Source organism: Mytilus trossulus, chromosome 1 (assembly GCF_036588685.1).
Source record: "Mytilus trossulus isolate FHL-02 chromosome 1, PNRI_Mtr1.1.1.hap1, whole genome shotgun sequence".
NCBI lineage: Eukaryota > Metazoa > Mollusca > Bivalvia > Mytilida > Mytilidae > Mytilus > Mytilus trossulus.
The window spans coordinates 30,684,967-30,757,055 of NC_086373.1; the positions used below are offsets into that span (position 1 = coordinate 30,684,967).

Consider the following 72,089-nt stretch of genomic DNA (forward strand, 5'->3'; position numbering starts at 1 on the left):
AAAATGCGTCTACAGTTTGTCGTTCATCGTTTGTTAGTACAAACGCTACTTTTTTTTACTAACTGCAACTTTGAATTTTAGTATAATTATAGGAAAACATAAAACAATGCAGTGTAATCTTCACCCTAGGGCCTATCATTTCGTATAAACGTAACAAAAATATTAAGGAATAACTTCCTGAACAAGGCAATGGTTGAGAGACGTTTGAAAAGGGACCTATGCAGTATTAGCAAAAAATCCAAAAAACTGTTAGTAATGATATTAATTATTGACAACAAACTATCATACATTTATGAAATAGAAAAACCAAACGGTGGAAAGTTTTGAGATTTATTACTATGATGGTTAAAGGAACCGATTTTCGTTTCGCATAATAAGTCTGTTGACCAACAACATGTGCATGCATTATTGAAAGTTCAAACAGGATGCGTAAACACTGATTAATCGATGTGTTTGTTTCTACTTTTGTAGCGTTAAACAAACGATAACAAACGCCACACAACGTTAACAAAATTAAGGCTAGATAGAAAAGCACTCTATTAAGTCTTTACTGTCCCTGTTTGAACTTTAAATAATGCATGCACATGTTGGTAAACAGACTTTTTACAAACGTAGAAACAAATACTTCGTTTAATAAGGCTGAAGTTAGAAACAAATGTAGCGTTTGTGCTAACAAACGACAAACGACATGCTACAGACGCATTTTTAGCGTTTGGATAGTTTGTCAAAGTTGAATTGACATATGAAACTATGAAATAACACTCGGACTGTTCTCTCGAAAAGGAAACTACAATCCGCTTATATTACGCTACGGTCAAACAATCGGTATTATGATTTGGTGGTATTGCAACTGAACATAACGTTCAGATATCTAATATGTAAAGTATCATCATTATTCGATTTACCAATTTTTTCAGCTATCATATTTTATTCTTTTTTCAATAGATAGACATTTAAAGTTTTTCAAATGTTGAAAAAGTGCATGCTCATCAGTTTACTTGTTTAAAAATCTTGTCGTAATGATCGAGGTAATAATAGTATAAATAATTTGCATAACAGTGAAATTTTAACACACTATATTTATAATGTCAATGTTAAAAATATAAATAAAAAGAGAAGAAAAATTAATGCAAAATTTTGCTAGAAAAAAAAAGCTGATTATAAAGCGTGCATATGTGGAATTGCAAAATTTTGCTAGAAAAAAATAGCTTATTATAAAGCGTGCATATGTGGAATCGAAAACCTTTGTACAGTAAAAAGTGAAATAACAAAAATATCGAAATCCAAGGCAAATTCAGATGGAAGAGTTTCTACGTCAAATGAGAGAATGTAGAATTGTTGCTGCTATTACCAATGTCATTTCAACTGATCGGGCGGAGCTTACGTTTTAATTTGCATAAGGACAGTCTATTTGAAGATGTGTATGATTAGGATGATTGCCGTTATAATTATTACTGATTTCTAATCACCTATCAATGCCATCTAAGGAATTAACAAAAGAATAACTGGATATATCATTGATGAGTTTATCCTAAAACACCTAGCTATAGATGGAATGGTTTATTATGAGCGAAACGGTTAAACTCCGCCCAGTCAAGTGAAATAAATTGAGTAATATTAATAAATACAAAATTTGAATAAGGTTCAAGCTTATTTATTGTTGAAGTAAAGGCTAGTCCTATAGCATATGACGGGGGCTTATTTACTATTTCTATTAATTTTTGATTTTTTTTACTATCAATGTGACAACAGCATTAAAAAAAAAAGTAAAAATTAAAAATATCAGTATAAAAACGTTAGAAATTAAATATGAATGCGAAGTCATATGCTGTAGGACTAACATAAAGGTATGTTTGCAACGTCCAATGGCCAATGCTGCAGAGATGTTATGACGATGCTTCATAAAAAATATTCTGTATTCCTCCTGTATCGTTTTTCGTCTTTTTCATTTAGACCAGCAGGTTCAAAGCGTTTTCTCTTCTCATTGTGGTGTCCCATCTTAAAGGATGTTTCTTTGAATGAAAATTTCTAGTAGGGGAACATTTAATGTAAGTTTTGTACCATTGAGTGATTGATTGTTTGTTGCTTAACTTCCAGTAGAAAATATTTCATGCATGTTCAGAACGAAGTTTTGTACCATGATATATGGTAATTAAGCCGAATAAATGATGTGTCCATTGTACCTTCCACGCACTGAATGCCACATATGTTTTATGATAATACATTGATTGAGTCTATTGGGCTGGTGATACTCTTGGGGTTTTAAAATCCACATTGTATGAACAAAGTGTTAATAATCTAATAACGATACAAGTTTTACTGAACAAAAGGCGCATGTCTTGTGGTGATGTTCGAGGCCAAAATATTCGAAATTAACAAAAAATCTATTGTTGAAGAGCTTTTTTAACGTAAAAAATATCAAAAATTTAGGTTTAACCCCGACAAGGAGTCATAGTTATGCACGATGGAGATACAATCATTCAGTTAAATTGAATTTCATGTCAGTACGGATGTATTTGATTCTGGTCTTATGGTTGTTTAGACAATTCTCTTGAAATAGTCTTTTGGCGTGGCTCGGTATTTATATATATTCCCCCATCGGGTTATTATGCATGGTTGTTTGTCTTTGTAATCTTGTCTTTCAATGATTATGCTTATGTGCTTTGTCTATCGAGTGTCTCTATGCCGTTTTTATGTTGTTGAAATAGTTGTTTGCTTTGATACTGAATAAGATTATAACACATTGTTGACTGCTGTAATTCTTTTTTATAGTTTTACTTATTACGTATGTTTGTGTTGCTCACACATAGTGTAGTCAATATAATAGAATTATATGCGACTGTCATACAATTAATAGTTTTCGCAAGCCATACATCAAGGTCCACGATTTACTACACGAGGAAATATCTGAACTAAGACAGGAATATGACAGTTGTTTTCAATTCGAATGATGTGTTTGCATTCTAAGTTTATTTTGGCATTTGATAAAAAGGAATTTTCCGTTCTGTATTTTCTTGGAGTCCGGTACTTTTGTCATTTTGCTTTTCTGTGATACCCTCGAGGACTAACAGTCCACTTGCAGAGTATTAATTTATCGGTATTAAAAACGTTAAAAGTACCAAATAATTTCTGAATTTTATAACAGTAAAATCTAAACAAAAATAAAACAATATATACCAAGGGAGGTATGAATCCAGTGGTATTAATTACACAAACGGTACCCTTTTAACAACATCAGATGTAAATGGTTCGTACACTATACTAGTACCATATATGGGTATCAAATCGGGCTTTATTGGAGGCAAATTAGCTGTAAAAGTTGTATTCAATCATTCGACTCAAATTCTCATATTTGATTTATTACTTATGTAGCCATACATCCAAATAACAAATAATAAGTATAAAATATACAATTATCAATTAATCGAATCAGTAATATGTATCATTACTTCGTGAGTATTTAGTCTAAAACATATGATTAACCATCGAAAGACCCTTGATGACTATGTAATATAACCGGATAGAAACATGCATATACATATAAATAGACATCAAACACTTCCAATTGGATTGTTCAATGTTGTTTTATTTGATATTTTTAGTAAAAGGTTAAACATCAGTTAAATAAAGTGTTAAGCCATAAGAAGATGTGGTATGAGTGTCAATGAGACAACTTTCTTTCAAAGTCACAATTTGTAAAACTAAACCATTATAGATCAGAGTAAGGTCTTCAACAAATCGCCTGGACTCAAATCGAACAACAAGGTATTAAGGGCCCCAAAAATTACTAGTCAAAAACCATTCAAACGGAAAAACCAAAGGTCTAATCTATATAAGAAACGATTAGACACGAGAAGCACTATGAACCACATCAACAAACGACAACTACTGAACATCAGATTTCTGACTGCAGACTAAAGCCTTTACCTGTATGAGAATGATGCTTTTTTCTGTTGGTCGAATCAGTCAATCAAGTGGTTTAACTTGATTTTACTTTCAATGTTGGTAATATGTGCCTTTTAAAAATGAACGAGACTTTTATATGCGTAACCCATCTCTAAATGAGGGCTTTAAATCTTTATATTGAATGCTGCATAAATACGGATTCAACGCAGTTAAGTTATTGGATTGCAAGCAAATAAAACATGAGCAATGGTTTTCAGTTTATTTTGAAATTTGAGTAAAATTGACCGCTTGATAGGAATTATGGTTTAAAAAATTATCTTATATGAATAATTGAAACAAATAGAATTAGATTTAAAATGTTTGTCTGAATCGTAGTGTATGCCCTTATAACAGATTGTAAACTGATGTTGCATTAATTAAAATTCACACCTTAGTTCTAGTTTTTTTATGAATAATTTGATTTTAAGCTACTGCATTTCCAGAAAGGGAAGAATAAAATTAATAAACAATACTTGCATGCAACTTTACAATTGACACCAGTACCAACATCAAAGTTACATCTTTGTCCAGCCGCACAGTTGTGATCAACACACTCTCCAGACAATTTCTGTAATCAACAAGACACGATGTTAAAAACAAGTTAGTAAATTAAGCTTTCATTTCAATCTATGCTTGCAATTGCTATCAAAAACTTATATAAATCCGTTCTTTTAAAACATGGCTATACTAGTAATAACTTGTCGCTAATATTCTTATTAAATGTTACCAGTTTAACCGTTATTAAACAAAAGATGGTAATATCGTTATGTAATCGGAAATTACAATGCCGATACAATTGTTCTGACGTCGAATTTGAAATCTGTAAATAAGATTGCATGCACGGAAGACTATGATATCGGCTAACTTAGAGCCCTACATATGAAATACATAACTACCTCTTGGAAACCAGTTAAAGCTTGAATGACTCAAGGGGAAATGGTGAACAATCATGTTTGCAATACATTTATATAGTCCATTAATATTGTGCATGGAAAAGGATACAGTTGTACTTCAACCTTTTGACTGTTTTTTTTTTATTTTCCACAGCTTACAATCTAAGTAGTTAAAAATTTGGTGTTTCAATGATTATGTTAAATCTAGTGGAACCTACAGATAAAAAAATCACCAATAACATTTTAAACTAATACAGGAGATCAGTTCATTGAAACACTTTATAATCTTTACCTTTGACCATGTTGATATGTTACTATGAACACAACCTTCATCATGAAGAAAAACATTACAGTTAGACTCTCCATTCTTATGACGTTCTATCAATTCGCACACGTGCCAATAATGTCTGTAATTTAACGAAAAGCATCCAGTTGTAAGAAAACATTCCTTTGCACATTCCAAAAGACTGATACTCACAATCCTTCGCAGTACTCCTAAAGAACAACAACGACCCCACAGCAGATTACCAAGACCACGAATACTAGGTCTGATACACCCCCTTTCGTCAGGGTGACATACGTCTTCAAATGTAAAACACAAAGTCCAAGCAATAGCCAAGTTGATAATGAATAGTTTACAGATACATTTTAAATCCATCTTATGTTCATAGCGATAACAAGTATTTTTGTTCTTAATTTTTTTTTAAAGTGGTTTAATTGATATGTTTGGAAATGTATTTACATTGAAGTTTTTTTTTAATAAATCACAATGAGATGAGAAGCATTCACTATATTGAAAAAATGCAAAAAATTCACAGCGAATCCATCGTACTTATAGTGATTAGAAGTTGAATATTTTATTTTTTTAACAAACAGAAAAACAAATCAATTTGTTAAGTGATATTTTATTGACAGCTTTCAAATCTATATTTTTATAAATGTTTAATATAAAGCTATATATTAGATGTGAATTCTTGAGATAATATCGTTTTATAAATTGCTGTATAATGCCATAGCGACGTCGTCATCGTCTACCGAAGGCATAATAGTATTGTGTCCAGATAATAAATTGAGTATACGTGTATGGATCTCTATGAAATTGTAACACAATATTCCATACTACATAAGAAAGCTTGTGATACAAATAGGGGTTATGGCCCGAAACCGTGCAAGTATTTTTGGCCAAAATGGGACCAAAACAAATTATCAAATTAAAATGAAAATAACATCCCAACCACAGTGTGAAATATAGTGACTAACTATTACATCCCCTGTAAAAACAGAAAACTATATCTTCTCAATGTCTATTCCATTCAGGTTATGACGATATCATTTAAAATTCGCGGACTGTTAAAAGATCTGTAAACGGGTTGGGCTCAAGTCATGGAAAGTGGGGTACTCCCTGTTTTCAATTTCAGGGTACATCCCATTTTCTGGTGTTAAAAAAAAGTAATACATGAACTTCATTTTTCCTATTCAATCTATTGAATGAAATCTATACTTCTGATGTGATAACTATGTTTTATGATATTTGATTTTTATTTATAATTGTTCCAAAAAGTGAAACTCTTTAAACTTCTCAGAAACGTCACACATCATACAAATACAATGTATGTTCCGTTGATATTCTAAGGTTTCAAAGTGGTGGGAATAACTGCTATTGTTTTCAAAAAAATATCTATCTAGTTATGTTATCCAGAACGAAAGTCAATGTTGCAGCTATATTTCCTGTCCTTCGTTTCTCGGTGAATATTCTTCTTGTTAACAAGAAAACACAAGACGCCGCACAGTCGTAATGGCAATAAACGGGAAAGGACACATTTTTTATATAAAATCCAATCCATGTGGAATAAAAACGCCCTGGGAAATAATAGATAAATCGTCTGACAGATTCCAATGGAAAAACAGTATTTTTATCAGAATTTTTATCTTTTTGTAAACAGTTCAGGTTTTTTTAAGGGAAGTTGCACTAGTAAATGATCTCACTAAATCTTTGACCTGTACAGAAAAAATGTTTTTTTCAATAATGGTAAGAGTAGTATTTTTTTATTATACCTGTAATGCTATTGATGGATTGTGTTACATTTTTTTGTCATTGCATATATCATTAAAACCAAGAAATAATTATCTTAAACTTTTATAAGAAAAAAAATGACCTAATCTCAACGGCGGATTCAAGAACCGTTGATTCTACAAAAAGAAACCGACGGGTAAATGAATAGGCTGACGTCATAGCTGTGGTTAAATTTCTTATAGTCAACGCTAAGTTTTGCTACAATATTGATTTCTATAATAAATTTATACCAAAATAGTTTATAAAATGATTGTACGAAGTAAATATTCATCTTACATGGTTCATTTGACCTTGACTTCACTTTCCCTGACCATAAAATCAATAACAGTAAAGTATTCATCATGTTATGATACCCTCAGAAAGAACTTCATACGAAGTCTTTCAATATGAAATTCAAAATCAGTAAAGCAGGGAAGACATTTTTTTTTTCATTTCTTATATTTACCACCTTAAAGTTTGATAAGTATTTAGTATGACAATAAATTGTAACTTCTGTTCTCGTACTATGAACAACAAATGTATCTATTTTGTAAAAGTATTTCCGTTCTCCTAGCAATAGATTTTCCTGTGTACTATTTATCTAATGCCATTTCAAAGTGTCCCAGGTTATGTTGTCTTTTTGACATTGTTTTATATTCCCTCTATTTTATTTTTATTACTATTTTATTTATATTGTGTCGTAGATCAAATTCAAATACACTGAACGAATAAATTTGATCTATGACCTTGGACAAAATGGCATTAAATACAATCACGCCGTTGATATTTGAAAGTTTCAAAATGACGGTATAACAACCGCTAAGGAGTATATATCTCAAAACTGATACGATATTCCCTGTGCTTGCATTTCCTATCATGATTTCCTTGATAGGTGGTTGATGCTCACAAGGAAGCTATTAAACCAAGAGTTCCAAATGGTGAAGTTAAAATCATCCCTTCGTAAATTTTACGGACGCCATCACGAGTTGGATTGTTATGGAATAACCGTTTCACAGATAATATCTGATAGGTTCCTTACATCGTAACTACAATCCCCTTCTCTTTTCGTGAATATGACCTACCGAATTAGACTATATAATTGGTTTGTAATACCATGAGCAACACGACGGGTGCCACATCTGGAGCAGGATCTTCTTACTCTTCCGGAGCACCTGAGATCACCCCCAGTTTTTGGTGGGTTCGTGTTGCTCAGTCTTTAGTTTTCTACGTTGTTTTTTGTGTACTATTATTGTAGCCATGACGTTGTAAGTTTATTTTAGATTCATGACTGTTCCTCTGGTATCGTTCGCCCCTCATCTATGCTTGCAATTGCAAATCTTATTATGTCACCCACAACGGAAGTCGGTGATTTATTGTTTGTCCTTCGTTTCTCGGTGAATATTCTTCTTATTGAAAAGTTCACCCAAGATGCAGTACAATCGAACTGACAATGAATGGGATACAGGTCAGGACAGGTTTTGGATCGAGAGAAGCTTTCGATCCATAAGTGGAATAGCAAAAACCCTCAGAGATAAAGAAAAATATGGTCTGATAGTTTCCAATTGAAAACAATCCTTTTTTCAGTTCACATTTCTTCAAGGAAGTAACATAAGAAGATGATCTCACAAGATGTTGTTGGAATACGAGTAGGAGCAGAACATATAGTTGTATTTATCATGCCTCATTCATTATTGATAAATTTGATTTTGTTACATTTTTTAAAAAGAATATAAAATTAAAATAATATCTTTATCATTAAGAAGGAAAGAAAAAATGATGGACTATTTCTTTGCTGGCGGATTTAAGAATTGTTGATTTTAGAAATAAAAACGACGGTAAATGATGATCCCATATAGCACATGGACATTCTGCGCTTCTAAGAATAGCTACGTTCAACTGTAAAAATGTATATAACTCGCAAGCTTTTATAAAGAACATTTCAGATTCTAGTGATTATATATGTATCCAAGCATATTGGCTGTTCAAATTTGAAAAATATAAGAAAATATTGATGGCCTCTTTGGTACAACTTCACAGACATGCAAATATGTTGATGAAAACAATTCAAACCCATCAACACAAAGACCTAGAGGATAAGCTATTCTCTGGAAACAAATTATGAACAACCTCGTATAAAAAATTGAGGATGGATCAGAAAGAGTCATATGTATTAAACTGAAATTTAAACCAAAACGTAAGTGCGTACATGCCTTGTAATAGATCAACACTACCAAACAACCATTTCAAAGAATGTTTAGATCAGCTTCCTAAGATAATTATCAAATACTCCGATACATGTACCCCAGTTTTATGTGGCAACTGGAACTGTGATTTAATGAAATCCTCAAACAAGCCGGCAAGATCAATATGGATGGAAGAATTTCACAACTCTAAGAAACTCACATTCAAATCTACTCCTCTAACATTCATTCGTCCAAACGGCAATGAGTCATCTACAATTGATTACTTGTTTGTGCATAGCAACTTAGTCGACAAAGTCTATAACCCCATAAGACTAGATATGGTACCAAATAATACTACCGACCATAATTAATCCTTTGTAAGTAGAAATTGAAATAGAATCTGCGAAAGAAAAAGATATGAACTTTACTTCAGATAAAATTAAATGGGATAAAATTTATTTACTTCAATATCAAGAATGTCTAACCAAAAGTCTATAGGAAAATGTAATTGATTACGAAAATGATCCAACTGCAATAGCTAAACTAATAGATACCATCTTAGCTACTCAAGAATGTATTGTATCAAAAATATCATCACAACGTAACACACATATATGGAATGATGAAATAGAAAATTCACAAAAAATGAATAAGACAGCACTCTTTGAATGGAAAATGGAGAGGAAACCCCAGATTGGTGAACTATGCAAGTTAGAAAAAGAACAAAGAAACAACTGCGAAAAGCCAGAAGACAAGACATAGAACGGCAAAGAGACGAATCATTTCAGACAATAATTAATTATGACCGCATAACAAAGAGATACTTAGTTGTAAACTAGAGGAAAACAAAAGGCATCAGTCAGATCTATGTGTAGAAGATAAAACCTATTCTACAAGAGAAGGGATACCCCAAAGCTGAAATGAGCATTTTAGCAAGCTTGCAACACCTGAAACTGCTAATTTCAAATCTGAGTATACAAAAAAAAATGATACTGATATCATAGAGGAAATCTGCAAAGAAAATGCGAAAGCCCTGGTTTTTACATCAGATGAAGTTGACAAAGCTATACACGAGCTTAACACCAACAAAGCGCCAGATATATATGGCATAACAGCAGAACACATTTGATATGGCGGATATGCTTTACTACAAGGAATTACCTCAATAATAAACACATTATACAAGGAAGCCTCAGTTCCAGATTGCCTAAAATATGGAATACTAAACCTAATCTTCAAAAATAAAGGGTTACCAACAGATGCCAAAAACAAATCGGGGGTATCACTGTTCTCCCGATCATCGGAAAAATACTATAAATACTTCTGACAGCTGATCAGAGATATTATTTAAATTCTTCAAAATCGTCTTCAAAGGGACTTTATATCAGAAGTTTCTCCACTATACAGTGATCTCATACTATTAGAATCAATTACAGAATCCACAGACCAAATATTGCCCGTCTTTGTAGTTCTACTGGATGCTAAGGCTGCTTTTGATGTTGTCAACCATGATAGCTTGCATCGTAAACTCTTCATATCAGGAGTAGGTGGAACGCTCTGGCTCTTAATACGACAACTAAGTACTTATGCCAAAACCTCCATCAAATGGAATGGTTTAATATCAAATTCATTCCCTGTTCACCAAGGAGTACGACAAGATGGAATACTTAGTACTGAACTCTATAAAGTATATATAAATGACATTCTGAACGAACTGTAAAATAGCGATCTTGGTTTTTACATTTGGGAATAAATATTGTGGTTCGCCAACCTGCGCTGATGATGTTGCCTTGGTTGCAAATTCACCTTCAGATCTCCAGTAAATGATAAGTACAGTTGAAAACTACAGTATTCATAAAAAATACAAACTCCAACCCACCAAAAGCCTTGTACTGAAAAATGTGTCCTCCACAAAAAGCACAGACTCCGAATTTGAGATCAATGAAACAGCAATGCTTCAGCCAAGTTCAGCTCCTTATATAAGAATTAAACACAGCTCTGACTTAAAGACAAATTATGTGTTCGACTCTCGATGATTTTGTGTTGTTACCTTCGCTAGTCATGCAGTGTCATTAAAAAGCATTATCATGTAAGATCATGTAAAACAGTTAACGATTTATGTATACCACTTAATTTTTATATTTCTTGAAGTGATCTTCCACAGGCATAGTGGGAAATCTAGTGAAAATGAACAAAAGAAACTTACATCTTATAATCTAGAGTGTATCTATTTTACGTTATTTTACGTTTATATATATACGAAGATGTGGCATGAGTGCCAACGAGACAACTATTCAATAGACACCTATGGCTGAGGATAGTAACAATATATACATAAATTGTTCTCTTTATATGGTTACTATAGCTATTGAAACTTCTAAATAATATTTAAGAAAAATCAACAAAAATCAGACCTTTGATTTTCTTGATTGATTAAGTTTTTTTCTCATATTGTCATGCCAGCTACTAGTGTCTGCATGTATAGTATGAGTATACGGTATGAGTTTTTAACACTGTTTGGGTTGAAAATATCAGGAACTCAATTTTCGGCTCTCCCTCGACACCATTTGCGACTATGGTCTTGAGGAAACGATGATAGTCCGTCGGAAGGGGACGACAAATGGCTGACCCGTGTTAAGAGAAAGCAATATCTCTTGCACGTTAAAGACACCCTTGTAGATTTCGGAGTAGGCTAATGTCGCTACAAGGCAGAACTCGCACCCGCAAAGTGGAAAGGGGTTAATATAAGTTGCAAAACTTGTTTCCCAATCCACTATGAATAAATATGATTAAACTAACACTTTAAATGCCATATGATACAGTGACCTATAGTTGTTTATATCATCATCCTTGGTCTCTGGTGATGAGTCTCATTGGTATTCATACATAATCTCCATTTTTATTATATCTCTCCTGGGCTGCAATAAAGACCATTCGTTTTGCTCGATAGTATGTGAAAAGCAAAGTATTTAATAAAAAAAAAATAAAAAAAAAAAAATTCTGCTTAATTCATTTATTTCATATATAAATAAATAATAGGAGGGTATATACTACAAAAGTATAACTTATTATGACTCAGCAAATATAAAAAAAAATCTCATTTGACGTTTATAATTGTAAAACACAGCTTAAAATTGCGGTGTTACACAGAAAAATGAGGACATAACACACTACATTGTCATGTAAATCAACAAACCATAGAGGTAAAGACATTATATGTATTGTAACAACTGAATCAGTTACATGTAGGTGAAATAAATCCCCATTTTTACATAAACAATTAAGAAGGGATATTTTGGATGGGTAATGTGAGTGATCATGATGATGTAGGAAGACAAATGATATCATATCTTCTCATCTTGCACCTAATCCTGCCTCATTAGGATTTGTAGTTATAACTTATGGAATATCAAATTATATCAATTTTCTAACTTTTATATTTTCTAACCTATATATCTTTTCTAAACTATATATATTTTCCTTTTCACAACAGGAAACAAAATTCATTCTATCAATCATTCACGAAATATGTTTATGTGTTTGCTTTTTTACAGTCCAGTATAGTCCTATAACATATGATAGCCGGGGCATAATTTTCTATTTCTTTTTATTTCTAATGTTGTTTTTTAACTTTTAATATTTTACTAAATTTTTTTTGTATTTTATTTCTTATTTACTATCAATATGCCACAAAAAAAATATTTTTATTTCTTATTTACAATTTATGTGCCACAAAAAAAATATCAGTATAAAAACGTTAAAAATTGAATAAGAATTATTTATAGGACTAATTAAGTCTAGCAGGGACAAAATTACTTTAACATAAATACATGTATGTGTCATATATGTCATAGATTCATCTATAAACACGTCTGAATAAAAATGTATAACCAATTATCACAGTTAAATAATTTCACAGATCAAATATTCATCCATTTTCAATAACCATAACCAGCAAGACCACTTTGTCTATTGGCTTGTTCATATGAAGGAGGAGGCGGCTCATTCTGTGGTGCTGATGCCGTAGTGCTACTACTCTGGTATCCCGTGAATCCTTGGGTAGATGATGGGTGTAAAGAATAAGGTAAGTTCTGTGGTGGAATAATTGAACCATTTGAACTATCGCCCATAGTATGGGACGACATAAGTACGGAAGTGTTCGCATCCGTCACTACTGTACTGTAATTGTTACTTTGTTTGCCACATGCTGGGTGGCTTTCGGAGGCCACGTCTCCACTCATATCTTCACATCCACCACATGAGAAAACTGCCAACACTAAGACTACGAGGAAGGCAAGACAAACAGCACCCAAAATAATCAAATTTACTCCATTTGAGTCACTTAAATTCGTTACATCGTTGTCTGAAATTGGAATGAAAATGTCATAAATCATCAGGGTTTTTTTTTGCGATTAACTTTTCTAAAATTATCATTAAAATGATATTACTCATTTTAAATAAAATTTGAAATGACTTAACAGAGTCGGCATACTGTACTTGCGAATTAAAATAAACTATTTTTTCATTTAAGTTTCATCAGAGACATATAATACGTTGCTAACTATACTTTTTCCTCTCTGATTCCAAAAACAAAATTATTTCATTCGGATCACGCAGCAACGACAAACAAAAATTGAAAGACTTTAAAAACTATACAATTTTAGCTGTCATCATTTTAGTATGATTCCGAAAAACTCGACATGATTCTGATAGAAACCGGTACATACCTTGTTCTACACCACATGATACAAACGTAATACTATATGAAGTAATAAACAGTCTTCTGATACCAACATTAAACATCTGCAAAAGAAAACAACATGAATTTAATCTAAATATAAAACCGGAATAGCGATCGCATGAAACTTCATCCACAAACCGCAGTGAACCTCTAACTACAGCTGCAGATTTGAGGGCGAGTAAGAAGGTAAATGGGCTATTTTCTACTCTGTTAAAGTAGAAAACTGAGGTAAAAATTATTTGAAATTGATGTAATAAAATACAAATTATCAAACCTTGATTCATCCCTCTGCAAGGGCGAAACAGTAAAGTATAGAAAAATAAACAAAAGAACGCTTACGTGGAAGGACACTAGTTTGAAATAGAGAAATACGTTATCATATAAAAAAAGAAGATGTGGTATGATTGCCAATGAGACAACTGTCCACAAGAGACCAAAATGACACAGACATTAACAACTATAGGCCTTTAACAATGAGCAAAGCCCATATCGAATAGTCAGCTTTAAAAGACCCCGAAAAGACAATGTAAAACAATTCAAACGAAATAAAAACTAACGGCCTTATCTATATACATAAAATGAACGAAAAATAAATATGTAACAGATAAACAAACGTCAACCACTGAATTACAGGCTCCTGACTTGGGACAGGCACATACATAAATAATGTGGCGGGGTTAACATGTTAGTGGGATCCCAACCCTCACCTAACCTTGGACAGTGGTATAACAGTACAACTAAAGAACGAACTATAAAAATCAGTTGAAAAAGGCTTAACTCATCAGATGGACAAAAATACAAGTGGACGTGTCCGGGTACTTAAACATCACGACACAAAAAGACATTATGTCCAGTATCATTGACAAATCAACATCAATACCTTAAACAACAAAATACATACTGGAAACAATACCTGAACTACTAAAGGCCTGGAAAAACCACTCGAAGATGTTAACCCATCGAAACTCAAAGCATCTGGACCAGATGGTATAACAAACACAATGCTAAAATAATGTGCTACAGAAATAGCACCAGGACTAACTCCCATCTTCCATACATCAATAGACACTGGCATACTACCCGAAGACTGGCTAAATGCAAATATCTCGTGTAATTTCATAAAAGGAGACAAACACGCTGCAGAAAACTATAGACAAGTCTCATTAACATCAGTGCATTGCAAACCTCTAGAACATATCATAACTATGCAAGTACATCCTTAAACATCTTAACATTACTCAACCATGGATTTAGATCTGGCTTCTCATGTGAAACACAACTGCTAGTCACCTTAAATGACTTCATGAACGCATTTGACGCCGGGCTACAAACTGACATCGCAATCCTGGACTTTTCAAATGCCTTTGATACAGTACCACACAAAATAAATATTATCACAAATGGGAGAATATGGAATCCGAGGACAACTAAACAACTGGCTAAGTATGTTTCTGACACAGAGAAAGATGAAAGTAGGCAATGGTAGGAGTAGATATCAGTAGAAGGAGAACAGTCGGAAGAAGTTATTTAAGTGGACTCAGGAGTTCCACAGGGAACAGTTCTATGACTCTTCTTGTGTAATACAAATTACCCCCAGACACTCAAATCATCAGTACGGCTGTTCGCCGATGGCTGCTTATTATACAGAACCATCAAAATATAGAAAGATCACAAACTGCTGCAAAAAGACCTAGCTAGCCTAGAAGATTGGGCAAATAAATGGGGTATGCGATTTAACATAAAAAAGTGCTACATACTAAGTATTAAGAACAAAAGCCAGAGATTCTATAAACTCAACGGCCACTTACGCCAACAAGTTCAGAGCAACCCTTACCTAAGAGTGCAGATATCATAAGACATGAAGTGGAGCACGCACATTACAAACGTTGCAAGAAAGGCAAATTCAACCCTGGGCATCCTCAAAAGGAATTTACGATACTGTCCACAGGAATGTAAGAAAACTGCTTACATTTCTGTAGTAAGATCAACAATGGAATATGCAGCAACAATATGGGACCCCTACAGTATAGTAGACTCAAACAAGCTAAAATGAATACAAAGACAAGCAGCACGCTTTATAACAGGCGATTATAGAACTAGAGAAGATGGCTGCATAACAAACATGCTTACAAAATTAGAGCTACAAGAATTACAATTGAGACACACAAGCCAAAAACCTAAAATTTGAGTACAAGGTAGTTGAGGGGCTGGTTCCTGCTGCTGATCCAGACGGCTTCCTCAAATCAGCAAGACCAAGACGAACCATCACGGCTAAATAGGTTGACAACTATCAAGCCACTAACATAGTTGAAAAACAAGCGAGGAACAATATACTAGGTGTTTTGACATTCCTACCAGTAAAACACCGCAACAAGTGTTGAGAGTCAGTCTAAATATGCTCTCGCGAAACGTCAGTAGATCGACGGCGCCTTCACTCCCGTCACGTGTATAAAAGCAAGAATTGGTAACTTCGACGTACCCATACAGATAGAGATAGTTCATAACTGCCATGAATATCATTGCATATACACGGTGGGTATGGTTGTCCTGCGAGAGAACGTACTGTGCTGGTGATTCGGTCCTGACGGGTGCTGGTGATCAATGAAAAAATGTAAACAAAGACGAAAATGATGATTTTTGACGTTTTCACAAATAAAAAATGGAAGAAAACAGTTGAGATTTTTCAATTTTGTTTCTTATGGGTTCATATATAAACCATTGAAAAGTTGACCCTCTAAACTGTTTCAGTTAGCCTAACACAAAAATGCTCATTTTCAGAAAATCTCAAACTGAAAAAATAAAACAAAAATGCTCATAGAGTCCGCTTTCTATACCACAATCCACACAACAAAACTATTTTGTAAAAAAACATTGCAATTTATAAAAAATTAGCAATTTCTCAATTTACTCATGTCCTGATACTGTGCTGGTGGGTCCTGTCATTGTGCTGGTGGGTCCTGATACGGTGCTGGTGATTTTGGATTAGAAGTTGGTCATATTTGAACAAATGTTACAAAATCAATAAAATTGGGCAGCTAATTGTTGTCAATAGGATCTATTACTCCTATTTAGCTCTTGTGCATCCATTTGGCTGTTTAATATGTGTTTTCAAATTATCGTAACTTGTATAACATAATTACATAAAAGGGCAACATCTTTCGTCCAATATCAGAGAACAATATATAGTATCTAAAATAAGAATAGTTTTATTAATATATTAAATGCCCCTTACATTGATGCCTCAACAATGATCAAAGCCCATGCCGCATAGACATGTTTGTCAGCGCTCCGCATACCCCTCCCCACTTCCACCCAACCAACCCTCCTCATTTCCTCCTTCATTGTTACAGTGGTGTACCAACACAACAATTTATCACATTAAATAATTACACAAAGACACACATTATTGAACAACGAATGCTCGCAGGTACTGAAAGCTAGTTCAAAGCCGCATTTTCAACTAATAGATAAACCATGTTCTCATATACAAAAATCTCAATCGTGTCGATTAAAAGTCTCAAAACTTAAGTTCAAAATTTGATGAAAGTGTTCAGTGGATCTTGTGCTCACAACAGTTATTGTCATAATTATGTTTACATGAGACTTATAAAGGAATTAAGAAGGTACCAAGAAATGTTTTACAGTTCAATTTAATGATCATGAATGGAAGGTGAATGGAAACTGTGAGGGTCAAAATCTTAAATTGCTTATAAATTTTGCTGGATCCAGTTTCGTTATCTGATCTGAATTTTCTGAAATGTGCAAGGTGGAAAGACATTTTGATTTTTTTTACTCGGAAAGTTTTGCCCTAATTGCTTGAACTTTTGCAATATTAAAGCCGATTTCAATGAGTGTGAAGACAAAGGGAATATCTTTGGTTATTAGTATATTGCTTGATGAACAGAAAAGTCATTGTTAGGTTATGTAAACTACCCTACTTTAAGAGTATACTAGTCCGACAAATGACACATCTTTCTGTCTGTAGGACCAGGCTACTTCGAAAGGAGGGTACGGTTTAGCTTACAAGCAAGCTAACCAAAGATATTATGTTTGCCTATATACTCGATGGAATCGGCTGTAACTAAAAACTCGAATACATTTTAACAGATAGTGGTCATATTTGTTGATGAATATTGTTTTTCCTAGATTCACTCTTGAAAAATCATTTGGTAACATTTGGTCAAGTAATTTCAGAAAAGATCTTTTTGTAATTGCGGACGCCAAGACAATACATTAACCTCACGCGACCCCTCGACACAGGTGAGCTTATATATGATCTTATAGCGATTCAGGTTGATAACCATTTGAAATTAAGCCAGTTTTTGTGTGTGTGTAGATTTGTATTGTTTTAAACTGTTATGACCTTTTAAAGTTAAATGTAGGTGTTTAATCTAAGAATTTCTTTTTTAAACTCAATTGGTAGTATGAAGCTATTGATTGATCGATTGTTGGTTGCTTAACGTCCAGTGGCAAATATTTCATGCATATTCGAGACGAGAACAAGTTCACCATTAATACAATAGGTAGGTCTTGTCATAAAAGAGGCCAATAGTCGTGGATATTTGGACTGCCACTGGAAAATGAGGATGTATTGGATAGGAACAGAAATTTTGCCTTGTAGCAGGCCACCGACGGACCCATCAAAGAGTTGCTGCAAGGGTTATTAACGTGCAAAGAGCGTGTCACTCTCTTTACACGAGACATAGGATTTAACGTCCCCATTCTGACCGGACGCGACTGCGAACTTGATACATCCCGCACAGCCAAACGGACGCCCCACTTCGGCAAGCGTTTTACTGCCGGTCAGGAGAAGACCAAGTGACCATATTTCTATTTCCCAGTAACCCTTGGGGAATTTTGAAATGCACAATTAACAAAGCAAACTTTAGTTTCAAATACTTTTAAATAGATTTTTAAGGATAATGTACCCTTGCGTTGATCCAATGCTAAACATAACAAAAATCTCTTTACAAACGTCTGTGAATTTTCTACAAAAATAGTGATTTTCTTTTCACCAAATTCTCTTTTTCTACTAAAAAACAGTAATGAACTATAAATAATAATGCTTTGCAAGAAGTTTCCCCTTGATATATGTACAAAATTATGTCTCTATTATTCATTGTCTGTGCTGTTTTGATCCTTTTTCAGTTTGCACATTTCGTAATTGACAAGCCACAGAAGGGGTCATAAACCATACACAAAAAGATAAAATATTGATCTGAGTACTTAATTTGCATCTCTGAACCCCCACCCCGGTTTGTTTTTAGGAGGGTGTCTAAAAATGATTGATTACAGACAGCCGAGTACGCATTTTACTTTCCAGGCGTGTTTACGTTGATTGTTACTGTCCTGAAAACGGATAGATGGATACAAAAATGTTTGATATATCTGGCTTTAGATTCGTTTTTTTTTAAATATAAATTAAGGTTACATTTAAATATACTAATACCAAGAATTCACAATATAAAAAAATGCAAAAAAAAATGGACTACAGAGATGGTGTGTTTGACACACAAAACTTAAAAGCTTAGTGATATTATCAATATTAAAATAAAAGTGTATTTTAGTTAGGTATTTTTTTCCATTTACTCATTTTCAATTATAATTAAGGCACATTTGATTTTTATTCAATAAAATATTTAAATATAGTAAAGTAGGACACATTGTTCACTTCCTCCCCCGTAATTCTTTATCAAAAATATTTATTTATTTTGGAATTTTGAAATGAAAAAGCTAAGAAATCTTAGTTTTGTTTATAGTGGTCTCTAGGTTATCTCGTCTTCATTCTCTGATATATTCTAGTCTGCCTTTTCATAAAATAGTGATTTGTTTTAGTGTTCTATCGAACTTTCGAGAAAAAAAACCTGATAACCGTTCAGACAAAAAAGTTATGTTGAAAAAATCTTACAGATACAGCAAGTGATTCTTAATGGCTATAAAATACATTTTTCTTTTAAAATACCACTTTTTAATCTTACGAGAAACTATTCCAAGCTTAAAACTTTTACTGCAACCTCGCTCTTACTTATCCCCCCCCCCAAAAAAAAAAACCCAAACAAACAAACCCGCAATACTATTGTCATTCTCAATTGTTCACAAAAAAATGTGATTTAAGCTGCTAAAGACATATGAGTCAAACGCTCAGAAAGTTCTTTGTTCTATATTTTTTCTCTCCATTTTTGTGCAAAACGGTAACCTTTTACATTTTTATTTAATGGGTTTTTGTTGAAGGTATTACGATGACGTATGGTTATTAACACATACTTCCTTTGGTTTCTTAAGGAAACTTGTCCGTTGACAACAAACATACCACATCATCTACTTTTTATAAGTATTGTATATATTACAACGTATGTTGGTGATCTTGCAAAATGATCGTAATCCCGAAAATCGTAAACATATTTTCTTATCTTAAAAGGGGACAAGAAGGGTTCCATTAACAGGCCAATAAATAAGATTACAGTTAATTTAAAAAAAAATAAAAAAAAATAGGGTATTTTTTCTTGCATAATAACAGTAAACGGATTCAAAACAATGTCAATTTCAAGAAAGCAGGCAACAGTTAATTAGTCAATAACAGTACAGCATCAATGATCTTGAATATATGCCACTTTTAACTAAAATAAAAAGGCACAGAACCAGGACATCGGAGCACAGAACCAGGACCGTTTTTCTTATCACCAGCACCGCGTCAGGACAATTCCGTTAAACGAACTTGCACGACTTTTGCAATATAATATTGTTGTAATATACTTTGCATGGTACTTATGACGCATCAGAGAAAAATTAAGCAACAAAACAGTCGTTTTATTGCCGTTCTGATACAATGTAAACAAACCCACCAGCACAGAATCAGGACCCACCAGCACCCGTCAGGACCGAATCACCAGCACAGTACGTTCTCTCGCAGGACAACCATACCCATCGTGATATAATAAACTATTGCCAGGGATAGACCACAGCATTCCTGGCACACATGATTGCCCAGCATTTAGCCAAAGTGACATGCATAATCAATTAAGTTTGAGAATACCAATAGCTTGCTGTATCGTTTATATCTCACTTTACTTGTAAGCGTACGTATAATCGGCAGAGCAGTGGCAAACAATTCAAATATGGTCTCAGACACAATCTAGCCTTTGAGTAATCATAGATCATCATATTGATAATGCCTATCAGTATATAATATAATAACGACATTATTAAACAGGCAAATTATCATAACGTATACCGGCATTGACTTATCACTCTTTCAATCGTATATATATACTGAATAAAAAAGAACTTGATTTCTTACCATTTCGTTCCAGAAATCTGCATCTCAAACCAAATTACGTTGTTTTTATGATATATTTCGAAATTTAACGAATGACTGAAGTAAACAAATCATTTGAAAGCTATCGGATTTTATCATAAACGATAATCCGAATACTCTAAAGTATAAAAAGCGGTAAATATGAACACTAACCTTTATCAGAGCACTATACATATAAAATACGTTACATATTTACATACAAGTAGATAGAAAACTAAAGACTGAGCAACATGAACCCACTAAAAAAAATGGGCGTGCTCTCATATGTTCTGGAAGGGTAAGCAGATCCTGCTCAATTCGCGACACCAGTCATGTTGTTTATATTTTTACAAACTTTGTCATCTATTTGTGAATCTACTTCGGTAGATCACATTCAGGAAAAGGGGAGCTGTTATAAAACCATTGGAACATTTTGTTATATGCTTTAGGAAAATTAAAAGAAAAAAAGAGTGTCACCTTACAAGCATATATTTCTCATTTCACTATGATTCCAGTTTACAATTTTTATGCCCCACCTACGATAGTAGAGGGGCATTATGTTTTCTTGTCTGTGCGTCCGTTCGTCCGTTCGTCCGTCCGTTCGTCCGTCTGTCCCGCTTCAGGTTAAAGTTTTTGGTCAAGGTAGTTTTTGATGAAGTTGAAGTCCAATCAACTTCAAACTTAGTACACATGTTCCCTATGATATGATCTTTCTAATTTTAATGCCAAACAAGAGTTTTTATCTCAATGTCACGGTCCACTTAACATAGAAAATGATATTGCGAGTGGGACATTCGTGTACTGAGGACACATTCTTGTTCCTATAAGAGTTGGGCATAGGATGTTTGCGCTTTTTTACCTGTAAAACGATAGGACATTTGCGCTTCAAATATACTATGGACATTTGCGCTTTAAATTTTGTTTCACCTGCATTATTAAATTGGCCGGACATTTGCACTTTTTACCTACAGTCGTTTACCTGTAAATTTTAATGAGAATTTATCATTACTTCAATAAATTTAACTTATATTTGTCATTTATTTAGTACGACAAATGGTCTAGAATTCTTCCCTTCCCACTAAACTTAAAAGTGAACAGTTGGACTCTAATAATCCTGCTATTTTTCTCTTTTTAAAGAGCAACAGTCTGTGAATTACATTAAGATTCGTAATATTGACATCAAGTTATTTAAATATTTTGGATTATATGATAAATCACTTATTTTTCTTAATGTTAAACAATAAATATTCTTTCACTTAAAGTGTCTATCTGTTTCAAAATTTGCAGATTTAGGCAAAGTACTGGACCGATTGTGTACTGCTATCACGGTCTTGTGATTAACAACCCTCAATCAAGAAAAGCAGGACAGGGAATACAAGTCATGGAATAGTGTATCAACTGGGAGATACATACTCCGTATGCAGGCGATCATGCTGGAATATGTTGCTTCACATTTGGGCATCTGAAATCATCTCTTCTTCAGTTTACTTTTCAGTTCAACCGACCTACGTTAGGAACGCAAACTCCACATATTTGAATCCCAATGATGTATTTATAAATACTACAAACATAAAAAGCTATAAAACCAAAAGGGACCTGAAAAGTGACCCGATGAAGCCAAATTCTTCATGCTATTACGGTCAACTCAAGTTTTCTTTCTATAAGGTTATATTATTCTAGAAGTTGAACATCATAAAAGCAATATCTTGTGCGGTAGAAATGACGTTATTCTAGTATTGTAAACGTCTGAATTTCGAAAAATTATTCAGTAGTTTGATCTCGGATCGGAAAAGTAATGTCCTACGTCTTAAAACACGTACACATCACTAGTCTCAGACAGTCAGTTCTCATTAACAAAACATGTTATAGCATCTCCTTCTCGAACATACAGTATATATGGAAAAAATATGATAATCAGAAGATATTCTGCATAGGAAACTGAAGACTATAAACGCCTTTTGAACTTTCGTTCTTTGTCTTTTTCGGAGAACTCGATCATACTTCGTAAGTATTGACGTAAATTCGTTTGTTTTAAAAATCTTTAAAATTTACATATTGATTGTTTTGGACTTTGACTTCATTTTCAACGATAACATCAATGACTTCCGAATGTATTAAATGTATTATGTCATGTGATCTTTGTATGTCCAGGAAGATTCTTATTTTGTCCAAATAACTTCGTATACACAATGTTTTCCTTCTTTCAGAGGATATTAGACTGGTTTAAAAGTCTCTTCTGGAAGGAAGAGATGGAATTGACTTTAGTTGGTCTCCAATATTCCGGAAAAACAACGTTTGTAAATGTTATAGCGGTGAGTGACAGTTGACTGTTGAGTCAAATCAGCATTTTTGTTTAAATGACAATTAGTCATGCACATCGATATTCACATCATACCTGTGAAAAGAGTAGCAATGTTCAGATATAAGTTTTAGTGACTAAATGCATCAATTTTAGATTCATAAAATTTAATGAATATGTATTTTTTTTATGGGTGTGGGGATAAGTTGAAGATAACACTAGTTCAAATAATTATAATGCCTTGGACGGCTATTTTATAAAAAAAATTAGACGCCCTCCTGCGTCAATGAGGGAACTAAAAAAATCCAAATATAAAAATACCCTCAGAAGACGGCATGATTATCTGGACTAAGATAACACATGCATGTCATATCCTCGTATATTGGGGTTTTGTACTTCAAAGAATGCATTGGGACCTGATAACTTCCATTGAAAAGGCATATAAAGACTGATTATATCACCAATTCATATGATGTGCGAAAACATAATCTGACGATACATTTACATTGTACATGTATATAAATGAGGAAAGGGTTCATGGTGACCTCCCGTAGCCAAGGTGATTTTGGCATGTACAAATGTATGTTTACTAAACTGTACTAGTATACATAGTTTTTAGGGGCCAGCTGAAGGACACCGGGGAATTCTCGCTACATTGAAGACCCATTGGTGGCCTTCGGCTGTTGTCTGCTCAATCTTGTCTATGTTCGGGTTGTTGTCGCTTTGACACATTCCCCATTTCCTTTCTCAATTTTATGTTTACTTATTGGTGTACATGTACATGTACATATCACTTTAATACCTTTTTGGGTTTGGTGTTTCTATAAAATAAAGAAGATGTGTTATGTGCCAATGAGACAACTCTCCATAAAAGACCAAATGACACAGAAACAAACAATTATAGGTCACAATACGGCCTTCAACTTTGATCAAAGCCCATTCCACATTGTCAGATTTAAAAGGCCTCGCAATAACAAATGTAAAACAATTCAAACGAGAAAACTTATGGCCTAATTAAAGTACAAAAAATGAAAGAAAAACAAATATATAGGTAACATATAAACAAAGGACAACCACTGAATAACAGGTGCCTGACTTGGGACAGGCACATTCATACAGAATGTGGCGGGGTTAAATGTAAGTGGGATCCCAACCATCTCCTAACCTAGGACAGTGGTGTAACAGTACAACATAAGAACGAACTTTAACATACATATATTTAAAAATCAGTTGAAAAAGACTTAACTCATCAGACGGATACAAATAGAAATACATCTAACAAAAACACACAGTGGACGTGGCCAGGTACTTGTATATCCCAACAACAAAAAGACACTAAGTACCAATCTGAGAGTACTCGCAGGTACTAAGAACAAGTTTAAAGCCTGTGACTAACTACATAATGTACTTAAAAAAAAATCATGCGACTAAGACTAGATGTATTCTCATGATGCTTGGTTTAAATCATTGAAAATGTCAGGTGTATGCATGGAGCCATTCTGATTTTTCCGCCCAGTTCAGATTCAAAGTGAATAAGAAATAATAATCAAGAGGATCATTAGGTTTTTTTCTACATCAATCATTTATGACATTTACAATGTACATGCCAGATGAACAATGTATGAATGCTTCAGAAAAAATGGTCTAACTTTCAAATATATTTTAAGAAATTTGATCATGTCTTGTTCTTTGTCATTTTGTTACGGGTGTGCATTATATTTGTCAATATCTTCATACTAAGCGTTTTATGAGGTATAAAATGTTAAATGTATATATATATTTGTTTTTTGTATACCTGACCAGTTTGTGATATCAATGTACATGTATGAAAGACCTTAGATTATCTATGTTAAATTTATGACAAAAGTGTGTCAGAAATCATATCTGATATTCTTCCTCAGTCATAATTACCTTCTATTATTACCGAACTGAACTGAGAAATAACACGACGGGTGCCGTATACGGTGCAGGAAATGCTTACCCTTCCGGAGCACCTGATTTCACTCCTGGTTTTTAGTGGAGTTTGTGTTGTTTCTCCTTATTATTTATCATATTTATAACTGTTGATGTAAATGTCCTTTGGTTTTGTTAGTCTTTGTTTACTCCTTGGTTTTGATTGTTATTGTCTTATGTATGACTTATGTGTTCATTTTACCTCGCTGCAGTTGTACATGTATTGCATTGACAATATAAATTTATAAATTACGTTGACCACTAGAATGAATAGATGTAATTTTTGTCACTATGTTGCCACAGTTATTTCATTATGTTCATTGATATGTAACATAAACGTTACAAGTCCTTTGATTCTTAATTTCTAATTACAATCTACATGATCTGAGAGACTGCATCTACACATAATTTTACCTATATTTTATCTGTCTTTAATACCAATTACAAGGCCTATAGTCATGATAGTACATGTACATGTATATTGGCCAAATATTTGAAAACTCGTATTAATCATGTTTATACAGATGTATCTATTTTGTATTTACAGTCAGGCCAGTTTAGTGAGGACATGATTCCAACAGTAGGGTTTAACATGAGAAAAATTACCAAGGGAAATGTTACAATAAAAGTAAGTAATAGTAGTACACTTTTTAGACATACATTGTAAGATATTTAAGGATAGAGAAAGTTTACAACTTGAAATTTTATTAAACAAAGTGAAACCTTTGTACAGTCACTACACTTGTAATATACAAAGATTCACAAAATACAAAGCAAAAAAAGTAGAACTTTAATATGATTAATCTAAATACAATATTAAAAAAAACTTGAAAGAGTTTTTAAAATATGTAAAATTTGTTTTTTTTATCATGTTTGTCCGAGACACATATGAGTGAATTTTTCAAATTAGTGATAAGATTTTATACCAGTGCATGTGTCAGTCCAAATAAATCCAAATGTTACAGACTTATTTCAAGAACTCTGCTGTCTACTTTCCAGCGAAATTATTTTGGACTCATTTACACAACATACTCAACAATCCATCCACATCATCATATACAAATACATGTCAGAATACAAACAGGTTTTAAGAGATTACTTATTTTCAGTGCAAACTATTTGTGTTAACAACATACATGTATGGAAACTGCAGTTTTTCACTATTTTTGGTCCATTTATATCATGATATTATTTTCAGTTATGGGATATTGGTGGTCAGCCAAGGTTCAGAACAATGTGGGAGAGATATTGTCGAGGGGTTAATGCAATAGTGTATGTATTTAATAGTAGTTGTCTATTATAATTATATAACAATATTGATGAATATTTAAACATAAGAGGAACTACAAATGTATATCGAGAATGATTCAGATACAAATTTCTCCTAATTAGATACTAGACCCTTCTGCCTACATGTACTTTTTCACAATCTAACAAACGAAACATGTTATTGAAATTAAACAAATTAAGAATTCAAAGAATGATGGCATTAATTTTTTAGTCCCCTACCCACAAGGTCTCCATCTGTCTGTCCATCCATCAGTCTGGCAAATCAGTTTTCCACACTTTTTTCTTTGTTCTTGAAGATATTGATTTTATATTTGGTAATTAGTCTTATCATGACAAGTTATTAATCAAGTTTAAATTTTGTCGGGTCTGATGATTTGGTCCAGAGTTATGGTTCATATTCAATGATAGAGTACTATGTTAAACCATACATGTATTTCTGTAAAAAATGAGTTAACTCATTTTTTAAAAGACATTCTTTGGTAAATTGTTTAAAGAATCAGGTTAAAATGTTTGTTATTTAAACTAATTTTCTGAATGCTATACAATACATATAATTTATATTTTTTTTTATTAAGTGAAAACGTTTGATTACATAACAATCTATTTTTATTAAAGTATATATTTCATAACATTACATTGTTTAGATAAAAGTTGTTGACATTTTATAGATAAGTTAAATATTGTGATTGTGAATGTGATAAATGAGAGAAAAAATATTTGGAACTTTTGATTATATTATATTTGGTTTTAATTTGAAATTTACCATCAATACCAAAAATAAAGTGGTGTATTTACAAAGCAGTCAACTCATAGATACATGTAGATTAAAAAACTAAAATCACTATATCAGTGTAAATTCTGAATACTGACATGAGAGCTAGGTGTCATTCTGAGTTCCCTAAAAAAACTTTCTTTTTTGGATCCTTAAACATAATCATTATATACAAAGTCACAGTTAGGGTATATCCTGAATTCCCTGCTAAAAAAGGGCCTAATTCTGGATTCATGCTAAAATAAAGGCTTAATACTGATGTCCCATAAAAAAGGTTCATTATTTCTTTTTCAATATGTTTGGAAACACATAACTGATGTAGATTGGGTATATGATATGTACCTTGTGTCCATCCATCATGTCCATGGATTCATCCAATAGATATTTCTGTCACACTTTTCTTTTGTTCTAACAACAAAATGTCTTAATATTTGATCATCAGCTGGACAGGGATTAATACATGTTGTAATTAAGCCTACTAAATGTTTTCCGATAATTTGAATTTTTACATGTTATGTTAGCTAAGCATGATGATGTGTGAATTTTTGTTATAATTTAATCAATAATGTGATTTTAGATATATGGTAGATGCTGCTGACCCCGATAAGATAGAACCATCACGGAATGAATTACACCATTTATTAGACAAACCACAGCTTCAAGGCATTCCCGTCTTAGTTCTAGGCAATAAGAGAGATTTAGCTGGGGCATTAGATGAAAGACAGCTCATAGAAAGAATGTAAGTCAAAAACAGTTATGTGTCTTACATTTAGTGGTCAGCTGTGTCTTACATTTAGTGCTGTTCAGCTGTGTCATACATTTAGTTTTCAGCTGTGTCTTACATTTAGTTTTCCGCTGTGTCTTACATTTAGTGTTCAGCTGTGTCTTACATTTAGTGTTCAGCTGTGTCTTACATTAAGTGTTCAGCTGTGTCTTACATTTAGTGTTCAGCTGTGTCTTACATTTAGTGTTCAGCTGTGTCTTACATTTAGTTTTCAGCTGTGTCTTACATTAAGTGTTCAGCTGTGTCTTACATTTAGTGTTCAGCTGTGTCTTACATTTAGTGTTCAGCTGTGTCTTACATTTAGTTTTCAGCTGTGTCTTACATTAAGTGTTCAGCTGTGTCTTACATTAAGTGTTCAGCTGTGTCTTACATTTAGTGCTGTTCAGCTGTGTCTTACATTTAGTGTTCAGCTGTGTCTTACATTAAGTGTTCAGCTGTGTCTTACATTAAGTGTTCAGCTGTGTCTTACATTAAGTGTTCAGCTGTGTCTTACATTAAGTGTTCAGCTGTGTCTTACATTTAGTTTTCAGCTGTGTCTTACATTAAGTGTTCAGCTGTGTCTTACATTTAGTGTTCAGCTGTGTCTTACATTTAGTGTTCAGCTGTGTCTTACATTTAGTTTTCAGCTGTGTCTTACATTAAGTGTTCAGCTGTGTCTTACATTAAGTGTTCAGCTGTGTCTTACATTTAGTTTTCAGCTGTGTCTTACATTTAGTGCTGTTCAGCTGTGTCTTACATTTAGTGTTCAGCTGTGTCTTACATTAAGTGTTCAGCTGTGTCTTACATTAAGTGTTCAGCTGTGTCTTACATTAAGTGTTCAGCTGTGTCTTACATTAAGTGTTCAGCTGTGTCTTACATTAAGTGTTCAGCTGTGTCTTACATTTAGTGTTCAGCTGTGTCTTACATTTAGTGTTCAGCTGTGTCTTACATTTAGTTTTCAGCTGTGTCTTACATTAAGTGTTCAGCTGTGTCTTACATTTAGTGTTCAGCTGTGTCTTACATTTAGTGTTCAGCTGTGTCTTACATTTAGTTTTCAGCTGTGTCTTACATTAAGTGTTCAGCTGTGTCTTACATTTAGTTTTCAGCTGTGTCTTACATTTAGTGCTGTTCAGCTGTGTCTTACATTTAGTGTTCAGCTGTGTCTTACATTAAGTGTTCAGCTGTGTCTTACATTAAGTGTTCAGCTGTGTCTTACATTAAGTGTTCAGCTGTGTCTTACATTAAGTGTTCAGCTGTGTCTTACATTAAGTGTTCAGCTGTGTCTTACATTTAGTGTTCAGCTGTGTCTTACATTTAGTGTTCAGCTGTGTCTTACATTAAGTGTTCAGCTGTGTCTTACATTTAGTTTTCAGCTGTGTCTTACATTTAGTTTTCAGCTGTGTCTTACATTTAGTTTTCAGCTGTGTCTTACATTTAGTTTTCAGCTGTGTCTTACATTTAGTTTTCAGCTGTGTCTTACATTTAGTGCTGTTCAGCTGTGTCTTACATTTAGTTTTCAGCTGTGTCTTACATTTAGTTTTCAGCTGTGTCTTACATTTAGTTTTCAGCTGTGTCTTACATTTAGTGCTGTTCAGCTGTGTCTTACATTTAGTGTTCAGCTGTGTCTTACATTTAGTGTTCAGCTGTGTCTTACATTTAGTTTTCAGCTGTGTCTTACATTTAGTTTTCAGCTGTGTCTTACATTAAGTGTTCAGCTGTGTCTTACATTTAGTTTTCAGCTGTGTCTTACATTTAGTTTTCAGCTGTGTCTTACATTTAGTTTTCAGCTGTGTCTTACATTTAGTTTTCAGCTGTGTCTTACATTTAGTGTTCAGCTGTGTCTTACATTTAGTGCTGTTCAGCTGTGTCTTACATTTAGTTTTCAGCTGTGTCTTACATTTAGTTTTCAGCTGTGTCTTACATTTAGTGCTGTTCAGCTGTGTCTTACATTTAGTTTTCAGCTGTGTCTTACATTTAGTTTTCAGCTGTGTCTTACATTTAGTTTTCAGCTGTGTCTTACATTTAGTTTTCAGCTGTGTCTTACATTTAGTGTTCAGCTGTGTCTTACATTTAGTTTTCAGCTGTGTCTTACATTTAGTTTTCAGCTGTACCAGTAAGATGTTCAAGATTAACATGTACTTGTTATTATAAAAGAAGTTTTCTTCATGGGGATCAATTTTCCTTCTTTGCAAAAACATATTTGGTTTTGGGAATATAGACATTATTGCATTGGTTTTAAGGTTATAAAAATCTTTGGAACCAATAATTGTAGCTATGTACTAAATTTAATGATTGGAGCTTGAGGGAGACATACATGTAAAATACTAAGATGGATAAAAATGTAATGTCAGCAATAAATATAATGAATTATGAAATAAATATGATTTTTTTTTTATGTTAAAAATATTTTAACAACAGGAAAATAATTTCCTGAGAAGGAAATAAAATACATAAAAAGGTCATTTTCTGTGGTTCTGAAATTCTACCATGTGACCACATGTACCAGCAAAATGGACTAGGTTGTTGTCTGCTCTATGGTTGGGTTGTTGTCGCTTTGACACATTCACCATTTCCTTTCTCAATTTTATTATTGATGATAAGAATAAATTGACAGTCTTAATTTCCTGACAGTATTTAGTTTGTTAATACAATGTATGAAAAAGTGCACTTTAACATTTTTCGTAACCAAAAAAAAAACTTTTTCAGGAACCTCTCAGCGATTCAAGACAGAGAAATATGTTGTTATTCAATATCATGTAAAGAAAAAGAAAATATTGGTAAGTTGAAGAACTATTGTGCTGTTTTCACATTTCTTGAGCAGTGTCAGAAAAAGATTTCTTCTCAATAATGAAATATCTGTTCTCAGCAAATGATTGCTTGAAATAAAATTGTGATGTTAAATATTCTTGATTTTTTATGAATGGCCTATTGTAATGTCATGAAAAAAGGCTACCATGTCTGATGATGTCACTTATAAAGATCGCAACTTTGAAAAGGAAAAGATAAGAATCATTCGGGAAACAGATTACACCACTGAAACTCATGTATTACAATATTTCTCCACTCTCAATGGTTAAATTTAAATAAATTTTTAAAAACCTCAGCAAACCTTAAGCTTTATATATCAACATTCAACTGTCTCGATTGGAAAAATGTCATAACACACTTGTTGCAGTTGTGGAATCTATATTTATCTAAAACATGTTCCAAACTGTGAAGAGGCTACTTTACAAATTAGTTATGAGAAAGTCAAATGATTTGATGGGTGGTTCATGTTTAGGCAATATCTTCTGTATAAGTCAGCAGAATCTAATCCATTAAGCTTTATTGAATTCAATGTTTAAGTTTAAAGATCATATTGCAAAATGAAAGCAATCTTTACCTCTTGGTGTTCACAATCAATTTTCTAATCTATGATATATATAATTCATCAAGAGAAAAGTAATCAGAATGACATAAGATTTTGTATGCCCCACCTACGATAGTAGAGGGACATTATGTTTTCTGGTCTGTGCGTCTGTATGTCCGTCTGTTTGTTCGTTCGTCTGTCCTGCTTCAGGTTATAGTTTTTGGTCAAGGTCGTTTTTGATGAAGTTGAAGTCCAAGCATCCTAAAACTTGGAATACAAGTTCCATATGATATGATCTTACTAATTTTAATGACAAATTAGTGTTCTGACCCCAATTTCACATTCCACTGAACATAGAAAATGATAGTGCGAATTTGGCATCCGTGTACTTGGGACACGTTCTTGTTTATGCATATCATTGATGCCTTAAGAATGAAAACTTAATCTTCATTTTCATTTCTTTTCAGATATTACATTACAGTGGTTGATACAGCACTCAAAGTCAGGAAGGTAGACATAGGTCTAATTTAGTCGGGACTGTGAAGAGTGGATGAATGTTTCGTATGAGGAACAAATGTGATATATATATGAAATAGCACTAACTTTTATGATAAAGTGGAGGTTGCAAAGAAAGATTTTTATTGTATATTTATCAGACGAAATAGTTGACAATGCAAACACATATATGTTGTATTGTATTAAATTTTGTTAATTTTTTTGAAACTTTGAAAATGTTTTATTTTGTTTATTGAATGATAGAGAAAAAGTTTGTTTGTTGGCTGCATTTCAAGAAAATAAAAAATTGACACCATTGTTAAATATCACAGCAGCAAAACATCATTATACCAGTGAATAAACATTCCAAAAGGAATAACTCATATTACAAGGTCAGGTCAAGGTTAAAGAAGGATAATAAGTCTTGCAGTCATAGTTTAATCATATTTACTTACACTATTTTAAATAACTGTAATTATAATTACATGTATATGAATGTATGGTAATGGAAAAAATGTGCTGAAATTAAACCATAAACATGTGTAACCATTATGTTTATTTATTTTTTGACAATACACGCAATTTCACAAACCATCATTAATTCAAATGAAGATATGATTTGTACATATGCTTAAGATAAATTTCTTATAAACTCAAGTAACTTTCCATTTAGTAAATTCAAATTTGCACTAGTAATATTTGTAAATAACATAAATTTCTTGTCTTAAATATCTGTTTGAAAGAACTTTTTCCTATAATGAACAAGCTTTTTCATAGCACATCTTCAACATTTTCCCTGGTGTATTAAACTTGTTTTAATCATTTAAAATTTGAGTGCTAAAGAGGTATGATTGTGCTTCTATGAAAACATAATTTTGGATGAGTTATACTAATACTGTACAGTAAGCGAAAGCATGATTTGTGATGATAAGAATGAGTTGATACTGGCCAAAACTTTTTCTTAGATATTTTATATATTTCTATATTTTGATTATTTTAATGAGTTATTTGGTGCATAATTATCGACAGCTATTTATTACTTAAAATACCCTTAGATGTAGTGTATACACATATATTATATTTATTTAAATGTGCTGTGTTCATAGTGGACATTTTATGTATTTAGGTAAGTGTGGTAAAACATTGTCCTTTGTCAGAAGTAACTTAACTCTCTAAGGCCATAAGGTGAAAATAAAAAAAATATAGAATTTGCCTGCCAGCTCTTGATAAATTTTTTTTTTATGGGAATCTAGGATTTTTGTTTATTATGGAGTACCATGCCAGATATCAAAGATAAGATACACTTCATAATTACTGTAAGTGAAGTAAAGGCACTTGCATCAATTTTGAGCAAATTAGCTATTTGTTATGGTACACTTGTATTACGTCATATTTGTCAGATATTCTGATATTAAATTTTTGATTGGCATTAAATCTCCATGTTAATGTTAAATGTTCAGCCCCCTAGTTACTATGCTTGTGACATAGCTTTTATGTGGCATAACATCTTCATAAACCATCTAGGGCATTAGAAAGATGTGTCTTAAAATAACATTTATGTATTGATAGTGTAAAACCTGTTTAAATATACAAATCGATAAAATTTTATTTACAAAATGTTAGTAAATATTAAGCTGGTTTCATCCTGAATAAGATGTTATGTTTCCCTCTATCCAACCATCTGATGAGGCTGATTATATAGGTTTTTGGTCAAAAACTACTGGTGCATACCATTTCACACTGTTACTGAAAATCATGTTTTTTCTTATAAGTCAAGTTTTGAACATCAGTTTTTAATGCCTATAAAAATGACCTCATTTATATTATTTAGTATTTATATAAATGATTCTTATTTACTAGTAAAAAAAAAAAAACTGAGTCAAAATTATAAATATTATAGACTTCTCATATAAAAACAAATCATCAAAAATAATCTTTATTGATCTATTTATTAACTGATGTAATGAAAATAAAATTTAATTGAATATTTGTAATATTTAAAAGACCTAAAAAATTGCACTTTTAAAATATCTATATACCGGTATATCATTTTAATTGAAAATTTAAGTGAGTTTGTATGACTTCATTTTGTAAGCTTATTAAGGACCTGTTTACACCTACTCTTCTTTATAAAATAAGTACTTAAAATACATAATATAATTAATACTTGAATGAGTTAAAATTTCATCAGAATACAGGATAGAGTACTTATAACTGTAAATAGTAAACATACCAGTCCTTGAACTTAATCCCCAATACTTGTATTTAAAAATCATTTCTATATATCCACTTACATTACCTCATTTTATGCACAATATTCACATCCAATTGTACACTTTGATTTTTTAGAAAGTGACAGAAAATGTATGTAAGCCTCAACTTTTCTGACATTTAAAAAAAAAATAAACATCTAATAACCAAATAATTATATATGATTGGAAAGAACAGAAACATGCCTTGTTCCCTATCATAGGAAACACATGTGTACAACCTATTTCCAAAAAAAACAACACATGCCTACAAAGGACAACTTACCTCTTTTCAAACATACTTTGTTTTTGTCCTTACAGAATCACCTGTTGTCTGTTAATTAAGAGATAAGTTATATACTATTTAATTTAAGTACTATTATTTTATGTTAATACTCAAATTTACAGCTTGAATTGTGTTATGTATGTGTGATTGATTGTCATGTTGTGTGTCATGTGATGTCAGAATGGATCAACATTTTGAAACTTCTCCATATTTGGGTAAACATATGATCAAAGTTAGTGTTGATGTAGATTTCTATCAATTATAAATGTTGTCAATATCAGGGGAGATAATCATTGCTGCTTCATTCTTCCCACCACATTATTTTAGTACAACAATTGAAATAAAGTGTAATGAATGAACTTATTATTTTTTCTTAAAACTGCCATGGCTGTATACTTCTGAGATTGTGAGCCAAGACACAGAAAAACTAAAAGATAGACCAGTGGTCTTAAAGAATTAAATATAGTATGTCAAGCACTAATTCCTCTCCTTTCTATAAATAAGTTTGGAATATTTTGTATAAAATGCAAAATTTCTGCATGCAACAAAATAGATATCAAAGATGACAAAAAAATCTGGAGATAATAACAAAAGACCACCACTGACATGATCCATATGTCTACATGAATATTGATCTCAGGGTTAAATTAAAATAAAATAAAAATATTGTTTATTTGCCAATGAGAAAACTCTTCACAAAAGACCAATGATACAGAAATTAACAACAGTAGGTATAGGTCAGTATACAGTCTTCAACAATGAGTAAAACCCATTATATTAATTTTTGGAGATATTCCACTCTTCATGTGTAAACTATTTTTTATCAGATATGAACTGTAAATACTGAATGTACTGGAGACCCAGTAACTGATAAAAAAATATTTTTTACACTTGGGATGGCATACATTTGTATTACTGTACCTTTTCTACCCTTGAATTAAACAATGTAAGTTTGTAACAAACAAGTTTTCAATTGCAGTTCAGTTATAAATTTCACCCATTTGCACCTTGTCAATTGTAAAACTAGTCAGCAATTTTAAACTGCTCTAGAAGAGCCAGAAGAATTAACTAGAATTTTTGCCAATGTTTTAAAATTTGAAAAACAGACAAGAAAATGAAACAGATATAACCAAGGTGTCTACATCAAAGTATTTTTAAGTTTACAGTGTCCATGTATGGTAAGGCTGTTGGTGTACATTTTTATGCCCCACCTATGATAGTAGAGGGGCATAATGTTTTCTGGTCTGTTCATCCGTCTGTCTATCCCGCTTCAGGTCAAGGTAGTTTTTGATAAAGTTGAAGTCCAATCAACTTGAGACTTAGTACACATGTTAACCATGATATGATCTTTCTAATTTTAATGTCAAATTAAAGTTTTGACCTCAATTTCACAGTCCACTGAACATAGAAAATGATAGGGCAAAGTTCAGGTTAAAGTTTTTGGTCCAGATAGTTTTTGATGAAGTTGAAGTCACATCAACTTGAAACTTAGTACACATGTTCCCTATGATATAATCTTTCTAATTTTAACTCTAAATTAATGTATTGACCCCAAGTTTACAGTCAAATGAACATAGAAAATGATAGTGCCAGTGGGGCATCCGTGTACTATGGACACATTCTTGTTTGGTGTTGCTTTTTTACAGGAAAGCACAAACTCAGTACTTAATGAATCCTAGGTAAAAAGCACTAATGCTTAAGTCAAAATCAATTATTACTCTCCAGTTTTAGCAATAAAAAGCAACAGATCAGATTAATTTCAAATAGATTAATTCATGAAAAAATCCTCACTTTCAATTGATAAAGAAGTCAAGATATGAAAGATTTAACGTCTCTGGATAATCTTTGTAAAAATTAGAAATTGTTCGAGTTAAAGGTAGAAAATCTAAACTTTTACACTAATGCACAAGAGAAACTTGGATTTTGTATGACTCTAACTGATACTCGGAATGTTTAGAATCCACAACAGATTCCCTCTCACCATCTGAAGTCTGCCAAACTGGGGTTATGATTACTGGTAAAATAGAGTTTAGGAATAGTGGGGGATCCAGAATTTTTCATAAGTTGGGGCCCTATCCAGTCATGCTTCAGTGATTCCCTATATGAACAACCATTATTCTATTCCTACAAAAGTCATGGGGGACTGAACCCCCTCTAAATCCACCTCTTAGTAATGAAAACAGAAAATATCCCACTGGCCCAGATTGTCACTACACAAATAAAATAACTCGTCAGAAAAAATTTTTAATCATAATTTCCTGTGGATTAGCACATCAAAAAAGTATGTTCTTACTATCTAAAAAGTTTCATGAAATTATGTTGTGATGTTTCAGATGAGTTTTGATGACAAACTTTTACAGTAGTATATTGAGGCAAATAAGTTCAAAGGAGAATAACTCCTTGAAAACAAGAATGTGTCCCTAGTACACAGATGCCCCATTTGCACTATCATTTTCTATGTTCAGTAGACCTTGAAAATGAGATAAAATCTTTATTTTGGCATTAAAATTAGAAAGATCCTATCATACCTTGACCAAAAACTTTAACCTGAAGCAGGCCAGACAGACGGACAAACAAACAGACGACAGGATGCACAGACCAGAAAACATAATGCATCTCTACTATCGTGGGTGGGGCATAAAAATCTGGAAAGAAATTTTGTATGCATGAGATTAACTTAAAAGGTCCGACGATAGCTCTATATCCACAGCACCACTTTGCAAACTTGAAAAAAAATTGAGTTATTGAGCCCATCCACAATTGGTCTTGAGGAGAACAAATCTGTGTAGGGATGTTTAGATGAGATTTGGTACCCTAATATGTGTTTTTGACTTGCTGTATCATTGGTGTATACCAAATTTCTCATTTCATTCATATCCTATAACTTAAAAATCTGTTCAAATATTAAGTCAAATTGTTACAAAACTACTTTATAATAATCAACCTTTCATTTTACAATTAGTAGTATTCATGAAAGTTTACACACTTTTAAAGATTAGGGATTGACACCAAGTAGGCCATTAGATGTAAAAATATACAAATTAAAAGACAAAGTAGTGAAAATGCTGTTTAATTTTTTATTAATACAAATGAATGTCCATCAATCATTTTTAAAGGTATATTTTCTTGTACTATCATACTAGATACACATAATCATGATTCAAAAGTAGCATCTAAATATCTAGCACAAACAAAATCACAAATTTATAACATCTTTAATTTTGTAAAGTATTCATATCAAATTCTTAATTGCAAAACATGGAATGTAATATTCTTACCAAAGTAAAATTTCATCATTTAGCTATAGCTTCTTGCTGTAAAACAATACAGAATTCTATCTAATTGTTGGTTTGATCGTTGTATTGTATTGTATTGTAAAATGAAGAAAAAAATTGTATGCAAAAAGCTAACTTTTCAGATCTAACAACATTCTTTACAAATAAAAGTAAATTCTAAAAGGACATGCGCATATGCATTTAAATTTAAACTCAACCCATTCAAATTTATATAAATATAAAATCCAAAACATTTACAACCAGTTCTTTTAGTATAGATATAACATGTACTTGAAGCACTGACAATGTACTGGGTATAGTAAATTGTCATTTGATCCTAACACAGGATCAGTGTATAAAACCTATTTAAAATATTCAGATGTTATAAAATCATTAATTCAAATGTATAAAAAAATAAAAAATAAACATAGCACAGACATTTGCACAATAACCTAAAATAGACATTTTGAGGATCAAGTTATTGTTAATGAGACTGTTGTAAAAACACATGGTATGATGACTGATGTATATCAAGAAAAGTTTTTATTTGGAATTCTGAAAAATATTCAGATTCTCTGAACACGTACCCTTTCTGCTTGCAATACCAAGTTTAAAAGTTAAATTTAGCCTTAGTCTTTCTATTTGACTTTGCTTGACCAAAATAACTTTTTTAAATTAAATAATTTTCAAGATAATAAATATTCATAGAAAAGACATAATAGGCTATATTTGACCTTCCCTAACTTGTTCTGTGCTGTGACAAAAATAAAACTGAAGAATTTACATCTGACATGTATAATATAATGTTAGAAAAAAAACATAAATAAAACACACAAAAAATCACATTATAAAATGTTTCTAGAATACTATGGAATTCGTGTGTTTCTAATTTTCGATGGTTTCGTGTGTATTTATAAATTTCAAACTACAAATTTAAGTTTACAACAAATTAAAATCTCATGTAGACTTGTATGCTGATTTTGAAAAAGCAGATATGCAAGTATCAAAGAAAATACAATTTTCCATTACTATTACCCTTAAAAATCAGGTTACCTAAAACAAAACTTTGATCAGTTATTTGTCTTAACATATTGAAAAAGTAATTTAAAACCCTGACAAGTACACTTTTTCCAAATTCTTTGTTCCATATGGGCTAATAAATTAGAGGTTGGGGTACATCTTTTAACACATTTCTCCCAACACCTTAAAAACTTTACCTAATTAATATTTTGAAATAGCACTATCATTATTATAAACACTTTATTCAATCTACACTTTTTCCCATGCAGCTATGTTCACTATGCACTGTTAAATCTATTTGAAGGCTGCTGACTTGTTGTTGATTGGTCGTTTCATGAACTTGTCAGAAGACATATATTTCTTTATGGCGGGAAGTGCTTCAAATCTTGCAACAAAGGCAGACAACTTTGGGTATGAATCTAGAATTCCTGGCTTCATTATTTTATGCTGGTCTAACAATTCATACATTGGAAAGTCACATACTGTTACCTGTAATATGCAAAACAGATTAGTTTAAAAAGGTGTATAAATATTGAGAGAAATAATCTCAACTTGGCCACAATAATTATGTTAACACTAAACACATCAAAGGGTATAAAAGTCATTTTTTCTATTGAAAACAATAAACATACATTTGTAGTCAGAATCCCTTTTTTTTTTTTAAAAGTGGAACATATTTCAATAAAAGTGATTCATTATTTAGCAAGAATATGTCTCACTGGGACACGATGCATCATCACATTATTCATGTTAAGTGTGTCACGGAATAGAATTTCAAAGTTCCAAAAGGAAAAAATGTTCTGGAATATTATTTCCACAGGAATAAATATTACAGTAAATATTCCCAACAGAATAAATGGTAAAGAACATTTGCTCCAACAAGAATAGATATTATGACAATGTTTATAACAAAGTTTCCATTGGAACTTCTGTTAGGTGGAACAAATATACGTTGACAGTGAACAGTCAGAGCTCTAATTTGGCATATTTTATACAACAGGCTGGCAGAGAGACAGCAAATCGGATTTATTAACATTTATTTGTGTCCTGGGATTTTTCAATCTTTCAAGAAGAATTACTCCTGAACAAAAAAAATGAAAATCACCATTATGAAACTTGACCTCAATTTTGTCATCAGTCACAATATATTTAAATTTGAAAAGATTAGGTTGAATGGTTCGACCAATTTGTACCAACTCAGGAATATGACAGTTCTTGTCCATTTGTTTTTGATGTGTTTTGTCATTTGATTTTGCCATGTGATTATGGACTTTCCTAATAGATTTTCCTCTGAGTTCAGTATTTTTGTGAATGTACTTTTTTTACTACTGGAAACACCATTTTTTAATCTTTCAAGAACCATAACTCCTGAACCATAAAAGTTGAAATTGTCATTATTGAACTTGACCTCCATTTTGTCATCAGAAACAACATATTGACAGCCAGGAATAAGAATGGAGTTACAGATAAGCTATGGTAACTTATTCAAATTATACAAATATTTATCACAAAGGGAGATAATTAAGTTGTTTATACTCACATTAGCTCCAGTAAAAAAGTTCTTACTTCCAAGAAATTCTTCAAATTTAGCAAGCATTGGCTGCAAATTTTTAAAGTAGTCTTCTTTCAATTTTTCCTGTAATTAAAATGTAATTATACACATATTTGTTTTATATAAACTTTGAATAACATAGAAAGCAAACAATCATGTTTAATATGTATAAAGAATTTTAAAGTACACAAAACTTAAAACACTTTATGTCCTGAGTTTTTATCACATCAAAGGTTAATTTTTTTACAATCAATTTTTAATTTGTACATGTACTATTTCTAAAATCAACAATATATAATATTAAGTTCTGATATAGACGTTTCAACTTTCAAGATGTACTTATTTTAATTGTTATATTTTATAAAACAATGAAATTCCAATCAGTATTATACATTAAAGCTAACTTGAGTATAATACCTGGCAAAACTTGTATCAGTATAAAGAGAGTTATAATACAGACCAAGATCAGAACCTGAGGGCTGATATTGACTGAATGGTTGGTAATATGCTACAAACTATTTCATGTTTTGTTAGACTGTATATTTAAGCATGATAATTCAATAGGTATTCCAAGCACAGGTGTGATACAGGATATTAAAAACAAATCATGTGATAGAAGTTTCAGAGTAGTAATTATGTCGGCTATATACCCAGTACTTTTTAACAGCTAATGCAAAATAATGATAAATTTTAATACAGTGACACCTGTGTTTTCCAAAACTTGAACAAAAATGAAAACCTGTACAGATTGAACCATAACTTAACTGAAAACTTGTCTAAATTTCAGGTGTCATACCACCAATTACTCCCTCAAATTTAGAACGTATGTGAAAGTAGGCCTACTCGGACAAAAAATAGTGCATTTGATGTCCTATTTTACTTAAACTAACCGACAAATTGGCAGAAATGAAACTTTTGTTGAAAGAGGAATATATTATGACCATTTTGAGCTAAAATTTACTTGTTTATGAGTTTGCCTTCAAAATTGAGGATTAATACACTCCATAGTATACTAATTTAAGATTTCCAGAAAACCAGGGGTTATTTTTAGTGGTACCTCTATTTCGGAACACCTTTTCTTTTTTATATGATTTTAAACACCTATTGAAAATTGGCATGTAGAAAGCTGATACATGTAGGATTCAGGATATACCTGGTTTCTATGAAGTTAAACTTAAGGTAAAATATTTAGAAAGCTGTGAAAAATGTAAAATTTGGTTGAACAGATAGGGACTTTTAATTGGTGGTATGACACCTAAACATAAGCAGACTACACCAGATATCTGTATAAAAACAACCGTAACTACATTGGAAGCCTGTCTAAAAGCAAACAGACACAGATTTAAGGGTATACGATACAGTTACAGGGGAGGTAATGACGTTGCTGAAGTAAATTGTTATTTCTTTGCGACCTCAAACTATGTCAGTTTTCGACTGATTTTTATCATTTAAACTTATCTAACTTGAAAACACGTTCATAAACCCCTCTTTTTAAAATGCTATATAGTTAGTTAATATACGCGAGAAAATTATGTGTGCTCATTTTCATTAAAAAGTAAATAGTGCAATTTTTTAAAATTTGATAAATATACAGCAAGAAATGATGTTTTTTTCTACATTCATGTATATTTGAAAAATATGAGTTATTTCTGAATAAAAAATGTATAAATTTTTAGGATACTCATAAAACACAGAAATTTCAAATTATTTAACAAAAAACAATTTGTGTTTATCTTTCAAAACAAAAGAGTTATGTCTTTCTTTAGAAAAATAAAAAAAGGCCACAACTCCAAATTTTGAGTACATATACAAAATTTTGACCTCATTTTACTCAAAAAGTATAGCACATGAACTTCAAGAAGGTATATTTTTTTTACATATTTGGTTTAATCAGGTAAAAAATAGTCTATATGGAACTTTTTATCCAAATGTAAATACGGAATCAAAATTGTATTGTATGCCCTTAATCTTCAGTTTGTAAAGGGTTCAGTATGGACAGATTTCACAGTAATTTTACTTACATAGTCACCATTGTAAGCCAATCTAACGGTACCATTTCTGAAGTCCATGGCATTCTCTAACATCACATCACAATCTACTATTTCTTGTGTTGTCTTGCCCACTGTAAGCAAACATAATACAATAATCATAGTTTTTTCATACTATTGCTTTATTAAAAAAAAAATGAAATAACAAAGTTTGTCAAAACTAAATGTATGCTAACATTCATACATATATGGAAAATTCATAAATGTCACTAAAGAAACAATTCGTATTTTGTCAAAATTAATTTTGCAATTTTTATAATGTTAACAACAGTGTTAGTGTGTTTTTTGCAGCAGAGGAGAAGATTTGATAAAACCATCTATCATGTCTATAATAACAAAATCATCATTGATACTAGGATTAAATATTTACACAAGACACATATTTTGACTACAAAAGAGTAATCAGGAACACTTAAACCAAAAAAGAAAAGAAAATATAGTGTGAAATTGAAGAGCATAGAGGACCAAATATAGCTAAGGTAATCTATTTGTAATCTATTTGTATTTTAAAATGATATTTGCTTTCGGTCTTTTATTCTAATGCATATAAGAACCAGATGCTCCGCAGGGCGTAGCTTTATACGACCGCAGATGTTGAACCCTGAACAGTTGGGGCAAGTATGGACACAACATTCAAGCTGGATTCAGCTCTAAATTTGGATTGTGATTAAAAAGTTGACACAGCATAGGTTTCTGACACAGAATGAATGTGTTCTAATGAACTTAAAATTTTTGTTTTCTCTTAGAGCAATTCACTATGCTGTTGAATATTATTCCTCTCAAAAAAATGTTTGAAGAAATTTTCTTTTTATTTATGAAATTTCAAATGAGAAAATTGAACCCAATTTTTTTTATCACATCCCCCTTTCCCTTATTCCAAAACTAATCTCAATTAAAATTTCTAATGGAGTTTGCAACAATTACTACTCATTTAAATACATCATAAATTATTAAGATGTAAAAAAACTGCTTGTTATCACTGAATGGTAAAGATTATTTTAATTTATCAGTTGGTAGTAAAAAGTGAATATACATTGTATATTGTATATATAACAAAGATTTAAGTTGATTCTGGACAAAGAAAGATAACTCCAAATAAAAAAAATTCTTACAATTAGATATTTCTTGCTTACTATTCTGGACAAAGAAAGATAACTCTAATTAAAAACAAAATTGCTATTTCACAATATTTTGCAATAAGATATTTCTTGCCATTGCGCAATACTGTCCAATTGAAAAGACTTGCTATTGCACAAAACTTAATATAATAATTTTAGATCCTGATTTGGACCAACTTGAAAACTGGGCCCAGAATCAAAAATCTAAGTACATGTTTGGATTCAGCATATCAAAGAACCCCAAGATTTCAATTTTTGTTAAAATCAAACTAAGTTTAATTTTGGACCCTTTGGACTTTAATGTAGACCAATTTGAAAACAAGCCCAAAAATGAGGAATCTACATACACAGTTAGATTTGGCATATCAAAGAACCCCATTTATTCAATTTTTGATGAAATCAAACAAAGTTTAATTTTGGACCCCGATTTGGACCAACTTGAAAACTGGGCCGATAATCAAGAATCTAAGTACATTTTTAGATTCAGCATATCAAAGAACCCAACCGATTAATTTTTTGTCAAAATCAAACAAAGTTTAATTTTGGACCCTTTGGACCTTAATGTAGACCAATTTGAAAACGGGACCAAAAGTTAAAAATCTACATACACAGTTAGATTCAGCATATCAAAGAATCCCAATTATTCAATTTTGATGAAATCAAACAAAGTTTAATTTTGGACCCTTTGGGCCCCTTATTCCTAAACTGTTGGGACCAAAACTCCCAAAATCATTACCAACCTTCCTTTTATGGTCATAAACCTTGTGTTTAAATTTCATAGATTTCTATTTACTTATACTAAAGTTATGGTGCGAAAACCAAGAAAAATGCTTATTTGGGTCCCTTTTTGGCCCCTAATTCCTAAACTGTTGGGACATTAACTCCCAAAATCAATACCAACCTTCCTTTTGTGGTCATAAACATTGTGTATAAATTTCATTATTTTCTATTTACTTAAACTAAAGTTATTGTGCGAAAACCAAGAATAATGCTTATTTGGGCCCTTTTTTGGCCCCTAATTCCTACACTATTGAAACCAAAACTCCCAAAATCAATCCCAACCTTTCTTTTGTGGTCATAAACCTTGTGTCAAAATTTCATAGATTTCTATTAACTTAAACTAAAGTTATAGTGCGAAAACCAAGAAAATGCTTATTTGGGCCCTTTTTGGCCCCTAATTCCTAAAATCTTGGGACCAAAACTCCCAAAATCAATACCAGCCTTCCTTTTGTGGTCATAAACCTTGTGATAAAATTTTATAGATTTATATTCACTTTTACTAAAGTTAGAGTGCGAAAACTAAAAGTATTCGGACGACGACGACGACGACGACGACGACGACAACGACGACGACGACGCCAACGTGATAGCAATATACGACGAAATTTTTTTCAAAATTTGCGGTCGTATAAAAACCTAACAAAAAATATACATATCTCATTATAAGATTAACATCATGAAGAATATTTCATACTATAAGTATTTAATCTTACACAAGTTATGTTTCTTGGCAATGTATCTTAGAATTGAGTTACTCTGTGTGATTCTGATGTCACCATCTATGTAATATGGTAGCTGAAAAATACAACATTTGAAAAATAATAAATTTGGTATAAGGGGGTCTCATTGGGGGGTTCCGATCCTGGATCCAGCTTATTGTTTTGTCAGATTCCCGTATCCCGCTTACACTATGTACGTAAGCATTTCTTATATTTTTGTCATTTCCTGGGTCCCACTAGACCTCATTTCCTGTTTTCACGACACAATAATTTGACTTTCACGTGTTACGCTTACAAAAAAATCGGCAATCCCACGTCACGCTTAGACCCCAATGAGACCCACGTATAAGACATACACAACTTATTACATTGTTTGCAATGAAATAATAAATTTCATGTTAAAACAACACCAATATGCATGTAATTAAAATCACTTTGAAATTTGATTAATTGATTGATTGAATAGGGTTTTAATAAAGGCAACAGTAGTATACAATTGTTCGAAATTCATAAATCGATTGAAAAGAATCAATCCGGGTTACAAACTAAAACTGAAGGAAAGACATCAAATAAAAGACGAGAACTAGGACACAACAGAAACACAACACTTAACACTTTTGTGCTATTTCGTAGTGGTTAGTTTTTATTTGCGGAGGAATTTCTACTTTGATATTAAAATCTAAAACAATGTGATCCTAATTATCTAAAAAGAATATCAAAAAGGTGTTTAAAAAAATCTTTTCCATAAAGTTCCATATCTAAAGAAAAATCAAATGAACTTTTATTTACTTAGTGATGTTATTTTTGTGATGCACTTATGAAATTAATATATAAAATTAGGAATCATTGTTTACAAGTATATATACTTACATTTGGGAAAGGTAATCCTAATGTGTTCTTGACAGAGGTCCAGCACTCTCGGCTAAATCCTGGACCTGAAAAGTAATAACAAATATAGTCAGTCAATCTGTTATAATGAGCACATTTACTTTGCAATATATTTTACCATGCATTTTTGTTTATATAATTTGGGGCATCTACATGAACTATTATGGTATCCTATTCATCCTTGACAACTCATAAGGATTTTGCTTTAGTCAAAGGATGTTTTAAATGTTAAAGCCTAGATCTTGCATGGTCAGTCATAGAACATCTGACAACTTGAGGGGGTGGGTGGGGTTAAGATATTGTAATTTTTTTGTGCCATATCATATGATATGTATTACCTAATATTATTTTTAATACATGTTTTATAGCAGCATGGATGCAAATTTAATATGTATTTTATTTTGAACTTATAAATTCATATAAAACTTCAGATTAAAAAAAAACGTGATGCATATGTTTTTTTATAACTATTTAAAAGGATAATTCTTATTATAAAACTTTTTCTCAAGAAAATTCTATAATTTGTCCAAGTTTAAAAAAAACAACTTTTTTGTATTAAATGTTTGCTTTCAGTGAACAATTCCCCGATATATTTTCCATATGCAGTGACAATTTTTTTTGAAATAGGGTGATCCCAATATGCATAAACCCTGATATATTTAACTACATGTATCATGATCATATTGTTCATGTTAAACATGTCTATAGGTTGCATTTCTGTAAATATTGACAATGCAATTTCCCATAGGAACTCCTTTAATGGCTAAAACTGTACCACTTTTACTATGAAGTTTTGAAAAAAATCTTGTCCTAGAACTGAAAGTTCATTTGCACCACAATTTTTTTCAAAGGTCAAAATATAGGGCTGTGCGGCATATTTTCAACGTTATATGCCCTGAACTTCTCAAAGTTTATTCTTGCACTAATTTTCTTAACTACCCCTACCTCGAATGAAAGGTTACCACAGATTTCAATGTTAACAATATGCACATGTTTATTTATTGGTAACATTCCCAAGTTCTGTCTCTGCGATATGGAACACAATGAGCATAACTGGGAACCAGTATGTAAACAAAATTATTTTCTATGAATATTCAATTACTCCCCAAAAGAGGAGGGTTTTCAGAAACAGCTGTATTTACAAAGTGCAACCTTAAACATCCATACTTCTTTGATGATTGTTTACTAAGATGACATCGGTAAACTACGGCTTCAAAACAGGACAATTAATTAGCTGCCATATTTTTAACATCATGACAGACCAAGAGAAATTTTTGTTTCCCATTTATGCGATATGGTTGCATAAAAATAATTAAATCATGCACAGTAGACTAAGTTTATGATATATACATGCATTGGTTCAAGAATTGGATAAACATTATTTTTCACTAGTCACAAGTTTCATATGACTTTAACCTACCCTTTTCCTTTTCAAAGAATGTGAACTGCTGGTTTAAAAGAAAACCAATGGATATCTTATATTTAGTCAATTACTGCCCTTTCTAAGTAAGGGATAGTAAACAGGTAACTGGGGAGGGGGAGGAGAGGTCTTTTTTGGCAAATAGCCTGAGATTCCAGATATTTTAAAAGAATAAAAATTATGTATCATGTCTGTATGCATGATTAAAAAAAATCTTGAAAATTATATAAAACCAAAAGATCATATCATATTATATTAATATACAATAAGATTGGGTTCTAAAAAACTACACATATGTTAATGCTTAACCTACCTACCCTAATTGTTAATGCCATAGGCTGATCCAGGGGGCCCTGGGCCCTCTTTTGTTGGAAAAATTTGGTTGATTATATAGGGAATCACTGAAGCATGACTGGAGGGGCTTATGAAAAGTTCTAGATCAGCCACTGAATGGTTACCAAATCACTTTTTATGCCATTTTGAAACAAGTACTTTTAAAGTCAGACTTCTCAAGTATTAAGCAGCGCAAAATTGTTTGAAAAATAAAATGATATTGCTTACTGCCTACCAATTTTTTTTCATCACATTAACAAATACACATGCATGTATCATTTTTTTAGGCCTTACCATCTCCTTGTTCATATTGGACATCTTCAAAGTCTTCCCCAACATAGTTCTGTAATAATCTCACTGGCTGTGCAAGCTGAAATGGTTGAAACAATACTCATTGTACATGTAGTTGTAATGTAATGATAAACAGCAGCTGGTGCAAAAAAAATAATTACTTTTTTTTATTTTCAGAAGCAAGCCTGAGGGTTTAGAAATAGAATGACACTTTTCATATCCTCTAATTTAATTTTACAGCATAAACTAAAAGTCATTGAACTCTTAAACACACTGTTTGATTACAGCGAAGAGGACTGTTACACCTTTTGGGATTCTGAGTTTGGAGCAATTTACTAAATTGGCCATGTCAGGCCAAATCAGAAAAACACTTCATACTCAATATCTCAAACAAAAAGGGATTATATCATGCCCTTCTGCCTTGACATTCTGCAGTCATTATATGTTAATAGCTACAAACAGTAAAGGAAACATTCTACTTCTACCAGATAATGTCACAATCAACAAACTAATTATTCTTCAATTACTTTGATGTGTATACATTGTAAGTACCCCTTCCCTCCCCTAAAATGTTTGAATTTAGTTCAGCTTTGTTGCCCAGACTTTGAAAGCTTCAACTGATGGGAATCCTGGTCCGTCCGCCCTGATTCCGGTTCGCCCTAGCTAGTTTCTGTTTTGGCCCTGATTTTAGTTTTTAGTATATAGTGTTGCGTTGTGTGTATATAATTGAATGTGTTGAACCTGAGGAAGGAGAAAGTTCCAATCTCTGTGGAAAAAATAATATTTCCGGTAATCAATTAAAAATGCAGCTAGGATTTTGAAAGCTTATGTCAAGCTAGACCCAGATTACTCTGACGTCCAACGGCTGTTTTGCCAGAAAAGCTGGGGCCATGGTCCCACAGTCCCAGCTTGTCTGGCAAAACAGCTGTTGGATGTCAAGAGTAATCTTGGACCGGTCTCACTAATTAGCGACAACAAGCGTCAACAAGAATTATTTTAGTGACAACAAGCGACAAGAAACTATTTAGCGACAAGAAAACATATTTGTTTTAATTAAAATTAATTGTTGTAATAAATATTAAAAGAATGAATATGCAAAAGAAAATAATTTTAGCGACAAGAAAGTTAAAATTGATAGAAAAAAATTAAACCTTATTTACATATTTATTTTGTCATCTATTATGTATAACTCACATTCAGATCCAAAAGTTATACAAGTAAAATTGCAAAAAGATCTCAATCAAGTACAAAAATGGAGCAATGACTGGAGAATTAAACTTAGCATTCAAAAAACAGAGTACAGTATATTCAGCAAAGACTGAAAAAAATAAAGTCCAAAATATCAAACTAAAGCTTGGTAACACAATTCTAAAATACAACCCTAATCCTAAAAAAAAATTAAAAAAATATATGGACCCCAAGGTAGAATCACATTATCTTAAACATATTCTTCATATTTAAAAATGAAAAAAAGAAGCTCAATCTCTTTCTTCTTCACAAATGTTTACTTTCTTCATCTACCAATATAATAATATAAACTTCACAATCTCTTTCTTCCTCACAAATGTTTCATTTCTTCGTCTATCTATATAATAAAACATTTTAATTAGACATATCTGCTCGTAAATTTAAAAAAACCCATTACATACAAATTTCTTTATATCTAATAAAAAAATGTTTTCGTGTCGGTAAATAGTCTTCTTGTCGCTTGTTGTCGCTAAAATAATTCTTGTTGTCGCTTCTTGTCACTTGTTGACGCTTGTTGTCGCTAATTAGTGAGACCCATCTTGGACTAATGTCAAGCCTGTTTCTTGACAGTCACTTGGGTGGCATCAGATGACCTGCCTTTCATATTTCCCCATTTTAAAAACATGGTGAGGCTTGTATCTATTCTTATTTTCGTTCATTTATAATTGATTGATTAACGTTTGATCAATGTCCAGTGGCAAATATTTCATACTGGTTGTTTAGGGCGAAAGTATGATTAAAAAACACAATTAAATAATACTGTAGCAGAATTGTACGTAAAACTATTCGTAATATTTAGCTAACATTAAGTTTGAATGCGTTATGATTTCTTTTTTTCAATTATGATTTTTACTTTCAGAGGTGGACAGGTACGTGTTGTTCTAGATTTTACCCTTATACCCTCCAGACATGCAGGGATTTGTATTATTCCTAAATTGTTGTTACTACTTACGCCTCTAATTTTCCAATATCCTAGAGTAGGCATCCTTTTAATTGTCACTTAAATTCAACTAAGTAAAGATTGAGATGAGAAAAGAAAGGTTTCTCTTCGCCGGGTTTTATAAAAGTCGCACTGCAGACGGAAAATTATCCGGATGACGTGGTCGCAAGAAAATTTGTGTCTCGGCGATTGGCCAATGAAATTTTAGATTTTTTTTTCAGAGGACCTTCCTTTATCTTGAAAACAGATTTGCGGGAAAAGCGTTATCCCCTATGTCATTGAATCATTGGCTGTAATCAATGGGACATTCGTTGAAACGGCATATAGATGTACTCTGTATAAAGTTACTTAGCTAGTACTACAAAATGTACGGTTGATGTATATAGTTTGGAATCACAGGCACCCGTCTATTCCTATATACCTTTATCATATATAAACATGTAAAGGTACATGTATATAGGGGAAAAAAATCCGAGACGCGAGTGCCTGTGGTTGGAATACAAAAGGCCTTATGATTTATCTTGATCAATTTTATAAATACAAATAAACTATTTTTTTTACAACAATGAAAAGTTGTGTTTTTATTTTATGGTCTTGTTGTTTCAGTTAAATTAGTTTTCCGAATAAAAGCGAATTTTCATATGTTCTTTATTCCCTTTTTCCAAAAAGTATTTTTAAGACTGGTTTAGCTTTTCATGCAATATTTTGTAATCATTCGGGAATTTCCCAACTGTAATCGCTTTCTTTTTAATACCCAACGAACCCGGATACGCGATAAACTCGGTAGATCAACAAAAATCATGAAATCGATTTTATGTATTTGCTTTAACTGATTTACCGAGTGCATGTGTATAGTTTATCTGTCATTCATCATGCAGTTTCATTTGATCAGTTCTATACCATTGAGTTGTATTACTATTTTTAAAAAGGCATTAAGCATGTTTAGTGTAAACAATATTTTATACACTAAAATAAGTTTGATTAAGCGACGGGATAACCCTATCAGTACAAGCCCTCTACAAACAACAAGGTAGCCTACGTAATTTTTAAACCATGGTAATACAACACACAGATATGTGTAAAATGACAACGTGACTAACAAAAATATCCATGTCCAAAACTTTTTGACAGTTGGCTTAAAGTATATCATGTATATATGCTACCCTGAGTACACAAATAACTTTTCAAGTTTGGCGATAAACGACTCGAGCAAACATGTAGGAAATTGTATGACTCAGTAAGGAAGAAAAAATATAATCCCTTGCTTCGATACAGAAAACTTGATGTAACTTGGCAAATCATGCAAACAAAACTAAAATTTAAAAGAACTCCTGTGCAGTGCTTTTTCAGTCTGAAAATAACATTCATAATTTGGGATGAATACGAGGTCGTTAGAGTGATCAGTCAATGGAGTTAAATAAAGAATCTAATATTACTATGTATTATATATTTCAAATATTTCATCTCACGTTCAGCAGACAAGGAAGTTATATGAAGTTATAGTACTATTATATAAACCAAATAAATTATTTCTATATACTAGTAAGCAGAAGTTCTGCTTTGTGACGTCAAAGTTTGAATTTTGAAACTTAAAGGTGTTCGTCGATTCCGGCCTGCCTCTACATCGCAAAAAACACAAACCGCACGATCTGCCTTTAAATCGGCAGTAATGCCATAAACCATCAATTTTATATAAGCATTGTTCACTGACAGTACCCCTCACCAACATGAAAGACCCCGTATCCGCTCTCACAGGGTCATTCTTCTGCTGAGAGTCTGAGGGTAAAGAACAGTCAGCAGACCATATTACATCATGCGAATATCAACCTACTTCTTTTTACAATTATTTGATAGAAAAAAGTAAAATCACAAAAATACTGAACTCAGAGGAAAATCAATTTGGAAAGTCCATAATCACATGGCAAAATCAAAAAACAAAACGCATCAAAAACGAATGGACAAGAACTGTCATATTCCTGACTTGGTACAGGCATTTTCAAATGTAGAAAATGGTGGATTAAACCTGGTTCTATAGCGCTAACCCTCTCACTTTAATAACAGTCTCATCAAATTCCGTAAATAATGGTGATTATAGAATACCATTATTTCATACAATAATTGTATCCCTAGCAGACAAAGATGAGCGCTGTAACCTATAAATACAAAACAGCTTCACGGCGTCTTTCGTGTTTAAAATGTCACTGTTAAAAATACAAGGATCTTAAGAGAATCAATACTAAATACATAGCACTATAAGGGGGGGGGGGGGGGGGGGTATTTACACTTTAAAGAAGAGTTTTGCTTAGAACCATATCTATTAAAATTGAGGCAGTTTGGTGATTATTTGAACAAAGTCGTGATAAATCTACATGTAACTGATTTCCATGTTTATGAGGTTATTAAACTAACCGATTTTTTTTTATGTTACACGAATTTGTTAAAGCTTAATTTGAATGCAATACACACCACGGATCATAAGCCCACATGGGAATCAGATCCAGTTTTTACTGATTCGAATTTTGAGATATCCGGTGTGATTATGATTGAAGAGTCATAACAATTAGGGTAAATCATGGACATGTATGATTTTAAGAATAGATGTTGGTCAGGCCATCTTTCCACTTGTTTATATGAGCCTTAGTGATAAAATCGATCAACTGACGATTTTCTCACTGAGGCTCATACGTTTTAGTTCAGTTTTAAACTCAGATTGCTCTTGACTGAAGTAAATTAAATACAAGGTCGACACAACACGGCTAAATCAGTTAAAAAAATCGTTCTGAACAAGACAGGAATCTGTGGTTCCTCAGCTGTACATTAGAGCATTATTTGTTTTATGCATAATAGCACTCTGACATTTCCATTGTTATAAAACATTATATAACTTTCAATTACTTAATTTTGCAAAAAGTCCTCCAAACCAAATGCCGTTTACCCAATGCCTTCGTTTAATCAAATGAAGATGGAAGCTTACAGAATGACGATTGGGGCGATAATGCAATGACTGCCTGTACGATCATGCAATGACTATGAACGATGATGCAATGACAATGAACGATCATACAATGACTTTGAACGATAATGCAATGAATTTGAACGATCATGCAATGACTGTTGGAACGACCATGCAATAACAGCTGAAACGATTTTGCAATGACAGTTGCAAAGTTCTTGCAATGACTGCTTGAACGACCATGAAATGACTGCTTGAACGATCATGCAATGACTTTTTGAACGATAATGCACCTAATGTTTGAACGATAATGCAATGACTGTTTGAACGATCATGCAATGACTACTTGAACAATAATGCAATGACTGCTTGAACGATAATGCAATAACTATTTCAACGATCATGCAATGACTGTTTGAACGACCATGCAACGACTGTTTGAACGATAATGCAATGATTGCTTGAACGATCATGCAATGACTACTTGAACGACCATGCAATAACAGCTGAAACGATTTTGCAATGACAGTTGAAAAGTTTTTGCAATGACTACTTGAACGACCATGAAATGACTGCTTGAACGATCATGCAATGACTGCTTGAACGATCATGCAATGACTGTTTGAATGATAATGCAATGACTATTTCAAGGATCATGCAATGACTGTTTGAACGATCATGCAATGACTGTTTGAACGATCATGCATCGACTGTTTGAACGATCATGCATTGACTGTTTGAACGATAATGTAATGACTGTTTGAACGATAATGCCACGATTGCTTGAACGAATCGATAATGCAAAGGCGGCTTGATCGATCATGCAATGACTGCTTAAACGATAATGTAATGACTGCTTGAACGATCATGCAATGACTGCTTAATCGATCGTGAAATGACAACTTTGACAATCATCGAGGGCTTCTGAAACAATTATACAATAATCAATGGGACTATTATTTTTCATGACCACTTAGTAGAGTGATCATGTAATGAATGCTGAAACGAGGATGGGAAAATTGTGAAATAACACGATTTCATTCGAAACGTAAAGGAATACAGCACCTCAGGAGATTAGAGTAAGGAAATTTTTTTTTTCAAAGTAAATTCTTTTAATATGTTTGCCTGTTTATGACTTTTGGGTTGATTTTACTTCTTGGAATAAATATATTCGTATAGGACGTCAATGCATAACTGCTGATTGTATGTGAAATTATAAATAACATTTTTTTTTAAATTCAAGTTAAAAAAATAATTTTTTAGCAAAATATACAATACAATACGATACAATACAATATGCTTTATTTCAAAAACACTCCTTCACATTGACATGTGAAACAAGGGGTAAATTACAAAATACAATCGCATACAATTAAATAAATAAATACAAATTCAACATTGTCCATAACACCCATATGTTACGATTACTATTTTATTATTGGAATTCATTTGTTAACAAACATCGAAGTAACAATATTTCTGTAATGTAGGAGCAGAGTAATAGCACTTTCAGTTTTGAACACAAGTTACAGGTACAACAATTCAGTTTCCAATAAACCCTGCCCATTTGTTGTTGATTGGACGTGCTAGAAATTTATCAGAACTCAGGTATTGCTTAATGGTTGGCAAAGCTTCAAATCTGACAGTAAATGCTGTTAAATTAGGAAACTTGTCCAAAATTCCTGGGAACATGACTTTATGTACATCAAGTAGTTCATATATTGGAAAATCACACACTGATATCTAAAAATAAAATAATTAAACATGTTTCACTGAACAAATAACGTATTAGCATTCAATATTTGCAACACTATTTCTTGCCCAAAGTGCGAGCATTTTCTAAAATTTAGGATATATTTTATTGTAATTTTGTCCATTTAAATCCGACATCCCCAGTTAAATATTAACCGGACAAGAAGGGACAGATACAATTAAAGAAGGACAAATACATTTAAGAGATGAATTCGAGTTTCACCACACTCAAAACTCTCTTAAAATATGTTTTACGGTGACATGCAAGTTGTTGACTTGTTTACGTGGAATTATGAGGTTAAAACGCGCTATTTTTATCAGTTTTAAAATTTTCACGTATGAAGTCCAATCTTAGGTTGTAATTTTTTAGCGCGGAAGGTATTTTTATTTATTTGCTGCATATGCAATTTCTCCAGTGTAATTGCGATTTATGTAATTGTATATATGCATCCCTCTCTTGAAGTGAATGGTTTTAATTCAACACACCGATAATCATTCTTAACTATCTTTTTTCCTGTCGTTTTGGATTTCAAATGCTGTCATTTACTTTTTGGTCACTTCTTTCTATGCTTATTACTTCCGCGATGCCTTTATTTTCTCCTATGTGATATTCTGATCGTGCTTAAAAGACAGCATTCAGTTTCATTACACTATTTCTATTAGATCTTCAAAAAAAGTTCATTCCTATATATACTGTCTTACACTGTTCCCTGCAAACCAAGATTTATCACCGATAAAGTTCTCAAACCTCTCCAATTTTGGCTGTAGGTTTTCAAAATATTTATCTTTCAGTTTTTCCTGTCAACAAAGTATTTTAATAAGTTTTAAAAAATGTGCATGGACAAAGATTAGATAGATTAGATTAGAACATTGCATTCAAAGGCTGTTTGTATCAACTGAGATATGAAACCTATTTGTTGGGGGTAGATGTCATGCTATTACTAAGTAATGGTAAATTAACAATATGCCACTGAAAATAAATGATTGTCATAGATTTTAATTTGTTAGCTGTCAATCAGAATCAATTAGAAAACAAATGCAACAGACGAAATCTTTCCTGTACAATCCACGAATTTGAGATCACAGGGAGATAAGGGGTGCAAAAAGTAGAAGGGAGAAGAAAATCATCAATTTACATCTTGGAGTGAAATTAAAGGATAAGTAATATTTTTTTTATCATTCCGTTTATTTATGAGTTCTTGTTTAAATAAAGGCAACAGTAGTATACCGCTATTCAAAAGTCATAGAATAAATCGATTGAGAGAAAACAAATCAGGGTTACAACCATTGTCCATGTTGGTTCTACATGACCGCATTCATTTTTCAGAACATGATTTTTTGTTTGTTTGGTGAAAAAAAGGAAACTATATACTAAATATATCTAACTTAATAGTTATGAATTCATTATTGGGAAAATAATCTGAACCGTGTGTTCTGACTGTCAGTAACAACAAATATGATTATGATTTGAAACGCTAAATATTTGATTGAAATTACTTTTTAAGATTTTATAACGACTTTTTCTGCATTCACTGTTCATTTTACTGCTTAATATTCCAAAAATAGTTACATATACATGAATATCCATATAAACTGTTAATTTTACTAAAATATATCCATAGTACTCACATAGTTAGGATTATATGTAACTTCTGTGGTAGCATTTCTTAAGTCAACTGCATTTTCAAACATAACCTCACAGTCTGCTACCTCTTGTGTTGTTCTACCAACTGCAAAATTACATTCAAAAGTTACTGAAAGCTGGATTCAATGCTAGATTCAAGATTCACTTTTCAAGATTTTCCATGCACCAAACATAAGACAGTCATCCTGGTTTTTTTTCAAATGGTTTTACAATTTTGAACATCGAAATGTAAATGTTACCTCCTTATTAAGGGCATACGATACAGTTTTGATTCCGTATGTAAATTTGGATAAAAGTTTCCATACAGACTATTTTTCACCTGATTAAATCAAATGTATAATAAAAAATATACATTTATGTGCTACATTTTAGTTAAATGAGATCGAAATTTAGTATATTTGCTCAAAATTCGGATTTGTGGCCGTATTTTCCCTTTCGAAAGAATGACATAACTTTTTTGGTTTCAAAGATAAACACAAATTGTTTTTTTGTTAAATAATTTATAATTATAATTTCTGTATTTTATAAATATTTTAAAAATTTTAACATTTTTTATTCAGAAATAACTCATATTTATCAAATGTTCGTGAATGTATAAAACACATAATTTTTTACTGTATATTTATCAGATTTAAAAAAGATTGCACTATATACGTTTGCATGAAAATTGGCACACATAATCTTCTCGCATTATCAAACCAACTGGCATTTTAGAAACATGGGTCCATGAACACGTTTTTAAGTTAAATAAGTATGAATGATAAAAATCAGTCGAAAACTTTATACATTTTTTATTCAGAAATAATCATATTCATCAAATACTCGTGAATCTAGAAAAAACATCATTTTTTCTGTATATTTATCAGATTTAAAAAAGATTGCACTATTCACGTTTTTTATGAAAATTGGCACACATAATCTTCTCGCGTTATCAAACCAACTGGCATTTTAGAAAACAGGGGTCCATGAACTCGTTTTCAAGTTAAATAAGTATGATTGATCAAAATCAGTCGAAAACTGAATCTTTCCCGATAAGTCATAGTTTGACGTCGCGAAAATAACAATTTACGTTAGCAATGTCATCCCCTGTAACTGTATCATATGCCCTTAATACCATATATGACATGACAGGAAATACAGAACAAGTAAGTTCGTAATACTCCTCTATGATAATGGGAATCTATGAAATAATATACTTTGTCATCATGTAATTTTTGAATGATTAGGAATTCACATTTTAAATAATGTAAAATAAAGGCAACAGTAGTATACCGATGTTCAAAACTCATATTAAAATAGATAGAAAAAATAAACAATTCTGGGTCACAAACAGAGTCTGAAAGACAAAATGGATGCTTTTATTTTGAATATAAAACGCCTTATACAAAAATTAGAGATAAAGACGAGACAAAAATATGAAGAAATACTGAGATGACGAGGTGACGAGGTAGATCATGAATCAAAGAGTATAACATATATATTTTTATTTTTATTTTTGTTTCTAGTCCTCCACCAGTAAAGCAGATGACACTTTTTGTACAATTAGCTTCACCCGCCATTGCTATAACACTGTATTAACTTACGCAAATCGTACTTTCTAGCTATATATCTCAGGATGGCATTGCTCTGTGTCAGTTTTACCTCACCATCTATATAATAAGGTAGCTGGAAATAAACACTATACATTAGATACATTTCGATAAAAGGGAAACCATGTCTATTCTAGATCTATAAATTCAGTGTACATAACATTCATTTCCAAAATTGAATAAGCTGATAGTTTGAAGTTGAATTCAGTAATGAAAAGAAAGTTATGTCTTGTACCACACACACACATTTACAAGAAGACTATGAATGTCACCACGTTTTTTGTTCTATTTGAATTACAACAGTTTATTTTGACAGGATGGTAAGAAGTCTGTTGATTCCTTAAGTTTTCAAAGTCACAAAAGACATTAATCTTCACATTTGACCATCCGCCAGCTTTTTGTGACCGACGAGAGGACGGTTTTGGTTGTCTAGTCTGTATTCAATGTTGTTTGTTTGAATACATTTTTTTTCTGGGATGATAAATTGTATTTGCCTTTCGATCTATAACATTTCTGTAAGTCAATTTTTATGTGCATTACACGAGATGTCGTAGAAATAAAGGCCACAGTGGTATACCGCTCTTCAAAATTTATAAATCGATTGAGAAAAAAACAAATCTGGTTTTCAAACTAAAACTGAGGGTAACACAAACAAAAATATAAAAAAATATTCAAAAGAATCATCTTTTTTAATTTTTCAACAAAATATAAAATATGAATTCTAATATGACGTCCTTATTACGCTTTGTAAACAAAGGCGTGTTGTAATGAGCACAAAATATATTTGACTCATGCGCACGAACTTACTCTTTATTTTAACGTTATTTCCATCGTTATCCTTTAAAATATATACATTTAAGCAGCTAACATAAACGTTTATTATAATCTTTTTATGAAACAACATATATTAACCCTGCTCGAAGTTTTTAAACTTATCAAATTTGAAACACAGACTCCTCGAGGAGGAAACGAGAACAGCCAAACATTTTTACGGTAATTTAGTACGCTTCGACCCATACAAATACTGTATTTGTCCTATTAGAATCGAAATAATTCCTTAATGTCATGCTCTATGCTCATTTAAACATGGGTAGGCATTATATTTGACCACATTAATGTCATGCTCTAACGCTCAGTGTAAAATATCGACAAATATAATGCCTACCCATGTTAAAATGAGCATAGAGCATGACATGAAGGAATTATTTCTTAAATATAAACGATAATGAGGCAAAAGCCAAGCACAAAATGCAAAAGACATATTAAGGTTGGCATATGTCTTTATACTATATGCATATTAAGCCCTAGATGGCACATGGTTTTAAGAAGTATTGAATGATTTTAATAAACTATGAACAAATGCATGTGTCATAAACACTAAATGCCCCAAAATGTTACATCATATGAACAATTGAAAAAAAAACTCACATCAGGGAAAGGGAGACCCAATGTGTGTTTCACTGATAACCAGGCTTCTTTGCTGAACTCGGGACCTAGAATATTACGTTAATACTAATACATGTACATAGAAAATGAAATATAATAAATATCCAAAAGAAACATCTTTTAAATTTTTCAAAAATATACATTTGAACGCAAATTTTCCTATCAGACAGTTAACGGAATGTACAACAAAAAACTTTTTTTAGTTATTATGCTATAATTTGTATGTTTAACACATGTGGGATTTTCAAGTTTTCATTCTATAACACCAAAATACTTTAATCAGAATGTATGTGTCAGACAATCAGACACACACAAATATTATTTCTCTACTAACCAGTGTTTGCATATCTTCTATATGAAACGATAAGCTATCAGTGATCTTCATTTTCTTAATTGAATAGGCCTACAACTGTTTCCGAATCGAGCGCGAAAGATCAGTCCCATGTAGGCGATATGATACTGTCGTTTACGCGATTTAAAACTGCAACCTTTGATGAGTATTTACAACTACTAGGTTGCTGCCAGTGTGAATGGATATACGTCCCTATGTGCAACAACAGCTTAGTAATTCGGCTATAATGTGTTGCCATGTAATATCATTTTTTATTCATTAACTGCAAATAAACTGTTTATAAATCATGCAAGACACTTTGGGTTTCGTACCTGTACTTCAAAAAAAGATGACCATAGCCAAATTTAACACAATTTTTCTGTTGAGGTATTTTTGGTTTTTCTTTTTAGGTTTGTTTGGTTATCTTTGAGTAACACACGAGTCTTGTGATAAGCCTGAATTATTTGATATGTATTTATACTATGATTTTCTAATCATTAGTTTTTCTCTAAAGAGATACAAATTACCATCTCCCAATACGTAATGCACGTCTTCAAATTGTTCTCCAACATAATTCAGCAAAAGTCTGATTGGTTGTGCAAGCTGAAATGTATTAATTAAATAGTAATGAATCAAATGAATGAAATGAATGTGACAATATGTTTATGGATGAAAGAGAGATCCAAAGCCAGGAGCCAACATAGCTACATGTATATGCAATATAGCCTGCGTTAGTTATTTTCATTTTAGGGTTTTCTATATAATTTATACAGACTTTTTGATTTATTTTATTGACAAATATAATCTCTGATAGTAATAAGTTGATTAAATCCTTAATGCCTTATTTAAAAAAAAAAAAATGAAATGTATAACGTAAATGTTCTTTTTTTTCTTCCAGAACCTTTGAACCTTTGAGGACTATATTTTGGCATGCAATTTGTCAATTCACAAAAAGCGTTATCAACGAAAAACCTCAATATACTGAAGAAAAATTATACTACCACTCTTGTCTTCCAGTATCCGAGAACAGACATGTTAATGTTTTGAATTAGATAGTTGTAAAAATTACATATCTATGCAATGTAAACAAGATGTAAAGTTATTTATAAAACCGGTGATAACACACAGAACGTTTGTAAAAATAGTCCGGGTATAATATTTTATTTACCTGGATATAAAAAACAAGACGCTGCACCTCTTATCGTCATAATTCTTGGCTCATTCAGTATATAAGTATCGTCTGCCAGATCTGAATAGCGTGAATGTTACAAGTCATCACTGCCAAGCCTCAGATCAAATATGAAGTCATAATGTTTTGTAGTAGTGAAGATTTATCCACAAAAACATAATGTTTATTCAACATATTGAAAATTCAAAGTATCGACAACAGGAAGAAAGAAAGTCTGGCAGACCAACACAGTGTTTACGCGTAACAACTAATTACTGTTTTAAAAGTAGATTACCAAATATTAATGAATTCTTTTCGGTTGTGCACAATAATAAAGCTGTAATAAAATTAACGGTACCAAATTTCTTGCACCAGATGCGCATTTCGACAAAACATGTCTCTTCAGTGATGCTCGTGGCAAAAATATTTGAAATCCAAAATATGTTGGATGAAGAGCAGCTTGGGTATAACGTAACCTGTTTATTTCTCTAGTTGATTCCGCTGTACAGAAGTTTCTGTAGCGGGGATAAAATCATATGTCAAGGCATACAAATGAAGTACTTGCATCAAAAACCAAAATTCATTAGAAATACCACTTTAGATAGGGCGTGAGCGGAAAAAATCCCTGGATTTCGAGTGATTTCAGATTTAATTCGTTACCACTGCCGGTTGAATACTAGTCTATGTATATCGTCGGTAAAGAAAGGCGGACGGAACACAATAATATTCAAACGTCGATGATAAATCATTGATATATTGACACCATGTTGTCTATCTAACATCCCCCAATGGAGCTTTAAAATAACTAACTCCGTGCTCATGTAGATGTTCGGTACATTACTGGTTTATTACATACCTTTCTTATTTTTTAAAATTCACCGTTAATACACATATATATTTACTTTTCTCAAGGTATATATATGTGTATGTATATAAAATAACTTACAAGTATTATTTTAATCAAGTTATCATTTATTTTAAAGGTGTAATACTGCCACTGAGTTTCCCTAATAAGTATTATAAATAAACTCATCATAGATACCAGGACTAAATTTAATTTTATATATACGTCAGACGCGCGTTTCGTCTACAAAAGAGTCGACTAAGGAGGGTTCAGTGGCGGCCTGATTAGTTGTAAAATACAATGCATTCCTGTCACTTCTCTATCCGAACTTTAAGCTGGCAGTTACTAATACTACAAGGAGACCTATTCCATCATTTAAAGTGTCTCAACATAAGAGGGACCCGTGCCTTCTTGCTCCGAGGTACACAACTTGCTGTTTTTGCAAAACGGCAATTTGATATCTGTTTGTTTGCGTTCGTGTTGAAATTTTGTTTATCTGACACTTTTTGGCAACTCCTTTACCTATTCATTCAAATATAATAAATTGTAGATAATTTTTACATGTGACACGGTAGACTCCGACGAGAAGTTTAGATAAATTGATAGATTCTATGTTCTATTTTCTTTTCCCCAATTGGGGCCCCTAGCAATGATTCTTCACGATTTTAACGTTTTCAGTCCAATTTTTGAATATATATCGAGGAAGTAAGGATGAAATATTACAACTGATATTCTTTTTTGATAAACAGTTAAAAGAATTTCTCTGCAAGGCACTTTAACGCTTGAAATTTAACTTCTTTCTGAACCAGTATAACGTGGACTTACCTCAGCATCCATCGTTGACGTCATCATTGTTTACGCTGGTGGAGATCGGCAATCATCGGAACAGTGCTTACGAAAGTTAATTAACCTCCATTGTTATGAAAAAACTCGTAGCAGATGGACTTGTTTTCTGGTTTGCATGCCATATAATCGCGATTTTCGTACTGAAACCGCCACGAATGGTTTAGTTTTTAGGGAATGTAAACATAACAAGTATATTTTTTAAGACATTTTTTTTACCCAAAACTCGTTTCATATTACTTTAAATCCAACAAAGTATGAATATAAATTAGTGGTATTACACCTTAAAATTGACCCAAAGACCACATTGGTGACTTTTATTTTCACGAATATAATTTCCTTTAATTAAATTATATTTTATTCCCTTTCTCGTCCATTTCTAAGTTTGGGCTGAAAATGAAAGAAGAGAGTCGAACTAGCATTTACATGTTTGATTGTTACTGATATATTGACTAAAAAAGTTATTAGGCCAGGTGTAAAAAGGTAATATATATTTAAGTTTTCGGAACATCAATTCACTGTCATACAGTATCGATGTGTATGACAAAATTTGTGAGCTGTAGAGGTTCATTTTTTTTAAATGTACAGTAAAACCTGTATAAACCGGCCGGCTACGGGACTATGAAAAAGGGCCGGTTTGGACAGTGAGCCAGTTTATTCAGGTTTCCGTTTTGACCGGAAGTTAATGACTTGTGACGTCCGACATTTTGCATGTAAAAGTTCTCTCTGATTGTAAATTATATCTGATAAATTGAAATACTTTCACTTCGGTTTTCATTGTTTGCATATATTTTATGACTTGTACTGTTCATTACATACAAAAAAGCTGGATTAGGTCAGATTTTTATTACATGCACTGTTTTTTCTTTCAATAATTTTCTACACTAACTATTTTAAACAAGCTAATATTTTTTTTTATAAATCTTATTCCTTGTTTATACATGCATTTTATACCTTCAGATGATTTTTTTTTATCGTCAATGTCAACAGAAAAACTCATCAAAGATAAAAGGATTTTAATTTGAAACAACGAACGATTAAACGCTATTTTAACTCAAGTGACAATTTCAAATCGAAATAATACTAACAATAACAACGATTTTTTTTTATTCAGAAGGTTGAAAAATGGGCTTCCTTGTATTTGTTAAACCATATTGATTCCAACCAAACATAGTTCAATTGCAGATTTTATGGCATTAGTACTTACAATATTTAATTACACAGCTTACTAATTCATATAAGAATGGCACCAAGTGTCAAATGCCACTTTAATTCTGTTAGAGTTGAATAAGTCTTGAATTTTTATTGTCCGCTGTAGCTCTGATTATCTTTAAAGGCAAAAGAAGGAATTGTTCAACATTTTAAAGCTCATTAATAATCAAATATCTTATGGTTAGTCGTCATGTAAAGTTCCTTTTCTCCATTCTTATATAATACTAGAACGCACCCGTGATATCGCGGGTCCGTGACTGAATTAAAGTAGATAATTATGCGTATGCCTTATTTTAGTATTGGTATTGTCATCTGATATTAAAGTCATGCCGATTTTAAGACGCATAGTTTTCTCTGCTTTCAAAATCTTTCTGTTTGAATCCGTCGACCTGGAACCTATCAATCATTGGTAATATTAATACTACTTTATTGAATTCTTTGATACGCTGTTTTAAGTCATGCCGACTAACAAATTGAAAACTGTACCTATATATACGCCTTATATTAAGTCCAGATTTTTAGTATTCGTATTGTCATCTTAGAAAGTCATACTGATTAAAATACTACAATAGAGAACAATGTGACAATGATTGAATTTAGTAGTGTCAACCCTGTGATTATAACCCGTGTATACAGCAAAATCCTAAATACGCTGTTTGGTGGTGCGCCTGTGCAGATGTGGAACGTACATATAAGGTAATATGTAACAGGTAATATACTATTGGTATCGGTGTCGGACTCGACCCGGAACTTCTTAATTTTTTGCAATATTAGTTACGTGGAAAGCAAATAAGCCTGGAGTGGTGTATTTTTTTAATCAACAACATCGTACTATATTAGTTATATATAAAGTTGAATTCTTTGATTCATCGTTTTAACGTGATGACGGCTGACAAATTGGACTTCGTTATTTTAGTATTATAGATGTCTAAACTAAGAATTGTAAGCATAATAGTTCATATCTTTAATAACAAACAAAAAATATAATTCAACATAATCCATAATATTAGTGAAATCGAGATATGTAAATAGAAGGTATTTCGAAATCATGAGCTGAGGATGAATTACTGCAAAAATATTTCTACAATTCTTGAATTCTTAGTCTATACTTAGTGAGCTTGTAACAATGTCATGCATGTTACGAGTTCTTAATTCATAAAGGTAGTAGACATCAAGATAAATCATACAACAGTTCCCTATTAAATATTGGATATTATACCAAGAACATTTAGATGTTCATTCATTTTGTACTAGCAGAACATATCATTAAAAATCATAAGAAAATTTAAACAAAAATACCAAACTCCAAAGTACATTCTAAAACAGGGAAGTCCTCAGAAACAGACAATATCGAACGTTATCAACGATCGGATCTAATTTAAACAACTGCCACATTCCTGACATGTTAAAGACATTTTCTGAAGAAAAAAAATGATGGATTAAACATGATATAAGTGTAGCTAAACTTCCAACTTGCATGATTGTGGTTTATAATCTCGTTGTATTAACAAAATTGGGCAAACTACCCAAATGGTCGCAATTATACCTATATAATAGGTTCATGCGACAATAAAATGGGACTCAGCAGCCAAAACTGTGCAAACATACATCACATACCAATAAGTAAATCGACACAATGTGTTTGTAGTTGATAGTATATTTATCGATAAAATACAAATTAAGTAAAATATAAATACAAGGATAATCAAAAGGGAAGCAATTCTGTAAGATCATATTGCGTACTAATCACAGACCAGGAACCATCTGCACAGATACCACTGTCTTCTTCAATAGTACTCTGAATATTCGTATTCATTACACATTAAACCAATGTCAAAATACATGCATATTCTTAGTTGAAAGAACTTAAAAGGCACATTTTGGTTTTTTATGTTCATATGATTCATATTAAATTCTCAGATAGGAGACTACACACCCATCTTGTTTATTGCAAACAATATTCTATCCTTGTCTTTATATTGTTTCTCCAAAGTGTTAAAATGAAATATTCTTTGGATATTTGTGTAGACAGGCTGAAGAGATATCATGCTTTCAATATACTTTCACTATCTATAATTTAAAATACAAAAGATGCATGATACCAATCGTCATGATAGTACCTTTTTTCCATTCTCATATAATTTTCAAATGCATCAACTAAGAAATGTAAAACACAATAGTTCATATCTTTAATCACAAAGAAAAACTAAAATTCAACATTATTTATTATAATAGTGAATCCAAGATATGTGAATAGAAGGTTTTATTTAAATCATGAGCTGATGAAGAATTACTGCAAAAATCTGTCTACAATTCTTAAACTGTATTCTTTGTGAGATTGTAACAATGCATGTTACGAGTTCTTTACTCATAATAATATACCTCAAGACAAATAATTCTACAGATTTCTTCTAAATATTAGATATTATTTCAAGTACAATTAATTGTATTCATTCATAAGTCTTTTTGTACTAGCAGGACATATCTTCAAAATAATAAGAAATTTATCACAAAATAAATTCCAAGGAAAATTCCAACCAGATGCTCCACAGGGCGCAGCTTTATACGATCGCAGAGGTTGAACCCTGAACGTTTGGGGCAAGTATGGACACAACATTCAAGCTGGATTCAGCTCTTAATTTGGAATTTGGATTGTGATTAAATAGTTAACACAGCATAGGTTTCTGACACAGAATGAATGTGGTCTAATGAACTAAAAAAAATTGTTTTGTCTTTGAGCAATTCACTATGCTGTTGAATATTAATAAAAAAAACAATCACATCCCCCTTTACCTTATTCCAAAACTGATCTCAATTCAAATTTTTAATGGCCTCTTACAATAACTACTCGTTAAAATACATCATTAAATATTAAAATGTAAAAAAGTGTTGTTATCACTGAATGGTAAAGATTGTTTTAATTTATCAGTTGGTAGTAAAAGTGAATATACATTGTACAGTGTATAAAACAATGATATAAGTTGATTCAACTACTATTCTGGACAAAGAAAGATAACTCAAATTTTCAAAGAATATTGTAAATTTCTTGCTATTGCACAATATTGTGCGATTAGATATTTCTTGCCATTGCGCGATACTTTGCAATTGAAAATATTTGCCATTGCTAAATACTGTGCAATTGAAGATTTCTTGCTATTGTTTTTATTTATGAAATCTGAAATGAGAAAAATTGACCCCCTCCTCCAATTTTGTTTCACATCCCCCTTTCCCTTATTCCAAAAATGATCTCAATTTAAATTTCCAATGGAGTTTGCAACAATAACTGCTCATTTAAATACATCATCAAATATTAAAATGTTAAAAAAAAGTGTTTGTTATCACTGAATGGTAAAGATTGTTTTAATTTATCAGTTGGTAGTAAAAGTGAAAATACATTGTATATTGTATAAAACAATGATTTAAGTTGATTCCACTACTATTCTGGACAAAGAAAGATAACCCCAATTGAAAATTGATTGCTATTACACAAATATCTATTCTGGACAAAGAAAGATAACTCAAATTGAAAATTGATTGCTATTGCAAAATATTGTGCATATAGATATTGCTTGCTATTGCCCAATACTGTCAATTGAAGATTTCTTGCTATTGCGCAATACTGTGCAATTGAAAATTTCTTGCTATTGCACAATACTGTGCAATTGAAGATTTGATATTATTGCTGAGTACTGTGCAATTGAAAATTTCTTGCTATTGCACAATACTTAATATAATAATTTAAGATTCTGATTTGGTCCAACTTAAAAACTGGGCCCATAATCAAAAATCTAAGTATATGTTTGGATTCAGCATATCAAAGAACCCCAAGAATTATTTTTTGTTAAAATCAAACTAAGTTTAATTTTGGACCCTTTGGACTTTAATGTAGACCAATTTAAAAACAGGACCAAAAGTTAAGAATCTACATACACAGTTAGATTTGGCATATTTTGACCACAATTTGGACCAACTTGAAAAATTGGCCAATAATCAAAAATCTAAGTACATTCTTAGATTCAGCATATCAAAGAACCCCAAGGATTCAATTTTTGTCAAAATCAAACTAAGTTTAATTTTGGACCCTTTGGACCTTAATGTAGACCAATTTGAAAACAGGACCATAAATAAAAAATCTACATACACAGTTAGATTCGGCATATCAAAGAACCCCATTTATTCAAAGTTTGATGAAATCAAACAAAGTTTAATTTTGGACCCTTTGGGCACCTTATTCCTAAACTGTTTGGACCAAAACTCCAAAAATCAATACCAACCTTCCTTTAATGGTCATAAACCTTGTGTTGAAATTTCATAGATTTCTATTTACTTATACTAAAGTTATGGTGCGAAAACCAAGAAAAATGCTTATTTGGGCCCCTTATTCCTCAACTGTTAAGACCAAAACTCTCAAAATCTATACCAACCTTCCTTTTGTGGTCATAAACCTTATGTCAAAATTTCATAGATTTCTATTTACTTAAACTAAAGTTATAGTGCGAAAACCAAGCAAATGCTTATTTTGGGCCCTTTTTGGCCCCTAATTCCTAAAGTGTTGGGACCAAAACTCCCAAAACCGATCCCAACCTTCCTATTGTGGTCATAAACCTTGTGTTAAAATTTCATAGATTTAAATTCACTTTTACTAAAGTCAGAGTGCGAAAAATTAAAGTATTCGGACGCCACAGACGACAACGACACAAACGTGATAGCAATATACGACGATTTTTTTTTTCAATTTTTGCAGTCGTATCAAAAGGGAAGTCCTTAAAATCATGCAAAATCAAACGTAATCAACGATCAGAATTACTTAAAAACAACTGTCACATTCCAGTCATGGTAAAGACATTTTCCGTAAAAACATTGATGGATCAAACATGATTTTAGGGTAGCTAAACCTCCCACTTGAATGAAGTTGTTTAAAGTTCCGTTGTATTAACAAAATTCGGCAAACTTCCCAAATGGTCGTATTTATATCTACTAGTAAATAATAGGTTCATGCAACAAGAAAATGGGATTCAGCAGCCAAAACTGTGCAAACATACATCATATACCAATAAGTAAATCGACAGAGACGCTGACATAATGTGTTTGTAGTTGATAGTATATTTCTCGGTAAAATACAAATTAAGTAAAAAATAAATACAAGGATAAACAAAATGGAAGCAATGCTGTAAACTCATATTGGGTACTAATCATAGATCAGGAACCATCTGCACAGGTAACACTCTCTTCTTCAATAGAACTATGAATATTCATTTTCATTACACATTAAATTAATGTCACAAATGGAAACCTATTATTGGTCGAAATAACTGAGGAAGCACCTTTTGGTCTTAACTTATATTCATATGATGCATTTTAATTTCCAGAAAGAAAACAATACTTTCGGCTTGTATATAGCAAACAATATTGCATCCTTATCAAATAATAGTTTTAAGTGTAAAGATTCACGGTAATCAATGCAAACTTCATGGGTATTTGTGATAATGACGACAGGCTGAAGAGATATCCTGATTTTAATACACTTTCCCTATCTATAATATTGAATACAAAAGATGAATGATATTAATATACATGTATAATATGGTATTACACAAAACAAAAGCACTAAAATCCTTAAAACATTACAATAAACAACTATTATACTGAAAGACATTATAGCAATTCGAATACACAGTAAGCTCTGTTTGTACCATGCATTACATAATGATTGTATCTGTTCCAAATCACAGATTTGCTATCCTACAAAATGCAAGATTGGAATTATATTGGTTCATACGGATAATTTTACCATATAAAGGGGATTATCAATCTACATCATCATCATGTAACGCCCCAGAACATGTAATTTCACATCTTACATTCTGGTTGTAATGCAATTTGAGAGCTATCAAATCTTTTCTGAACGTTCCTTTTCTCAGATGACTTGAAAGTGATACTAGTTCTAATGATGACACACTGTCTTTTGTTGAGCTTTTGAGTGAAGTTACATTTAAGGAAGATTTTGAATTTTCCATTGACCTAATGTCCTTATCTGATGCACATGCCATTGTTCCTTTTTCATTTGTTAAGATATTTCCTGAATTGTGGGCTTTCTGAAATATTTCATCCTTTAAAGTTGCCTTCTCTGTCTTATTTTGATATGTTTTATCTGAAAAATGTAGTGACAAGTTTTAATTTCAATACCTTCTTAACAATAGTGTGTTTATCGACAGGTATCCAAAAGACATTAAGAACTTTAAGACATAGATAGTTTTGTTTTGTTTTGCTATCAGTTTTTTTAGATGATTTTTAACAGTTATATCTATGAGAACAAAACAATTTTCATGAAGTGGGGTCATAATGTTGATTTCTATGTCATCAACCAACAGGTTAGATGGACCTTATAGTCCTAAAAATCAAATGTGTGTTGCTTTAAACATGTAGATAGAAAAGACTAGCAAACCACTACAAACACTTCATAAAAATTTAAAGACAAAAAGATTGGTATGAGGTGCTCCAAAAGGAAACTTTTTTACCACTAAGTTCCCGTTTTATCCATTCATTTGATGTGTTTGAGCTTTAGATTTTGCCATTTGACTTCGGATTTTTCCTTTGGATTATTCCTCGGTATTTTTGTTATTTTACTTTACTTTTGAATGTGATAAAAAAAGTTTTAGTACTGCTCTTAAATAATTTTGGGGTAACTACATTGATAATAGAGGGACGAAATATATCAGATGGACAGTCAAACTCATAGATAGACATTAAACTGACAACGCCATGGCTAAAAATAATAGTACAGAAGACACAACATAGAAAACTAAAGACTAAGCAACACGAACCCCACAAAAAACTGGTGGTGATATCAGGTGCTCCGGAAGGGTAAGCAGATCCTGCTCCACATGTGGCACTCGTCGTGTCGATAAAATGCATAGAGGAAATGAAAATATTTTAGAATGTGTATAAATATAATCGAGAGCAATCCAAATCTGTATTTTTTGGGACAATACCAAGTGACAAAGTAGTTGAATCTGAAATAATTGTAGTTACCACGCTTTAAAATGGTTCAATGTATTGAATAATTTAATTGTAGAGTATGTTTTATATATGTCAAACCTGTAAAACTGGAAGACAAGTTTTGGGTTAAATCTGCACCATTACCAAACATTTCTGCTGAATCTAAACCTTTTCCGTCGGGTGGAATGTTGCTGTTATCTTCATCACTATTACTGTCTGAAGATTCATATTCGACCTTCTGTAAAATACATGAATTATATCTATAGAAAAGTGAATAATTTCATCACATATACTAGGATTTTTTTTCTTTCATCAGAGGCACTTTTAAATTTCCTCTTCTATAGACAAAGCTATATATATATAAATATATATCAAGCAAAATGAAAATGAACCATTTGTGAAACCAACCAAAACATTTGATAGAGTGAATTATACATGCGTGCAAATCAATTTAAGTACAGGATAAAGACCAGGTTCTGAATGATGTTAATTGTTCCTAAAACCACTTGTACACATACATAGAACACAATGAAAATAAAAAAATTGCCACAAAGCATTCAATACATCATCTAAAAAGATTTTTGGGTTAAGGTACAGTTGCTTTGTTTATATTTTATAAATACAATTTATGTGTTTGTGTTTGAATACGTTCACATTGTAGTTTCACTTTTTATGCATAGCTGAAGAAATATTAGATATGTAATCAACTTCAAAATAAGAGTATTTAGAAAAAAATCCGTAATTAGTTCCTATACATATATATTTGTACCTTTTAAAGATCAATGATGTTTTATCATATTCGGTCTGACCCTCATAAACCCTTGAATTTTTAAAAACACTTGGGAATATTTAAAACGGTTGCAGTAAAACTGGTAATGTTATTAAATTTAGAAAAAAACATTCAAAGAAGTTAATAAATTTATTTGTTATTTATATACCTTCACAGGATCATTGCTTGGACTCAACATATTAAGGGAACCTTCTGGCTGACCTCCATGCACCCTTGGTTCTTCCATAATAATGCCTGCAGATTGAGGCGATCCATCACCCCTTTGACTATCTGGTGATTCAGGAGACCAATCATCTCTTTGTTCATTTCGATTATTTCTT

General features: G+C 31.9%; 5 protein-coding genes across 8 annotated transcripts in view; 1 reads left to right on the top strand and 4 right to left on the bottom strand.

The window, feature by feature from the left end:
• Positions 1-12,072: 12,072 nt before the first annotated feature.
• LOC134721303 (uncharacterized) lies at positions 12,073-21,217 on the bottom strand. Its single transcript, XM_063584194.1, has 3 exons — positions 21,113-21,217; positions 13,802-13,877; positions 12,073-13,437 (listed from the first exon to the last, which is right to left on the bottom strand). Exons 1-3 carry the CDS (start codon positions 21,113-21,115, stop codon positions 13,013-13,015), a joined length of 504 nt encoding a protein of 167 aa, XP_063440264.1. The 5' UTR covers positions 21,116-21,217; the 3' UTR covers positions 12,073-13,012.
• Positions 21,218-23,184: 1,967 nt separating this feature from the next.
• On the top strand, positions 23,185-34,924 carry LOC134721307 (ADP-ribosylation factor-like protein 8A). The gene is made up of 6 exons (XM_063584208.1): positions 23,185-23,421; positions 25,909-25,989; positions 26,560-26,633; positions 28,001-28,162; positions 30,893-30,963; positions 32,003-34,924. Exons 1-6 carry the CDS (start codon positions 23,299-23,301, stop codon positions 32,047-32,049), a joined length of 558 nt encoding a protein of 185 aa, XP_063440278.1. The 5' UTR covers positions 23,185-23,298; the 3' UTR covers positions 32,050-34,924.
• A 2,695-nt stretch (positions 34,925-37,619) lies between these two features.
• LOC134721315 (glutathione S-transferase Mu 4-like) lies at positions 37,620-50,396 on the bottom strand. The gene is made up of 7 exons (XM_063584220.1): positions 50,210-50,396; positions 48,013-48,088; positions 45,948-46,012; positions 45,072-45,153; positions 42,434-42,534; positions 40,401-40,496; positions 37,620-39,349 (listed from the first exon to the last, which is right to left on the bottom strand). Exons 1-7 carry the CDS (start codon positions 50,240-50,242, stop codon positions 39,155-39,157), a joined length of 648 nt encoding a protein of 215 aa, XP_063440290.1. The 5' UTR covers positions 50,243-50,396; the 3' UTR covers positions 37,620-39,154.
• A 4,103-nt stretch (positions 50,397-54,499) lies between these two features.
• Positions 54,500-61,182, bottom strand: LOC134707484 (glutathione S-transferase Mu 1-like). 4 transcript variants are annotated; one of them, XM_063567252.1, is made up of 7 exons: positions 60,915-61,054; positions 60,441-60,516; positions 59,565-59,629; positions 58,131-58,212; positions 56,532-56,632; positions 55,605-55,700; positions 54,500-54,893 (listed from the first exon to the last, which is right to left on the bottom strand). In XM_063567252.1, exons 1-7 carry the CDS (start codon positions 60,945-60,947, stop codon positions 54,693-54,695), a joined length of 654 nt encoding a protein of 217 aa, XP_063423322.1. In that variant the 5' UTR covers positions 60,948-61,054; the 3' UTR covers positions 54,500-54,692. The 4 variants fall into 4 exon arrangements, with proteins under 4 accessions (XP_063423322.1, XP_063423349.1, XP_063423331.1 ...); XM_063567279.1 differs by lacking the exons at positions 59,565-59,629; positions 60,915-61,054 and adding an exon at positions 61,082-61,182; XM_063567261.1 differs by lacking the exon at positions 59,565-59,629.
• A 4,974-nt stretch (positions 61,183-66,156) lies between these two features.
• LOC134721323 (uncharacterized) overlaps positions 66,157-72,089 on the bottom strand; it is a 14,342-nt gene continuing 8,409 nt past the window's right edge. The window contains exons 5-7 of the mRNA XM_063584234.1: positions 71,918-72,089; positions 71,079-71,217; positions 66,157-70,131 (exon numbers count right to left, since the gene is read on the bottom strand). The exon at positions 71,918-72,089 is cut by the window's right edge and continues 18 nt beyond it. Coding sequence (XP_063440304.1) covers positions 69,788-70,131; positions 71,079-71,217; positions 71,918-72,089 — 655 coding nt within the window. The 3' untranslated portion in view covers positions 66,157-69,787. The remainder of the gene's footprint in view (positions 70,132-71,078; positions 71,218-71,917) is intronic.

What these genes read in the sequence shown, in the direction of transcription:
- LOC134721303 (XM_063584194.1), bottom strand. An exon ending in ATCATGTGGTGTAGAACAAG is followed by an intron (nt 13,438 to 13,801) that starts GTATGTACCGGT and finishes TTCCAATTTCAG; the next exon opens with ACAACGATGTAACGAATTTA.
- LOC134721307 (XM_063584208.1), top strand. Translation starts at nt 23,299, where the DNA reads ATGTTTTCCTTCTTTCAGAGGATATTAGACTGGTTTAAAAGTCTCTTC. An exon ending in CGTTTGTAAATGTTATAGCG is followed by an intron (nt 23,422 to 25,908) that starts GTGAGTGACAGT and finishes TTGTATTTACAG; the next exon opens with TCAGGCCAGTTTAGTGAGGA. An exon ending in CGAGGGGTTAATGCAATAGT is followed by an intron (nt 26,634 to 28,000) that starts GTATGTATTTAA and finishes ATGTGATTTTAG; the next exon opens with ATATATGGTAGATGCTGCTG.
- LOC134721315 (XM_063584220.1), bottom strand. Translation starts at nt 50,242, where the DNA reads ATGCCTACTCTAGGATATTGGAAAATTAGAGGC. An exon ending in CCAATATGAACAAGGAGATG is followed by an intron (nt 46,013 to 48,012) that starts GTAAGGCCTAAA and finishes ATTACTTTTCAG; the next exon opens with GTCCAGGATTTAGCCGAGAG. An exon ending in TGCCAAGAAACATAACTTGT is followed by an intron (nt 42,535 to 45,071) that starts GTAAGATTAAAT and finishes GTTTGCTTACAG; the next exon opens with TGGGCAAGACAACACAAGAA.
- LOC134707484 (XM_063567252.1), bottom strand. Translation starts at nt 60,947, where the DNA reads ATGTCTGTTCTCGGATACTGGAAGACAAGAGTG. An exon ending in GCATTACGTATTGGGAGATG is followed by an intron (nt 59,630 to 60,440) that starts GTAATTTGTATC and finishes GTAATATTCTAG; the next exon opens with GTCCCGAGTTCAGCAAAGAA. An exon ending in CTTGGTTTGCAGGGAACAGT is followed by an intron (nt 54,894 to 55,604) that starts GTAAGACAGTAT and finishes TTTTATTTTTAG; the next exon opens with ATATCAGTGTGTGATTTTCC.